At 42.6% G+C, this 72,089-nt stretch overlaps 1 long non-coding RNA gene across 4 annotated transcripts; it reads left to right on the forward strand.

Moving 5' to 3' along the window:
- The first annotated feature begins 10,541 nt into the window (after positions 1 to 10,541).
- LOC128933025 (uncharacterized) lies at positions 10,542 to 39,698 on the forward strand. Of its 4 annotated transcripts, none has more exons than XR_008482747.1 (4): positions 10,542 to 11,092; positions 11,973 to 12,009; positions 26,220 to 29,835; positions 30,136 to 31,410. It is a non-coding gene; the product is annotated as an uncharacterized LOC128933025 (long non-coding RNA). The 4 variants fall into 4 exon arrangements; XR_008482749.1 differs by adding an exon at positions 39,339 to 39,698 and having other exon boundaries at positions 10,543 to 11,092; positions 26,220 to 31,184; XR_008482750.1 differs by having other exon boundaries at positions 10,555 to 11,092; positions 26,220 to 26,451; positions 29,491 to 31,410.
- Positions 39,699 to 72,089: the final 32,391 nt, after the last annotated feature.

The following is a 72,089-nucleotide window of genomic DNA, read 5'->3' on the forward strand; positions in this document are numbered from 1 at the left end:
CCCTTCTCAAGATTTCACTGGATGTTATTTCAAGTGGCTCCACAAACAAAGGTGGAATTGGTCCTGTGGTGCCTGGGCACTGCTCAAGGCAGGAATGCAGCTGTGTTAGCCATGCGTCTGCTCTGAGAGGGTGGCTTGGAACAAGCCAGCATCAGGGATAGAAAGGAGGGACCCTGGGTCCACGGTGCTTCCCTGCTCTGGCAGGGCCTCCCTCTCGTGGGGAGTTGAAAGCAGCTTTGCTGCCCTGACAGCTGCAGAGCCTGGCTGACCCAGTGCTCCTGCTTGGGCTTACTGTGGGGCAACCTTTCCTCCTTTCCAGAAAGATCTCCTAAGAGGTTTCTGAGTTTTCAGGTCTTTGTCTTCTGTCTGGTTTACTGCAGTCAGCTGTGACAATGTTTTTTGTGTGCAGAAATCTGTTTACCAGGAGCTGGCATAAGACCCATTTTGGAAAGGGTGCTAAGACTGTCATGGATAAGAAAGAATTAAGAGAAGCTTAAATGTCCAAGGAGCTCATCCAGAATTACAGTTGCCCTGGCCTCTAGGAGATCACTCCATCTGTGCCAACATATTAAAGAGGGACTTTTGAGGGGTTTTCAGATGCTAAGATTTATCATCCCTGTCTCTCAAAACTTCAAGTGGCACAGACCTTGCCCTTCCCTGTCATATTCCTTCTCCAAATACTTTTGCACAAGACTACAGGGTAGGATTATCTTACAGGAAGAGCAGGTGGTCTGAGAGTCACAGGTCCTGAGCTCTGAGCAGATCTGTCTCTGGTTTGTGTGTGGTCTCAGGCCAGCTGCTGAGTGCCTGGTGTTGCTGGACACCCACATCTCCTGCTGGCTCAGGAGGAAGCATTGTGTGGTACCTTGGAATCAAAAATTCTTGGCAGTCTGGATTCTTTGATGTTTGTAATGAAAAGATGTGATTTCTCACACCTACCTCCATGGGGTATTGTGCCACTTCACTGATATTCATGTGGCACTGTCAGATATAAACACTGTGAAAGAAGCTACAGTAACCCCGTTATGTTCCTCTCAGTGCTGGTGTAGCACAAAGCCTTGGCTTTGAGGAATTGGCCAGATTTTTCTCTGCAGCCCTCCAGGCACCTCAGTGAGCTGATCTCTCATATTTGACAGAGCTGGCTTTCTCCAGGCATCCTGGCTGGTGATTTACATGGCCTATTTGTAGTGATACTCATTTCCCCCTATTCACACTGCCTACTGATGAGCTGATTTGAAGTTGCCTCTTGCTCATAGGTTCAGTCTCTTGTTCAGTCCCTTTGCACTCTTTTATCTGATTGCTGAAGCGGAAACTGGGCCTTGCTCTTAGGCATAAGCAAAGTCTCAAAGCAGCACCAAATCCTGGCATGCAGGTCCAAGCTTTGAAAAATGCAAGTGTGTTGGGCTCTAATAGAAGAGAAGGCAGATACCCTGTGCCTGCAGGGAGCTCAGCCAGATCCAGCATTTTTCAGAGATGCCCCATGCCTTCATCAGTATGCAGATCCATCTGCGCTGCTGAGATATCTGCATAGTACAGACAGGGAGTGGGGGAATACATTTATAAATAGGATCACTTCATCTTTCCCTTTCCTGCTGTCCCCACTCTCCTTTATTCCCTACTGATGGAGGTACTTCACTGCTGAGGGCTGCCAGTCCCAACCTGCCTTCATACCTGCTCTCATGTCACCAAACTCCTTTGCATTGCAAACGTGAGAGGAATGGATGGAAGGAGAGGGAGGGATGGGCTCCAGTGGCTGCTAGGACTCTAAAAGTAACTTTTACCATTCAATTAACAACAACAGGTACTAGAAATGATAAGAGTCTGACATTAGAGTGGCTGCCTGCTATTTGTAATAATTTTTTTTTAATTCAACAGCTGAATTCTTAGAAAGGTTGCACACTATCTACCTACCTGCACAGCACTGCAGCCTGCATCAGAATACTTCAGAACACCAAGTACAGCTCACTCTTCCTGCTCACTGTGCTAGAAGGTTGTTAAATGTTGTATGGTCACAGAGAAATTAAACATTGCTCCTACTCATGCTTACTCACAAGAGAAGCTGTTGGAGCTGGAGTCACACTGAATGCAGCAATCATGTTAGTACATCACAGTAACAGTTGCTTGGAAGAAAAACACAGGAAAAAACCCAACTATATGAAACAGAGCTCTTTTGCAATTGGGTTAAGTTTGTTTTCTTTTTTCCTCTTGGCATCTCAGTGTGATTTTCTGGAAGTCAGAAGAATTCCAGAATCCAAATTTTCTATTCCTGTGCCCCTACACATAAAAAACTTCTAGTGAAGTTGTCCCATAAACTATTGTGGTTTGGCTCCATGACCTTCATGTGCTGTTTTTTCTTTCCTCAAGCTCACACCAAACGCCCTTTGATAAACAGTTTTGTCCTTGTTTTTTCTGATTGTAGATGTAGAAACTGAACTTGACCCTCTGGCATCAGAGAACCCAACCCAAACTCCTTGGGAGAGACCAATATCCTTTAAAAATTTAAAAAAGTCACATTTTCCATTTTTTTTTTCTTATTAAGGAAGTAATAGAGAAAATTCTACAAATTTGATCATGTGACACTGAGGATGTAAATGTTCACAGATAATGAAGCAATGCTTTCAGAAAGTTACTTTTGAACAAAAGATGAAAAGGACACTGAAGGAATTTAGCCTCTAGACAGATGACTGACAGATTTGTCAAAAAACAAAAGGTCACAGCAAACACTTGGGGCAGTTCTACTATTTCCCCTGGAAAATAGATGTCCTTGCAATTGTTAAGTGATGCCTCTCGAAACACATAATTCATGTACATCAACCCATGCAGCCATGAAAGCAAGGGAGAAAAGCAAGCGTCACATGGACACAAGTGTGGAGAAGCTCCATGGATTGGCAGGACAGTGGCAGTGACATCTCAGTGGCAGATTTGTCCTTGGATCCTGTTATGATTCAATCAGAAAAACTCTGAAAGGTTTGAGTACAACTTTGTGTAAGATGAGACTTTCTCCTTTGGAAGACAAGTCCATCTCCCAGGACCTTCCCAAGTGCCCAGTAGGATCAGCAGACCTTTTTTCTCAACTGCTGTCTCCCAAAATGCCCATGAAGAAACTGTTCCCACTGGCAAAGAGCTGCTGACCTCAGCAAGGAGTCTGGGACAGCAAAATGAGCTTGCATAACACAGGGACACAGTCCATTCCCAAAATTATTCTCCCAACAGAGAGGGGCACAGATTGTCCCTCACAGACAGTCTAACTCAAATATAATGCGGCAGAACCATGTTTATAACCAGCAAGGTACTTGTTACTGAGAGAAAACTCAGTACACACTGTCCTCAAGGTGGCCTTGCAACACATCCCTGGATGTCAAGTGCCCAAAACTGCTTTGGATGGGATTATCTGGCAGAAATCAATGCCCTGCCTGGTTTCCAGCCCAGGAAAGGGAGAGAAAGCAGGCACAAGCAATCTAAGAAGGGAGAAGCAAAGACACACATGAAGGAACAGTAAGATGGAAGGGAGAAGAAATCTGGGAGAAGAGGATTGGATAGGCAAGCAATGACAGGAATAGGAGATAATGGCAAAGATGCAATACCAGATGTCTCAAAGGAGAATTTAACAAAAGGGAGCCCACTGGATTGTTGTATTTGTTGTACCATAGCTCATGAGCTTCAGCCCTCCTGCACTCTTGTGTGTCTGCACTGCTCCTCATGTTCCATCCCTCTTTGTGTTTCCTTCACCTTGGCTGATGGAAGCCACCTCAGCAGCCCAGCTGGCCATGAGCTCACTGAAGGACATCTACAAGGCTCTGTGTCTGCTCACTGTATCACAAAAGGTGCTGCTCTCTGGGCAGAGTAAATTTAAACTCAGGGTATGTGCTGAGCACCCCTACAGCATGTGCCTAGCATGACAAATTCCTCCTGGAGGGGCCAGCTTTTGCTTCATATGTGTTTGCAGGGCACCCAAATGGCATTTGCACAGATTTACATCCAGGAAAACCCAAGAATAAGTATGGCACTCGTGGGCATTTGCACTGCAGGCTGACACTTGCAGGATGCAACAGAAGGGCTGGCTGCCCAAACACTGCACAGCCTGCATGTGCTCACTGCTGACAAACCCTGATGGAAAACATGGCAGTGCTGTGGCAAGACCAAGCACACAGAGAGCTGTTGTGGCATTTGATAATGCTCTGCGTTAAAAAGTGCTTGTGGACATTTAAAGTAATAGAAAATAAAGTCTTTGAGTCTTTATATGTAGAAACTTAGACATCAGTAAATGCAGAACTGGAAGTTTTCTCAGCTGATACCTGGCTCTGGAACAGCAATTCACTCCATCAGCACAATTGCTACTCTGGTGGTTCTGCCCATGCACTTTCTCAAGCATTAAAGTCCAGCACAGACACACCCTGACACTATCCCTGTGAAGCAAAGCAGCAATGATATGAAGATTTAGTTGATAACAGGCTGTCAGGTCTGGGCAGAACTTTAGGACTTGCTGACACACTGCTTTAAGTCTACCAGTACATTTTCTGGTTGGTAGCCAGATCTCACAACTTTGTGGTTGTCACAGTAAGATAGACCCTACAGATCAATCACCTTGCTTGGCAGTGTCATGTCAGATTGGGATGACAGTGGATTTCATCAGAACCTGGCGTGGGTGCTTTGGCACTTACTTCATATATAGAAAATCTCATCTATTTTTGCCAAAATTTCATGTGGATGATCTGGGAAGGGATGAGGAGGTGTAGAAGGGGAGAGGTGTGATAGCAGTGTCAGTCTGTCCCATTTCTGACATTTGAAAACAAGGGATTTTCATTTCCTATTCTGTGCTTAGTCCTGACCAAAAAGAAAGCTGCAAAAAAAATTACAGTGTATTACAAATGGAAAGTCTGAACTAACATGTTGTGTTCTGAAAAAAGTATTTAATTTCTCCCTGAACTTTTCATTCATAGAACTTATCAATATTTTTGTTGGGTTTCATTCTGACTTGGAACAAACCTGGACTTTAAAAACCGTGTTCCTCCCTGAAACACAGTTCTCATGGTATCCTCCTGCAGTGCCAAACCAGCGTGGGCTCAGGAGGATGGCACTGCCAAGAGCACAGTTGCTGACTCCACTTTTATGTCTTGGTCTCACCTTCTGTGTCAGAATGCTAATTTTAATTCTTGTATAACCCCTGAATATTTCATGGGCTAAACTAAGGAGGTGTGGTTACAGATATGAGATTTCTGTTATGCCAAAATCAGATAAGACAGAGGGTGTCACAAGTCAGGGTAGCTGGAAAGCACCATGGCCACCTCTAACTCTGCTCATTGCCACCTAGGCAATCCTGGACATGTCAAACTCCAGGGAAGTGAATAAAGTAGAGTTTAAGGCACAAATAAAGGGGGAAGCAAGCAGACAGCCAAGAGGAATAAGCTTGACTGATGAACAACATCATGAACAACAAGGATGTGTGCTGTTCTTTCATGTGGAACAAAAGGCAAACATGAGACTTCACCCATGTTCTTTCGGCCTGAACAACACTTCTGACTGCACATTGCAGAGGTGAAGTTAGAAGTCAAACACAAGCCCTCAGTCTTCTCTTTTACAACCACAATCAGCCACTGACAGAAGGGGATAAAAAATGCAAATGTAGAGATGTAGAGCCTTGCTAGAGGGATCCTAAACACAAGGAAGGGACTGTAGGCATTTTGTAATTTTCATGTCCTCTTGGGTGTTTGGAAAGAAATTGCTGGAGGGAGAAACTATAAATCCATGAATTACTGAGTCCATGTTTACTTAGACTACCCAAGTATCTCCTTTCTTTTTTCTCTCTTTTTTTTTTTGTTTTTTTGGAAGGATGTGTATCATTGTTTGAAGTCAAACACTGAACAGAAATAGATAGAAGCAAATCAAGAGATTCCAGCTGAGTAATGGCTAGGAGAGACTCTCCAGATAAGTGATGGTGTACAACACTGCAAGTCTTTCAGAGCCTTTCATGACCTGATGAGAATCAGTCAGCAGCCCACAGAGACACTCACAACACAGTATTGCATTAACCAGAATAACCAATAGGCCAAACTGGGTGTAGGAGGGATCTTGGTTCACATTTTCTCTTTCTGGCTTACAGCACTGGACTAAGATCTGCCTCTAAACTTAGTTTCCAGATGGTGTCATTACTTTCTTGGCTTTTCTGCACCTTTCTATGTTTCTCTGATTTTGTTCAGAAATATTACCTTAGGATCTGCTCCACTCAATCACCTAAGTTCTAGGGGAGCAGGAAAAAAAGAAGTCATTTCTGATGAATTTTAATTTCTGAATGGAAAGCTAAAAATAATTCCCAAGTAGCTGTAATCAAAGCAAAAGTATAAATCACACATGATTCACAGTTCAGCATCCAGTGGGAGTTTCTTGGGAGGGATTGCTTCCCCAGGGCCCTGGTTGTCAATGTGACACTGATGTGTTTGGCTTCTCTCCCACTTCTGTAGAGCACAAGTAAGATTCCAGCCTCAAGACTACTAATTCATTTGGGATGTTGACATCTGCAATCAAGCTGGATGGTTTAAAATGGTTCCCTTCATCCCCATAGGAATTCATTTATTCAGTCTGTGGTAGGTGAGATACCTTTCCCTGTTTTGGCTATTACAAGAAAATAACAATAAAACTTTCACTTTTGTTTCTCTTTCTTTCTAAATTTTCTACGTGCTTTGAGCTCTTATGGACTTGAGAATTCTCTGCTAATGCAGGCCCAGGAACATCTCTGTATCTGTACCCAGAGATTTCTTTTCCTTTCCCTCCACATTTCACTATGTGTCTCGGGTATTGTTCTACTTTCTCAGTTGCCAATGACTAATTTAAATTGTCCCAGTTTTCAACTCCCTCCTGTTAGCCTCCCCCAGTGATCCCAGAGGAATTTCCAGAGACACATCCCCTCCTTTCTTTCTCATACTCTGTCTCCCCACTCAATATCTAATAATTCATGTAAATTAATTCTTCAGTATCAAAACAATATTGAAGGGAGAAGGAGGATCTGACTGATCATGTGGACAGCTCTGGGAAAACAGTTTTTCTTTAAATCTCTATATCCTGCAATGGATCACCTAGAAACTGCTTTAATCAAGACTGTTCCTGTTAGCCAGTGATACTTAAACAATCTTAAGGTAATCATTTTCCGGTGAACTGCATTTTCCAGGCAGTAACCATAAGTCACTTCCTGCAGCTCAAGCCTAGCAGACCATTTCTAGCCCTTAAACCTAAAATGATCTTGCCTTATAAAACTGCCCCTTTAAAAGAATACAATCCCTTAAAATGACACTTTCCACAAGTGTGTTTCTACATGTTCCAGCAGTATGAAAACAAAGATGGTTTGTTGATGAATCTATGGCTTTTGCCAACCCGGAAGCTGTGTAATTGCCAGAAAAGGGTTTGTCTGAGGCACCTGGGATGCCACAATTGCTTTTCCCCACTGGCATCACTGCTATGAGTGAGTTGTTCATTTATTACAAAGAGGTTCATCTATTTCACTATCTCCTCTGGTAGTTTTAAGTTGTTCTGTATTCAGCTTTTATGCTGCAGATATATCGGGCTTGATGAATGCAGACAGGAATTTTATTTCATTATCTTAAAATATTCAAATTACACATGCACAATAAATATTGACAGGGAGGTGAAAGGAAGACTTCACTGCATCTCACAGCAAAAGTTACAATGGCAGAAGGGAGTGGGTAGGGTGGGTTGAAAAGCACAGCAGAAAGCCTTGAGTCTTTCACTTCTTTCACTGGGGCACTGAGTGGGGACTGAAGCTGCTAAACCCCTGAAGAATCATGCCCTGCAAATGAGCCATCCTCTCTTAAGATCCATCTCCAAGATCCTCTGGGGGTGTGGGATCTTTTATGTTTCTGCACTCATTAGCAATGCCAAGGGACCAGTAAGTAATTGCATAAATTCTCTTGCTCATATTTTGGTACCGTTTCACTTTAATTGGTACTAGAAAATAAGAAGGGAAACATAAGGTAATTCAGCCTAGAAAAGACCTCAGGAGTTCTGTAATGCGGCCTCCTACTCAAAGCAGGGTCAGCTCTGGAATCAAGGGAGGTTGTTTGGGGTTTTATTGAGTCAGGCCTTAAAAACCTCCAGGGATGGAGAATGCACAACCTTTCCAGACAGCTTCTGCTTCCAAAACTCACCTTTGCTTGCAGTCTTGCATCTGCTATAGCTGCAGAAATCTTCTGTTTGTTTTTTTTTTAATTTTTCTTTTTCAGTTCCCGGAAGCTTCAAATAGTCAAATAATATTTTCTAGCTGAGGACCTTAAGCAACTTGCAGTCTAAAAGCTGCCATTGACTTCCAACACTGGGTTTCCAAAAGCTGTCGTACTGCAAGCCCTGGGCAGCCCCCACTCCCTGATGTGTGCGAGGTTCTGCCACAGGTCCTGCTGTAAGTCTGCAGGCACACTTGGCTCGGATTTGCTGCCTTTTTCATAGTCAGGAAAACCCATGTGTAGAGAAGTTTGTGATGTACATGTTGGCAGTGTAAAGTCTAAAAAAAATGGGAATTTCCATTCATTGCCCTCAGTGCCATTCTCTACATTGCCTCTCTTGCTGTCTATGCAAACTTCAGCCCAAGTCTGCTCTTAATGAAGTGGATTTATCCCATATGGGATCCACAGTCAACTCTTTAGCTGCCACTTGCTTTTATTGCCTCATCTTTTTTACTGTATCTATTTAAATTTAAAGTTAATTCATAGATCTTGTTCCTAATTTTGATTCTGTCCTCCACAAAACCATCATTCCCTGCTTTTCAAAGCTTTTCTTCACTGTGTTCTGGGCTGGCGTGAATCAGACCAACTCCAAGATGCTGCCAGGGGCAGCATCAGGGTTTGCATTTTTATGTGCAGTTCTGAAATCTGGCAATTAAGATGCCAAGAGACAAAGTCCTGCCTCTGGCAGCCCCTTTGCCCTTCACAGCAAGACATCTGAGCTGCTCATCCATTAGGCTCCTCATCACTGCAGCCATCAGCATCACACTTTACGGAAACTCACTGCCAAGTCTGCTCTCCTTAAAATTCTGCCCTGTGGTCCTGGTGCTGTTTGAAAAGTAGTTTAGTTATTGGTGAGTGGGATGAGGGTAAAGTAGGGCAGTTTGGGGAGGGAGGAAGGGAGAAGTGAACTGGCAGTGATAACCTCATCAGCTTCTCAAGATAAGTTGCCTCCTCTCATCACTCAGGGTCTCTAATCACAAAGGAAATGCAAAACTCCTTCACCAGAAATAACCCTTCCTTTGCAGCTGGCACAGCACTGCTGCCCATCTCCATGTAACAGGGGTCTCTGTTATGGGAATATTTCTTCTCTATGAGGAAATTCACTAATAAAATTTATTTCAGATTGATACCATAAAAGGTAGATATTCTCACTGAAAGTAAATTTTCCTTTCCCACCCCCAAAATACCTTTTTTTGGGGTGATCCACAAACTCTACTTGAGCCAGAAAACCAACGTTTTGTTTTCAACATCTTTATTACATGCCACAAATTACTTTAATTCACTTTTCTTTATTTCATAAACTTCCCCTCTAGAAATTTTTGTTCCAAAAAGAGAGAAAAATGTGCCCTGATATGACCGGCATTTTATGAGTTTTCTCCAAAATGAAATCCTCATTAGCTGATCTAATTTCTATAAATATTTTATCTTAATGGAATCATATATTTCAAAAGGAACATGGTTCATCCCCATGTCTTCTGAGTTTCTCTGTACTAGTTTAAAGATACTTATTCCAAGCTTCTATGACAACTTTGTTGGATTTTGCTGTAACATTTTCATGGACCACGCAATGCCAGCTGCAGGTGAGTACGATGGGAGATGCCTTACTGACCACAATTGCCACTCCAGCCTCCTCATGTGTTATTTGCATAACAGGGGGGATAGGAGCTGCTTTGATTTCCAACAGGTATCCAAACTTTGCTGGAAGTAGGAAGGTTTAATTTGTGTGAATTCTTGGAGCCATGCACAGCTCTGGCCATGCCGCTGTCGCCAGCGGGGGCTCAGTGAATCACAGGGGCCCCCACAGCGAGCTGAGCACGAATTTCCCCCTGAGCTGCCTCTCTGAAGTGCTGCTCCAGCTCAGCCCTCACAGGCCATGGGCAGGCTGACATTTTGTCCAGCTCCTCTTTGGCAACCAGGCTTGAAATAACAGCAAAGGAAGATCTTTGACCCTGGCTGATATTGCATATAACTAGATGCACTTCTGAAAATGCAGAGTTTTCACTGGCACAATATTGGAGAGGAGGAGGCAAGACAGAAAGAAATTTTTAATATGAAAAGGACAGGTATTTGTTTGAAATACTGCATGGGAAAGAACATTGTTTGTTTGGCTCAGTTCTAGTCCTGAATCTGTTTGCTGTGACATTTACTGTTAAATCACTACCAGATTATCTTCACTATTCAAGGAAAAGCTAAAATCCACTTGTTTTATCTCAGGGTAATTAGTTTGAGGGCTGTGAGGTTGAACTCATTATGCTCAGCTTGTAAAGCTAGTGTCCTTTTCCAAATTTTCTTTTCTTTATGTTGAAGCTGTTACTGTTTGTAGCCAAAAATTACTTGTTCTCCACCCCCATTTCAGCACTGTTATATCCACGCTCTTCTACCCCAACTAGCTGAAACAACTCTAATCACCTATTTTTACTGTTTGAGTTAGGCAGTGTTCACAGGACTCATTTTGCCAGAAGAGCTGAAATGCTTGCAGAAAGGAAAAAGGGAAAGGGATACAAACTCAGAGCTGCAAAATAGCAGCTGAACATGATAATATCATCAGCTGGCACAGGCGGCTGCACACTGAGCACCTGTCTACAGGCTAAAATGACTGTTTTGTTTGGGGATTTGTTTGTTTGTTGGTTGGAGTTTTGGTTTGTTACGCTGCAGGATCATTCCTAACTGCTAATACAATTAAGAAAGAAACTTCAGAAAAAGATCACTAAGTCCTGTGGTTTTTAATTCCCCATTGGGTTTTAGGAAGAAGTAGTTTGTGGCAAACAAGGAAGACAAACCTGAATCCTTTGCTGCATCCTTCCTCCTGTTTAAGAAGATTTGTGATTCTACATCTAAATCCAAGAACTTTCCACGTGGCCCTGGTAAGTTACATAAGCTAAACTTTTCACAATTTGATGTCTAAAACTAATCCTTTAATCCATATTTAGGATCCTGTAATTAACTCGTCTTAAATGTTATCTGCAGGTGCTCAGACATACTGAAAAATTGATAAAGTGTATGCTTATTCTTACTTAAGGCATCCAAATTTGAATTTTTCGACCATAATGACTGCTCCTAGGTGTTAATGAAGACTTTTATATATTGAAGGGTTCTTCTGATTAAGAAATTTTAAATCACACTTCTCTGTAACTACTGAAAATTATGCTTCAAGCACCAAAAGAAGTCCAAAGTGGCAAGAAGCAAATTCTAGCAATCTTTTCCCTATTCCATGAGAGGCATTTTTAGTCAATGTTCTTTTTGCAGTGTTTGGGGGAACCTCTCTCCTCCCATGAATTCTGTATAGGACTGGGTGACTCATATGTTTAAGAGAGACACTTGCTGAAGGTCATGGCACAGGAGATGGGGGGGAATAAGAGATTCTGGCTGAACTCTTGGGAAAACAGGTTTGTCCTAATAGCTAAGGTGAATTAATTTAACTCTTTGTTCTCTGCCTCGTGGATTACAGCTACAGAGGAAACTGTTTTCTGAGAAACTTAAGCTTTTAAACAAGCTCCCATTAGTTTAGAAGTAGCAATAGATTCTCACCTGTCCAAATAGTCCAAACCTCCTTTCCCATCTATCATCATCTCCTTCCTCCTAAGGTTACTGGATTGTTTTCCTTTAATGGAGAAGTAACTGTGGGATTTCAACATTGCCTAGTAAGTAGGAGACAAAGGGGAAAACAGGATAAAATAAGTAAAGGTGTGGTGTGTTCTTTTATCAGACTCTTCTTAAGGTTCCTTCCCTCCATTTCTGTAATAGAGGCACCAGCCTGACAATCCCTGTCAGATGATTTAGGGTGAGTAATGAGGGTCTTGGTTACTACTTTTCTATGGACTGATGCACAGGATTTGTTGAGGGGTTGGATTTTGGGGTAGGAAGAGCCAAGTGGGGTCTCAGAGGCTGCACTCCTAAGCACTGGCCATTATCTCTTTCCCCAGGGCTGAGCCATAGGACCAGGAGCTGAAGGACAGGTGTGTCACAGGCTTTTGTTTCTGGAACAGAATTTCCCCAAGTGGCTGATAATAGGCTCAGTCTATTCTGTGAAGGATGTCTTTAGAGCTTGCCCTGATACGTTTATTATAAACAAAAGCTAAAGAACGTTAAATTTTGTCTCTAACAAAATGCTGTTCTGGCTATTCAGATAAAAACAGGTTTGGCTTGGGGTTTTTTAGATGCAGAGCTGTCTTTGCTGTAGGAATTCTCACGTATTAAGGAAAGATCAATACCACAGCTAATGGCCTAAGGTATCAGAAAACCTCACTGGAGGAAATGAGAATGTTGTCTGGAAACCAGATGATGATAATCCTCAGGATAAATGGATTTAGAGATTTCCAAAGCTGTTTTAGTAAACAGAGGACAGACTTAGGCAGTTATTTCAACAAGTTCCTTTACAAAAGAGAAAGAGATTGCCATTTTCCTGTTTGGTTTTAGTCTTGACATTGATGAGTTGCAGCGAATACTTATTAACCTCTTAGATGCAGAACCGACCTTTTAATAAAGCAACCTCTTCTTCTTTACAGAGAAACCTTAACACCAGTTATTTTGTCTTGCAAACATTGTCCTTGCACATGCTGTTTACAAAACTGGCAGAGAGCCATTGGTTTCCCTGGAGTCGAGCAAAGGCAGGTGGAAAACTCATGAAGGACTTAAGGCAGAGCTCAGATGTTGGAACCCAAGAAATTCCTCAGGGGATGCCCTGGAGGGCTCAAGCCCCTACCCTGGGGGGCTCTGAGACCTTGACACAAAGCCCAAGACACCTCTGACTTTGATTTTGGCCCATGGAGCAAATTACCACCTATATATGAAAAATTACAAGTCAAAAGAATTTAAGCAGAATAATAGTTAGTTTGTTACAGAGTGAAAAATAGATTTTTGAGGTTTTTAGAATAGAGGCTCGGAGTCCAAAGATGAAGGAATTTTGGCATTCCCCATCCTTTTTCCTTCTTCTTCCTAGCCTATATGTTCTAAGTGATGCTGGCACTTTTAGATTGGTTTAAGGTAGAAACTCACTGTCTAACATAGATGATAGGTATTGGGAAGTTATAGTAAATAATGTACATGTAGTTTTTAGTATAAAAAGATAACACTGCCCCGAGGGCGGCCAGTATGCCTCAACCCAACCTACCAGACCTGGGGCGGATCAGAGAAAGAATGTTATAGATAAGAAATAATAAACAACCTTGAGAACGAGAACAGAAAAATCCTGACTCCTTCTTTGGCTGCCAGGCTGAGAAAAAGAAGCTTGTACGTATCTCAGAGTCACTCTGACCAACAGAGATTCTGAGACTCAGACAAGCGCCAGGAAGCAGAGGTGCCTTGACTCTGTTCTGGGTTCATGGCTGTGAACCAGCAAGAACCAGAGCAGAGCAGTGTTCAGAGTAGTTCAGTGTTCACTAAGTCCATCCAAACCAAAGCCCAGGTGCCCAGGGTCAGAGGTCCATCCAGACCACCCCACTCCATTCATCCTCTCTCTCACCACCCCTGCAAACACCTCTTCCCCAAGACAGTGATTCATAGCCTGGGTCATCTCTTCCCCTGTGAAAGCTATTTAATGATTTAGTTCACATTTTTTTATATTTTTAACATTTACTGCTTCTTCTATGAGGATAAAAACCCCCAAATGCAGCATCTGAGATCTGCGAGCTTGTGGTTCTTCTGCAGCTGCTTAGCAATGTGCTCTGCACTGCTCACTGTTCTTTCCTGTATTTTCTTTCCTGTTACAGAGGGCTGAGCTTAAGTGTTTCATTTTCTCGCTCTTTGAATAGAAGCATTTAATCTGCTTTTCAGGTTTTCAATGGATTTTGGTGCATCAGCTGAACTCCCCAGGCTGTGTGCAGAACCAGATCATCAAAAAGGTGAAACACAGAGGTTTAAATCACTCAAAGTGCCAAAGCAGTTACCTTGCAGTCAGAGCAGGGTCAGCTACACCCACTGACTCTGCCCAGGGAAGCTGTGGCTGCCCCATCCCTTGAAGTGTTCAAGGCCAGGTTGGATGGGGTTGAAACAGCCTGGTCTAGGGGAAGGTGTCCCTGCCCATGTCAGAGGGGTTGGAGCAATCTTTAAGGTCCCTTCCAATCCAAACCATGATGCTGTGACCATTCCATGTGCTATATTTGGTCCAGCACTGCCATTTTCCACATGTACCACATCCTTCTGCTCACATGGTTATTGGGGCAGTAATAACCTATCCCTCTGTCCCATGGGGCCTCATTTTCATCAGCCACTTTGTCTGAAAAAGGTAATGTGATACTGTTAAACTGAGAGCAGTTACACCTTGCCCTACCTCGTTTCTCATCTATTTTCTCTGCTTGAGAATTGTAGAAGGGGCTATGTGCATGGAAACTCATCTGCTTTTTTCCAGGTGTCTCTGTTGGTCTAATAAATGATATTACTTCTCTACAGTAACTTTTCCTTTCACACATCCTTAAAACTTGGTAGTTGTAAGAGTACTATCACTAAAATATGTTATTATGGCTATTGTATTTCTGACTGAGCTGTAAAATCAAGGATCTTACAGTCATTAAAAATCCCCCAACACTCCTCACGAAAATAGACATGTTAGTTCAGGTTCCCTGGCCCAGCGAGCACAATCTTTACATGATGTTTCAGCTGAATTGTGGCTCCCTTTACTTTCAGTTGTAACTGAGGGTTGTTAAACAGCTGCCATGATTCCCTGTGCTCCCCCAAGAGACCAAGCTGCAAATGAATTATAGATGTAACACAAGCAGCCTTTCACAGGCGTCACCCAAAACCTCTGACGTGGCTCAGAATCATACGGCTATTGTCCTGTCAGACCACTGAAACAAAAATCCCTGGGCTTTGTGAGAGGACCCCAGTGCATTGATTGCTACAAAGGAGACAGAGGATCTTTGACTTGAGATAAAAAGATATCAGACATCTGTGATTAACGATTAGCAAAACTTGAGTGTTGTAGAGAGAGCTTTTAATTGATTCTGGTAGTGTTCCTCTCTGTCTGCATATTTATGCACCAGATGCGCATATGCAAAGTGTTTTGATGTGCAGATCCTACATGTGTGACCACAGATAAAATCTGTGAGAGGAATATGTGGCAGGGCTACAAGAGTCCCCACACACCAGGGTCTGGCTGCTGGCTCAAGGGACCACCATGGGTATCTCAGGTTGTGTCATCCTGGATCCCCTCACTGGGTCTGATCCTTATCCCCACCCACAGGCACATCCCAGCCTGGATGTGGCCAGGGAGGGGAGAGGGGAGGGGATTCTGAGTTTTCACAGTGAAAAAAGAAGACAGCAAGAGAGGGGAGGAAGGAGAAGAGGGAGAAGGCAAAAGAAGGCAGGAAGAGGAGGAGTAGGAAAGGAGATGGGAAAAAAGGAGAAAAACAGAGGAAGAACTACAGAATACAGTGCAAATATCTTCTTACAACTACAATTAAATGTAGACTCCTCCAAAACAAGAAACAAGGAGATGACAGTGAGGACTGAAGCTTGGACTCTGTCCAGATGCTCAATTGACTTTGTCATTCCTGTCCTATTTTGACCTTTCCATTTTTCAAGGGTAATTAAACATTCCAGCTTCAGATTAGATCTTGCTTCAACTAGTGATTCACCTCCACTGACAAGGTAAAGAGCTACACAGGAAAGGTCCAACCTGGCTGCCCAAACAGCCATGTCCATATTGGTCTTATTTTATGTGAAGATAATGCCACCAAGTAATTAGCAATAAAAATACTGTGCAAGAGCAGTGTGTGACATTAGGTTTGAGTAATTTGGTCTTTAACCCATCTAGCAGCTACTGCAGGATGCACTAAGTGACTGAAAACCATATATCTCATTACAGTAAATATTTTATAGATGACATCTCAGCCCAAATCACCTTCCATGACATTGTTTTTAAATCCACTGGCGGGTGATAGGGTGATTTCAGTGCCTGGTCATTGGAAAAGAAGTCTTCTGTTGCCACTTTAAAATGAACCCATATTCATAACAACCAAGTGCTTTCATTTGGTGCGTGTCAAACATCAACAGTGCAATAAACTGGTGACCCTGCTTCAATTTCTGTCACTCAGAGGACAAAGGATCACTTTTTCCCCACCCTGGGTGCCTATTTACCATTTCTCACCCTTTTGCTGACGCCTACTTGTGAGAAAGCTCTCACAGTGGACATCCTGCTATATTTGTTTTGTGGAGAGGCAGAAGAATTTGCTATTTAAGGCTGTAAATCTGGCATTTTCACAAGTGCTGAGAGTCACACCTTTGCATTTCCTGCTGGATCCCTGCTACATAAGGTGAGCAAAGGTAACCACGCTGCTGATATTTGCAGTAGTCCTTCATCTAACTCCTGTTGGGACTGTTCCCATGCACATAAGTACTCCTCATCTCTGACGTCTGAAGGCAGCTCTTTATCCATTCTTATGTGGCTGTGAGTGACAAAGCACCAGAGAAAACTTCCCAACTGTGAAATTTATTAGACAGGAGAGCAAAGTCCTCTGGGGGAAGTGTTGGAACAAAACTCCCTCAGAGGAGGTTTTGGAGGGGATAAAACATTAGGGAGGGAGGTGTAGTGTTTTGGTCCTGCAGTGACAACAGTTGAGCAGGTTCTTAAAACTATTTTTCATTCCCAAAAATAGGGCAGAACATGGGAAAAACCTTCCCCACTCATCAGGTGGGCTCCTTTGCCATTGTGCTATATGATATTTTTCATTAATTAAGTGTATGCTCTATCTTTAAATCACTCAGGATTCTCTCCACACCCTCCAAGAAGGGGGATATCTGAGTGATTAAAGCATCTGGGTCATTCATTCAAGTGCCTCCCCAGACATGAGTAGAAGGCCATGCTTCATCCTCCTGTAAAAGGGTGATGACTATTCAGACAGGAGTCTCAAAGGCAACCTGAAGAGATGCTAACCAAAACATGTGAACATTTAACACACCAGATGCAACTGATCTCTTGGGCTCCTAGAAAAATGTGAGGCTGTTTTCTTCAAAATTAATAGATCTATTTGTACAAATATAGCTCAGTCAAAGCCAACCCATGATGTGTAGACTATCCCAGGGTCTCACTCTCTTCATGGCTAAAACCTTTCTTCTACTTATCAACTTAAATTTATTCATTCTCAGTATTCTTTTGTTCTTCAGACAAAATCTTTCTTCACACTGCTCTTGCTCTTCACTGGTGTGTATCCTAGTGCCCATTTATAGATCTCAGCCGTGTTCCCTCATCCTTAATTGTGTTAAAATTAACAAGCCAAGCTGTCTTGGTGTAAGACAAGCACTTCCATTTCCCAGATCACTGTTAGGGAGAGAGCAATGAACAAGAAATTATTGCTTATTGGCTTTTTAAAAATTAGAATTAGTGACATTAGAGGAATTAAAAAGGATCAGTTTCCAAAGGAGTAAAAGCTGATGTTTCTCCCACATCTTGTGTTGCAGAAATCCCTGCTGCTGCAGACATGCTGAAAGTCAGCTGAAAACAAGGGAGAAGAAGAAGGTATGGAAGGAAATCCAGCAGAGGAAACAGTTGTTGGAAGACAGCAAAAGCAGAGATAATGCCCCTTGCTCAGGAAGTTTTAAATTGAAATTTGCTGAAGACTGACAGTGTTTTGGGGAACTATTACTCATGCTTATACTATCTTACACTCTTTGTTAAGCTTTTACTCCTGCTCACCATCAGAAACACTCCATTGCACTGCAAATGCCTTTAGTCTGATTCTTTACGGCTTTTCTTACCATAACTAATAGTTTTTTACTGAATCTCTCCCAGTCTGAGTGCATTACTCTTGCAGGAGTTTAACTAGCATGGCAGTCAGTATTCCAGGTGAGTTTTCAGGGAGTCTAGCACTATTAAATTCTTCACTCTTCCCCGATGAAAATATCTTCCCTGACACAACACAGGCTTATGTTTGACTCATGATTTCCCTATCAGCTGCCACATCCATGTCCTCTTTCTCCCGTCAAGTCACATCCCCAACTATTTCAGAATGGACAAAACCAGGTGAGTTTGCATTTTGAACAGTTGAACTTCATCCCACTGCTACTTCCCCAACACTTGTGATCACTTTGATTTCCTTGTGTGATATTTCCACCTGTTTTGAACACCTGCCACCCTTGTATGATCAGATGTTTGTTAATTTGTAAAACTCTCTGGCAGCATCCTCATGGGGTACTGGGGGATGGAGTATCACCATCCCTCACACCCCCTGCCACCCTCAGACTCAACACAGCCAATAGGCAAAATGGTGTTTTTTGTCTGAATTAAAATTAGTCAAAAACTAAAGCCTGTGATGGCAACTTTCAGGTTTCCTTGAAGAATATAGTAGAAGTAATTGCTCTGATCTGGGAAGTCCCAGCCTATAAAAATAAAGCTGGTATTTGTAACCTAGACTTCCTAAGTCAGATGGAAATTCTATTTCTGTCTGTTTGTTCCTCTGTATTTTTTGTTTGAAACTTTATGCTTTGCTAATTTTGTCTTAGCAAAGATCAATTGTTGGAACATCAGATTTTTGCAGGCTACAAAACTCATTTCACACCTGATTTTACTACTTCCTAAACAAGCTGAAGCAGGATTTTTCATAACAGTACATATAAAGATGCCTTATAAAAACCAAAGCAACTGTGGCTTCTTTTATAGCATTTGAATTATTTTTAATGCACCCTCTACTTACCTTTCCAGTTGATTTCTAATCTATTTTTTAATCTATAGCCCTAATAAACTTCTAACTTTACCCATATTTTCTCTTTGTGTCCTTCAAAACTATCATTAACCACATGCCTGAGTTACTTTTTTGTTCAAAAGAATTCATCAGAAAATGACAAGTTAAGTCTAATCAGTCAGTCTTTGCTCCCTCAAAAGCCTCCAGCTGTTGTTAAGTAATATCTCTTGTCACACTTTAGATAGCCCAACAGGCCAGGGAAAAAACCCAAAAAATACTTGTTATAACTACAATGATAAACAAAATCTGCTCTGAAGCTCCTCTAATTGCCTTCAGAGTCCAACACAGCCCTTGGATTGACCTCCTTCTGGGGAAACATAACAGCCAGAGTAATTATTAAAGTATCAACCCAGACTTAAATCCAAACACAGATTTCCAGCTGAACATTAAATAACACTTGGTCTTTGAAAAACTGGGCGCTACAGTCTTCAATCAGCTTCTGTCCCTCACCAGCTTCACAGCACCAGGGAAATAAAGGACAGGAATTTCCTGGACACACGATGTCAGCAGCTGGAACCCTGACCTGTGCTTGCAGAGGCTGCTGCCCTACCAGGCAGGGCACCGGCATTAAGGTTTTCAAACTGTTATCACTCACAGGAGTTCAAAGGCTTTTCTTTTATTCCCATGGAGGTTTCTTTTACAGTGGGCTGTGCCTGCCATTTAAATGTTTTCACTCTGGATTTATTGCTTATTTTATCCGGTCTGCAGACGAGGTTTGTTTTGGGTTTTTGGGTTTTTTTTTGCAATGTGAGCCTCTAAGCTTGTTAAAGCAGCCACAAGATGTTGTGCTGCATTTTATCCCAGAAAAATGTAAAATGTGTGATATTTCAGCTGTGGTAGGGTTGGTAATAAGGATACCATAAATTTAAAAAGATGAGTATTAATTTTAGACTTCATGCAATCCTTTGAGGAAGCTCTGCTAAACGGAAAGCACCATCTCCTGCTTCAATTAGACATATTAAATATTCCTTCTCTTTTGAAATCAGTTTAATAATTAGATATGCTAAAGGATCAAACTGCAAGTTGCAGTTTCCCATAACCCTTTGCCATTCCCAGCTGTTCCTCACAGACACTGGCCCTGAGATGAGCATTCAGGAGGGGTTGAGATTAAGGGAACATGCCTGATGGTTTCTTCCTTGCTTCCTACCACAGCTCACTCATTCTGCAGCCTCAGAAGAGGCTCTGAGACACCACTCTGTACTTTCTGTCTCTCAGACAAGCTCAATCAGCTCACCCAAGTATGAGAAGCTTTCCTAAAGAGGAGCCCTATTCAAGGCAAAGATTACAAGTTCCCCAAGTTAGTTCCCTTTTCCACTGATCACTGAGACTTTTGGAGCCAGGGAAGCATTGCCTCCATTTCCTAAGCTTTTGACTGACATCTCAGCCTGGAAATAACTGCATTCATCCAGGTGAAATTTGCTGCAAGCACAGATGTATGGGCACATGGACGTGTCTGCCCAGCAGCCAGGGATGGTGTGCAGCCTCAGCTTCTCTGCGCAATGCTTGTCTCTGCACAGACCTGGTCAAGGACACAGTCACCCCTTTCCTCAGAGTGACCAAGACCTCAGGAGAGGCTGTGAGAGAGAAAATTCACTGCTCAATCCCATGCTTCTGCAAGGGAGCTGCCTTCAAATAAATAAACACATTGCTGCTGCTGAGCTCTATTCTGCAGACAGTTTTGGGCTGAAAATCTGTTTAGAGTTTCCCATACTGATTCTGGGTGTTATCTAGATGGAGGGGAGACACAGGGGGATCCCATATTTACAGGAGGACAGTGTTGGCCTTTCTGATACAGTCTAACTTCTTGAGATTTTTAAAGCAATTGATACTATTCTAAAACAAACAAATAAATGGAAGGAATATAGTTCTGAGCTTTCTTATAGATGAGAGAGAGAGAAAAAAGTGTTCTTCAGAAATGTCACACTATTTTCAATCACATTTAAGAACAGGAAACCAGCCTGGCCTCCTCACTTACACCTGAACATGTGTACACAGCTCCTGTTGAACAAGCTTTTAAACCTAGACAGAATAACAACCTTGAATTCAGGAGAACAACTATTTCTATTAATCACTGTAATAAAAAACCTGCAAACTTGGCAACACAGCTTCACTCAAATGCCTCCTCAATACTCACTGGCAACACCACCCCCAGTATTACTCAGACATTATTATTTTATCATTGCAGTGTCTCTTAAACTCTTCTTATTGCCTCACAGAGGAAACTAATGAATCAAAGTATGAATGTTCTTGACACATATCTTTTAAAAGAAATATTAGCTCAGAAGGTACTGGTGGCCTTCTTTGGCCTAGAAGTATACTCCTGTTTGGAAAAATATAAAAGCTGAATATCATAAATAAGCTTTTAATTTGTGTTTAATGGAGGCCATCATTTTGGGCTGCTGCATTCGACTATTAAAGAGAAACAGAGATTTTAAATGGGATCAATTCTGCTGTCACATAGTTAATAAAAATGAATAATTATTTACCTATCAAAGAAATTTTGTGGGGAATTGGCATATAACAAGGTGATTGGAAGTTCCATTCAAAGATGAATTTGGATTTTAATAAATAATTTATGAACCTCCAGTGGTGGATGGCTAATCCAGAAATGCAGTCTTGGTCACTGCACATGAAGCAAGTAAATTCACATTTAAAGATAAATTCTGAAACCTGCATCCTGAGCACTTTCCTTGCAAATCCCATTGCCTAACACATAAAACTAAAATGAAATGCATGAAGTCCAACTTGTTGAAGGACTAAGCATATTCAATCCCTTCTAATTTGAGCTACCATTTACATCAATCAGTCTTCTGGAAGGAAACTAGTTTGGAGTCACCTTCCTCATCCTTGTTGTTCCTTAAAGGATTCTTTTAATTCGAGGGAAATTTCATGGATTTCAATAGTAATGCCACTAGAGCTGCTATTATCTCTCTGAGCAGTAATACAAGCAAATACAGCCACTGCAAAAATAGAAAAAGAATTCCTACATGCATCTCATGCTTGTTAAATCTCATCGTTAAATCTCATCATTAATGCTGTGCTTAATCACTTGCAGAGAGTTTTTTAATTCTTATTTAAGGATAAATATCTGCATTTCTTCACAGTAAATAAACAAGCTTTTGCACCACCTCACTTGTGACAGAAATTAAAAATAAGCCATGAATTGATAACAGTTAGTTTTGTTCCTCTTTGGATCAGACATTTCAGAAACCCCATGCCAGCTGAGCTGACCATTCTTCTCACTCTGCATTTTTGTTTGATGGTTAAATTTATGTACAGATTAGTTTTCAACGGCTTTTGGCCACATTTTAAGGACTAGGTCTAAATCTGTTTCTGTGCATATAGGTCTTGATATCTGGGATGTGTTTTTTAATAAATATCTTCCTCCAAGTAGCCTGCCATCCTCATCAATTAATGCTTTTGAGTAGAAAGCATGAAGCTTGCTTGAGTTCCTACATGCAGTCCCCTCAAATGAATGTTTCAAGCAAAAAGGCAGAGGAGAGGAGTGCAGCTAGAGAGAGAAACTCATTTTTGCTGTTGTGGTATCCAGAAAAGTGCACTGGGCTGATATAGGGACAATGGTCACTATTGTTGTCTGTGTCTAATTACTAATCATGCACTCTTTGTTTAAGAAAAGGAAATTAAAATTTTCTTTCATCTTCTGCTCCTTCCTATTTAACTCCTACATGTCACTAATAAAGTATAATATTGCACAGTATTACTCCAGTGGTAAAACTCCTATTTCCCTTCTCCTAGCCCCATGTTTCGCTGCAGCTGTGCTGCTCTCCCAAATGAACATGCCAGATCTCTGGGATTCTCTCTGCTGTCTCTAATTCCTGATTGTTTGACCTCAGAGCTGAGTGATGAAGGTTCTATCCTGACACCCACCTACAAGAGGCTCTTCCAAGGAGCTGTTTAAAGTAGCGTGAGCCACTGCACCATCAGCAGGATGGCTGTGGGCAATGAATGAATGCTACAAAATGCTGGCCCTGGTTTCCATTTCAGGGCCATGGGGGAAGCCTGGGGTGACAGGACAGGAGCAGCTGAGCAGCCTGGGTGACTCTGTCCAGGCACCAAGTGACAGAGAGGAGAATCCTCCCTGAGAAATGCAGCACAGCCCACCCAGAGTATTCTGCAGACGAGAGGTCTCAGAGGCTCTGCTGCATCTCCCTGTGCGGTTCAGCAGTGGCACACAGGACAAAGTCACTGTGGCAGTCCCAACCCTACTGAGAAGGAATTAGGAGCTGTTCTGATGGCTGCATGGTGATCCAGTACAGGAGGTCACTTAACAGGTTGTTCCTTTGCCATCTTCAAATTTGTGGCACTAAATACGACACTGAGTTTTCTTGGGAAACTCAAAGAGGAACAAAAATCTGCCTCCTATCAATTTCCCTAACTCCCCCTTCCATGAAAAAGCCCTTTCTGAGCTGTGGATGCAGCATCCTTGGAGCCAACAGAAAGTTTTGCTAAATGAAGGACTTTAACAAAGGACTTTGTCAGGTAGTCCCACCAGGCATAATATTTTCTTTAACAGACACGGTGGTTAGGAATGCCACAAAAACTGTGCACTTTGCCCAGGCAGGACCAGCCAGGGTCTCTGCTCTGAGCCTTTGCTTTGGCCTCCAGCCCAGGGGAGCATTTGGTCCTGGGTGCTGCTGGGTGACTCTGCTGATGCCACCATCAATTCAGGAAGGGATTGCAGTTTTAGTGAGATTCCTGCTGGATGTTTGGTAAAGCACCATCCACAGCATTGCACAGCTTATGGAAATCTTTTCTTTGGATCACAGTCTCACTTATATATTATTAATTTTTTTTTCCAGAGGATAAAACAAAGGTATCATCATTTGCTGTGAAAAAATATAGGTTAGAAATGTGTCTTGGGGTTTGTTTTTTATTTCATGCTATTTCTCTTCCCTTTTAACATCCAGGAGAAAGAGTAGTCATGTGAGTTCAGCTCCTCTGCTCTCCTGTAATCTACCCTTTGATGTAACTAACTGGCAAAAACATATTTCTAATCAAATATAGTTTCTCATCCTTAATCAGCTCAGCTTTAAAATGCAGATCAATGAGATAAGAAAGAGCTGATTTAATTAGCCCAACCTCAGCAATGTTACAGCATATTCTCATTTACAGAAATAATGGGGAGCAAGAGGAAAGAGATTCATCATCATGAAAAGACTGGAGAAGGCAGAGGAAAGCAGGATATTTCCTATGTTAGCTAAGGGTGATTTTCATTCAGGCTAAAGAGCCAGCACATGTTTTATGAGCCATTTAAATAACACTTAGGTCTTGTGCTTCGTCCTTTAGCCTGAGGATGAATTTCCTTCACTAAGCAGCAATACCTTTGGAAATCATCACTTCTGGGTTTAATTGATGAGCCAGAGACAGCTCCCACCACTTGGTGAATAAAGAAGAGGAAATATGGCAGGCAGGAGCAAGGCAATAATGCACATTTATGGAGCAGCTTGGGAACACTCTCCCACAGGAGTGCCAGGCCAGGCACTCTCACCGGAGAGGCTTTAATGGGAACAGCACAGGCTGTGCTCCCTCACTCTGCTGCTGCCTCTTGAGTGGCCACAGGCAGGTCACCTCACCTCTGCATTTCTGGGGGTGTGTTTTGTTTTTCTTTGCTTCCTTCCTCTGTCCCACTAGGATTTGGAATTTCCTGCAGAGTAAATCTCTTCCTTCCCCCACAGCACAGGTCCCCCCACAAGGCAGGACGGTGGCACACCTGGAGCTCTGTGGGATTGCTCTGCAGCTGCTCAAAAAGCAAAACCAGTGCAAGTTCTCAGCTTGCTCTTCCTGTTTGGTGATTTTAAAGCAGCAGAACACTACCTTACCTCCAGCAGCCCTGTCTAACCTGAGTCCAAATGCTCCTCCATCTCCCTGGAGCAGGGGACTCACTGACTAAGGTCAGCCCAGGTTTGGTCAATGCAAGCAGAGAAGTGCTGCCTCCTCCACAAAGAGCACCCAGAACATTTCCATGGCCACACCACTCCTGTAGAGGCCTCAATAAAAGGAAAATCAGACCTGTCAATGTCTAACAAGACTTTTCAGATATCCTCCAGCTGTGGAATTGAGCTCAGAACCTGAACCTTTGGTGAGGTACACCTTGACATTTGTGCTGTTACAAAGTCAGGCCAAATCCACACAAATGAGGATATGCCAGCTCCTAATTTGAGTTCTGGGAATGAAGTTTGTCTTCGTTCCTGCCCATCCATCATTTCAAATGGAGCTATCTTGTGACAGCCACATTTGGTAGTCTCTGCCTGGGAGATAATTGCTCATCACTGAGGGGAACTCACACAGCTGAGATAACCCTCAGGCACTTTCTCTGCAGGGATGGGAGCACCAGAGGCAAAGCAATTAACAGAGCAATTAAGCCACTAGCCAATCATATCTCTTTTATTTTCCCTCATCTCAGATTTGTGCCACTCTCCAGTGCCTCTAAAAACAAGCAAGGAAAGGCCCTGCTCTCCAGAGGCATAATTCCCTAATTCCCTCAGGTGGGCTGGGGCTGAGATTCAGCTCTAAACCCCATTCCTGACCCTTACTCATCATCATTCTGGGCTTGTGGGACATGGTTTGGCTCCTGCAGACAGAACCAGTGGCCATTTCCTTTCCTGAGAGCCGAGAAACAGCAGTGGTCACTCAGAGCTCTTCCCTATATCCTGCTCCTTCCCTCCCCCAGGCTTGTTCTCCAGGCAATAAATCAGTCTTTTCAGAAGTATTAGATCAGGTATCCAGACTCTGTGGTTTCATGAGAAAGTTTTGCAGAAAAGATATTGGGACAGTCTCACATGCACAAGGGTTGATAAACTGCATCCATAGGTGATGGCATTCACCTTTGGGGGAATGTAAAAACACAAGAACAGAGAGGAGAGAGACATGAGAAGGAGAAAATTCTGCCACAGTCAGGCCCTCCCAGGTCCTCCAGAGTGTTCCTCCCCCATCTCCCTGTCCCAACCTTTCCTTGGACTGCAGCCCTTTGGGAGCAGCTGCTCCTGCTGGGGCTCTCCACAGCCACAAATCCTGCAGGAAATTGGACTGTGGAGCTCCAATTGATGCAAAGGGCCAGAGCTCCCTGGCTCCGTGGAGTTTGGCAGTGTTGTAGTACCCTAGGCTACAATATTAAGATATACTCTATTCCCATCCTGAAGAGCTGCTGAAACCAGGAGGGGCATTGTTTCTTCCTTATCTCCTGTTAATGGGCCCATCAATGCCTTGACTCAGAGATAACTCCCCCCAGGAGCCATTTCTGTTTAATGGACCCACCTCATGACTCATGGAATAATATCAGCCAATATGCTCTGCCTAGGAGGAAGGAGCTAAGCATCCCCACCTGGATATGATCTGGGGTTTGGGGCAGCACAAACAGTCTTTCTACTGGCTTCTCAGAGGAATGGCTTCTTTTCCACTGTATCTGCAGAGGAAGACTACACCCTTCTACAGGATCCCTGCTCCAACAGAACCAAATCTGCCACTCTGGGAGGACTGCAGACACCAATCCAACTGGAGTGCTACCAACACGCTGACCAACAGGGTGTCAGGTTGTATTCTGACTTTGCTGGTGGTTTTTCTTTTGTATTATTGCACATATTTTGGTTTTCTTTTCCCTTTTCATAATAAATTGTATTTCTGACTTGGGGTCTCTCACTGGTTTTGCTTTCAAACCAAACCAGAACACATGGGCATTACAGCAGTGCCCCCCACCTCATCCAGCAGCTTGGTTCTAAATGATTAGAGCCTGAAGGACATGGGGCTAGGCTGCAAACCCTAGCAGGAGACTGCATTTGTTCCTCCAGAGAGCCACTTGAACTGCTGGAACTTAGGAGCAAGTCACCAAACAGCAACCAAATAAAGATCACCTTCTCTTTTCAATGCCTTGAAATGAAGCTCTCCATCAGTGACTCCTCATCATCAAGAAATTTTCAGAGTAACACTCACCCTGTCCCTGACACCTGAAACCTGCACATCCCTTCATTTAGAGGATGCACAATGCTTTTGTTAATTAGAGCCTTAGTTTAATATGAGCTGTCAAAGTTCACTTAACTTCAATTAATTGTTTCTCCTGAGCTTAATTTCTTTAGTTAAGTATTGATTAATCATTGCTTAATTATGCTGAAGTCTCACTGGGTGATATTTCAGTTGCATACCGCACCAATGTGCTGCTTTCTAAAAATACTTAGAGAATCATCAGAAATTTTATGTATTGCTATTATTGGGATGTCTTTTAATATTTATCTTTTCCTCCCTTATGTTCCAAAATGTATATTTAACATTTTGTGTTCACTTCCACTGATTTACAACTCATTTTTCTCTATGTTGGTAGGTCATACAACAGAGTCTTGCTCTGCCTGGTGAGGGGAGAAAAGTTTTGCCCCTGGCATCCAGAGTCTTATGCCAGGAAGAGTAGGTTAGGGAACACAAGTAAATGATCTTTACTGTGGCACAATATAAACAACAAAAACATTGATGGCATGGTTTTTTTCTTTGAACATTTACTTTAAGTGACATGCAATGACTTTGGCTCAAATATTATCTGTATTTCCTCAAATCCACAATGCTGGAGCTCTTATGAATGTGGCCTTCAGACCAAGGCGCTTCCAATCTGAAATCTCAGTCTGTTCTGAAGTATCAGGAAGAGAAAACTACCTCCACCTCTCTGTAGTATTTCAACAGCTCTGTAATGTCAGGTTGGATAGCAAGTATCTTAATTTTCACAGATAAGTATAATAACTATTACATTTTTTCCAAGGTCTCTCTTGAATTTTAATATTTACCCAAATTAGAAGTTAAGTTTGATCTGTAGTGAGAAATTAAACAATTACCTTTTCCCCCACAATAATTTCCCTGGAGTCCATTTAGGCATTTCATTTTACCTCCACACAGAAGCATTTTTTATTATTTTTCTAGACAAGAAAGAGTCATTCCCCAGGGAACACTTCTCGGCTTGACTCGGTTTTATCACAGTCAAGTTTTAACTTTCTCCCTGTGGTACACAATCACTTTTTCAGAGATCTCTCAACCTACTACTACTAAAATATAATTTTGAACGTGTTCTGTGCTGTAGGAGTACTCAGCATTATTTACTACTGTCATTCCAGAATCTCAAACGAGCACTGGTAGGAATATGCTGTAAAGAGAGTAATCAAAATGACATCCTTTTCTACTACCTTTCACCTGCTCAGTGGTGTAAACATCTGGCACCTTGGGAATGCACATCTTTGCTGCGTGAAAGGCAAAATAAACTGGTGAATAGACTGATTGTTACATAGATCATGGAAAACACTTCTGTTCCCTTATACTGAATGACACAATAGACTGAATTTTCCAGAGAGGAATGGATGAATTAGTCCAGGATAAAAAAGTACTGACTAAACCCTTGCTCAGAATTTCAACAAGTGCTAATCAAAACATTCCCAGAGTACAATTAATCTGTCCTTTGTTATTCACTTCCTATCACAACTCTGTGTTTCTGGATTCTGATCAAAAGCAGAAACCCCATTCCTATAGCACTGCTTGGTTGTAACAAATTTGTACCAATAGATAATCAAGAAACTGAAAAGCAAGTCTGTTGTCATGGCTCTCTTTGCATCTTCATCTAAACTCTGTCTCCTAGTCCAGGTCATTACTGATGCAGGTGCTGAACAAACACACTCCTGCTCTGACAGGCTCACTGGAAAAGAAGAAACAAAGAATTGGAAAAAGGAAGTTTTACCTTCCCTGGTTTCTGTAAAGGAAACTGCAGCACTGAGACACAACAAGCTGAATTTCCCAGTGTGATTTGGATCCATATTCATTAAAATGATAAGTCATTGATCTTAATTACAATCCCCAGGATCCTGCCACATGCAAGTCAAGCTGTTTGTGGAAGTGTAGCAAAATCAACTTGATGCACATCCTCAACTTTCTTATGCTAATTCCTAAAGACAAAAACATTCCCATTTTGTCAGCTTTCTCGGTGTCAGCCACAATTTTACAGCTCAGCATTATTTATTTATATTGTAACCTACCTAAACAGGCAGAGTCATCAACCACAGTTGTATCAGGGGCTTTGCTACCAGGAAACAAAACTTCTAATCCAGGTGTGAAGATGAGGCCACAGAGATGAACAGGCAGTTAAAGTGGGAATTATGAGTTTATCAGGGCAATCAGCCTGGTCAGAGGGGACCAGAGCTCCTCCAATCCCCTTCTGCAGACTGAACCCTGCCTGAATAATGTTAGGAGAGATGGCTAAATCTATGTGCCTATGAATGTTTCAAACATTCCAGTACTCTCTAATAAAGGAATACACACAAGGCTTGCATGAGCTTTTCCATCTGTCACATCCAAATTGCAAAATCAAGCACGGCACCATGCAACTCTATACCCAGTGATCTGCTGGAGTTTGCAAGTTTTCTCTCCCGCTACATTAATAATGTGACATGTCCCCATTAAAATAATAAATAAATAAATTTAAATGAAGGGAGCCATGGCTTATTTCTTTCAGCACACCTTCAAATGCACAGAATCCCTGGGTCCCCTGGCTGGGCTGTCACAACCTCCTTTTTGTTAAGGTCTCTTAAACACTTTTTTCATCCTTCCAGCTCGTCTGAGAAAAGAACAGGAGGACAAAACATTCTTACAACTGCCTGTGAACCTATACACTGAGAGTGTCCTGTGGGAAGTCTGCTGTGGATTTCTGGTCTCTGGGACATGTGGTCTGTGAGGCTGACTGCATTCAGGATACGACACCTTGTAGAGGAAGGGCTGTGATTTGCTGTAAAAAATCGTTCAGGCATAAGAGGAGAGAAAGAAGTTGTAAAAGTTAAAGCAAGATCCTCAAGAGGCATCTGCACTGCCAGTGTCTATGAGTTCAGTGTGTACCCTCTTTTCTCAGCACATTTGCTTTGGGCAAAACTATAATAATAATAATTCATCAACTGAAGTAGGTAAGTGTTCCTGTTAACATATCTATCCTAAAATACTTCTGTTATTAATAAACAACCAAGTAAAAGCTGCAGGTCACCATAACTTTATCAGACTTCTCACCCTAATAATCTGTTTCCATTTTGAGTTACACTGTGCAATTGACTGCACAGTGCTTTCTTGCTTTTCAAAAATTTCAGTTTGCTTCCTTGCTTTTCAAAAAACCACAATTGCTTCATTTGGATTTGCTGATTTTTGATAACTGAATTGGCTTTTGTACTGTAATAATTTCTCCTTCTATTTCTCCATCTTTCACTTTACAGGCGCTGTAGTTTGGTTTTGAATCCTGCTCTCCTGGTACCAGCAGCATTTTCACAAGGGCTGAAGCTCTTGTGGCTGTTCTCATCCAACTTGGTCGAGCAGACTAAAAGGAAAAGAAATGCAGCTAAATTCTGAGGGATCAGGTTCTACCCTTCGAACATATTATGCAACTTTTCATCCTTTGAGTAGTCTTATTGATTTCAGTGGAAGAATTTGTTATTGCAGAATGTGAATAAGATGCCAGAATTTCACCCTAAATATTTCACTTTACAAAGGAAGCCATGATGCAGAAGAAAACACACCCTGAGCTGCAGCAGGACACAAAATTTGCAGTTACAATAAAAGCTGGGAAGCCTTTTTCTTCTTTGTGATGGTGGCCTCCTATTGAAAGTGCTTAATAAACAGAACCAGTTCTGTGTGAATAAAATGAAAGATGTTCATAAACAAACTGAGAGGCTTCTAATCCCTACAGCACCACAAATAATTCAAAGAAGTCTTGAAGTGCCACGATAATGGCACAAGATGGTTATCTCTGTATTATTGGTTTTGTCTACATCAAAGAAGGCTCTGTAGGAAAAAATAATGTTGCACAAAAAAACCCAAACACATTTCTTTTTTAAAAAGCAGACAATTAAAATTATCCAGAAGTTAAGGAAAATATGAACTAAAAATATTTTTTCTTTGAAAGTCTGTATTACCCTTAAAACAATTTTATGGTGGATATTGCAGGCTCTGGATTAACATAAATGTCTGATTGAAAATCTTTGTAAGGATGTTAAGATTAAGTACACAGCTCTTAAGTTCTACAAATACAAAACTGATTTCAAAGGAATCAAGTGATGAGTATGGATGTCCATGAAACAAATATAATGTATTCATAAAGGCTTTTTCCACTAGTCAAGACATAAAGTGACAACAACTGGACTTGTCACCTGCTTCTAAAATTGCTTAAATTAAACACTATGGGCAACACTGAAAAAGGAAAGAAAGAATTATGAGCCAGCTGTACCTGTGGTGTGATAACATTGCCTTCAGGATGGACAAGGCGCTGGTTGGTCAACTTCTATGTTGGTAATTTTGGATGTACATGAAGTAAAGAGAATGTGGTGCTGAATGAATGGCCAAAAACTGTACAGGGCAAATTCCACCTAGTACAATGTCAGCAAAGCCTGGGGACTTGTGAGGAGGGAAGGGAAAGAGAACTCCTTAATCTACATGACATTATAAAACAAATCACAAAGCTTGGCATGCCCTACACCAGTGGAAGCATGACACACCAGGCAAGAGAGTTGCCCCAGATGCTCATTTCTGTCCCATAATATTCAACACCTTTCACAGATGTAGAAATTCGAGTTCCTGGTGAGTCAGGGCCTCCTGATGCTTTGCACAGTCCCAGGAGCACTTCACGTAGAGGTGCAGTGGGACTGCCTTTCATTTCTCCAACAACCAAACCAGTGGACAAAGGAGTGGGCAAAATCCAGAGTGTTTTGTGCCTGCCTTGTTGTCAGGCACAGAGCTGTGTGTTTGCCTTTGTCCCTTTTGCACGTGGGGTCACACCCCCATGTCACACTGCAGCAGAAACCTCAGCAACAGTCTGTGACAGCCTTTACTCCACCAGAGAGACACTGAGCTATGGCATCCACTTATTTCCTGTCCTACCTCTAAATCAAGGCTAAACGAGGTGAAAAGCAAATAGATTTCAGCCCTTGTATGTTACAGCGCCTGAGTGGGTCGCTGCTGGTGAGAGAGAGACGGTGAATCTTGTTTCTTGATCAGAAGGCTGTATTTATTGATATATGATATAAAATACATTATGACTATACTAAATAGAATAAAAAGAGAAGTTTGCAGATGCTGCTAAGCCAAGAATAGAAAAGAAAGAATCTAAAACAAAGTTGTGCCCAGGGACTCGGTCCCCTGGCTTGCTCTTGTGATTGGCCCTCAATTATAAACATACAAACATGAGCCAATCAAGGTGTCCCTGTTACATTCCACAGCAGCTGATAACAATTGTTTACATTCTTCTTCTGGGGCCCTCAGCTTCCCAGAAAATGCAGAAATCTGAAAGAAAGGATTTCTGTGAAAAAATGTCTGCGACATCTCACCTTTCTAAATTGTATAAAATAAAAAAAATGCTGATGTGGAATGAACAGGAAATTTCTTCACCTGTAAAATATACAATACTAACAAATCACTAAAACAATCCTATAATCTAAGAAAATGCAAAAAACAATGCAAAGAGAATTCAAGTCCATGCAGCTGAGTTTCAGGAACAGTCCATCAGCTAAAGTTGTTTCTTTTGGACATCTGAGAGTCCTTTTCGGTCCTGAAAACAAACTTGCTGCAAAAGGAATCCCATCAATAGTTATCAAAAAACCATTGACAGTCATAACACAATTTTAAACAGTTTGTGGAATGTCCTTTCTGGCCCTTCAATGCTTCAGAGCTGCTGCCCGCTATTTTCAATCTTTTTTATTTAATTTAAATTTTTTTTTTTTTTTTTTTTTTTTTTTTTTTTTTTTTTTTTTTTTTTTGATTGAAGAGCAAAAGAGCAGAAGCCGAGCAGAGCAGTGCCAGAGAAGGAAAGGCCCTGGGGGCCCTGGCCCATGCTGGACCAGGAACCCCAAAACTGGCTCACAAAGGGGGACCAGGGCCTGTCGGATAGACCACAACCCCCAGAAACATCAGGAGGCCAAATGCTGGCCCTGGCCCAGAAACTTTCTCAGCCCAATGGCCCAGGCCAAACCCATGACAGAGGCTCTGCATTCCCGCAGGCCTGAACCCTGCTGCCAGCACAAGGGCAGCACGGGCAGTGAGATGCTTCCTTTCCCCAAAACCACTGAGGCATGCCAGCAGTGAGGAAATAGAAGCCTTCCCCAGCAATGCCATCTGGGGTCTGTCTTCCATCCGCTTCATGGCATCACCCCCACCCCCTCCGGGCTGGGGATCAGAGGCAGGGCTCTCGGGATGCACCTGCCCCCCCATGCCACTAGGACGCAGGAGAGGCGGCAGCCTCCATGGGACAGCAACCAAAACACCACCCCCCAAACCGCGGAGAACGCTGATCTTAAAAACAGGCAGCTGGACTGCCGCAAGAGTCAGCTGGCGGGCAGCCCCCACTCCACTGAAGGAGTGACCCCCCGCCGGGGCAGCTGCGGGGGCAGCCGGTCCGGGACGGTCCGGGCTCGAACCAGCCGCCGGTGCCATGGCAGTCTCTGACGCCGACACGGAGGACAGAGCCTCCGACAACGCCAGAGCCGCTGGAGCGGCCAGTCCGAGCGGCGAGGGGGGGGCCGGAACTGGGGAGGGAACCGCGCTGAGAGTGGGATCAGCCGCGGGCTGCTCGGAGGGTCCCGCAGGTTCGGCGCCGTTTTCAGCCCCATCCTGAACAGGAACTGTCTCGCCTTGAGGCGGCGGGGATGCGCGGGAACACGCTGTTGCTGCGTCCCTTGGCTCTGAAAGCGGCGGCAGGCACGGCACAGGCAGCAGCGGAGCCGGGAGAAGCGGCGGAGCATCGCTGTTGCTTAGCAACAGCTCAAGCACAGGAAGTGCTGTCTCTTCTGCCTTCTCCGACGCTGAGCCGGAAGCTGGAGACGCATCCTCGTCGTTGCCTAGCAACAGCTCAGGGGGCGGGGAGGCCGGTGAAACCGCGGGCGGGACAGCCTGGAGAGGCGGAGACGGGATCTCCTGGAGTGACGGCTCTGGCAGGACCGGAGAAACATCAGAGACCGGTGCCGCCCCCATGTCTGAAGGCGGAGTCTGAGAGGCCGGCGCTGGCTTGAGCGGCCACTCCCATCCCCCCGGAGAGAGAGAAGGGGGGGAAGGAGAAAACTCCATCTGAGCATGCTCCGGAGCAAGAGTAAAAAAAACTTCTTCGCCCAGCGAAGTTTCAGCCCCCCCCGCCGCGAAGCAGGGCGGGGGGAGAAGCCCAAAGTCATCACCCACCGGGTCTTCTGCCAAGGAGGGGGGAAACGGTGCCTGGCCATAACAATTAGAAATCCATTGGAAACAAGCTGCTCTGCGTTTCAGAAGTGGGAAAAGCTGTATAAATGCTGGGTAGATAGAAGGCAGGACACGTCCCTGGCTCCAGACGAACTGGAAAATGGAGTCCATGCACTCCCAGACAAAAGCATCTAAAGCGTACAGGACATCAGTAAAGAACCCAAAAAGCTTTGCCCATCTAAAGAATTTATAGAGATCTGTTTCTGACAAAAAGCAACCATCTTCTCTAGACCAATGGTTCCAGAGGGCTATAAGTTTCTCCTCTGAAGGGGAGAATTGAATCTCTTCTGGCAAGGCATGTGTCTGCCATACAAACAGCCACAAGCTACGAAGGGCTGGTTCATCAGGGATAGAAAAACCCACAGTACCTTTTGAAAGAGTCCAGCTTGCTCTGGCCAGCTCCACAGGTCTGCTGCTCTTTTCCATCATCTTTCCTGAAGGTTTTCCAGAAGAAGGTTCTCTTTGTGGTCACTTCAAAGCAACCATCAAATGCTACACATACAGGATTTTTACCCAGTGCAGCAATTTTGCTCCTCTGGTCTTATCAAATTAATTTTTGCTCTGACACGAGGGGTCACCAGATGTTACAGCGCCTGAGTGGGTCGCTGCTGGTGAGAGAGAGACGGTGAATCTTGTTTCTTGATCAGAAGGCTGGATTTATTGATATATGATATAAAATACATTATGACTATACTAAATAGAATAAAGAGAGAAGTTTGCAGATGCTGCTAAGCCAAGAATAGAAAAGAAAGAATCTAAAACAAAGTTGTGCCCAGGGACTCGGTCCCCTGGCTTGCTCTTGTGATTGGCCCTCAATTATAAACATACAAACATGAGCCAATCAAGGTGTCCCTGTTACATTCCACAGCAGCTGATAACAATTGTTTACATTCTTCTTCTGGGGCCCTCAGCTTCCCAGAAAATGCAGAAATCTGAAAGAAAGGATTTCTGTGAAAAAATGTCTGCGACACTTGTAAACTCACGGGGCAAGCTGAATGGATAAACTAAGATGTTTCACCATCATATATCACCCTGGTGTGTTAGAGTTGGCTATGTAATAGGTTCATGGCCATCTCAAAATGAGTGGAAAGGTGAATGCTTCCATTGTAATTACTTGGCTAAAAAAATACATGTCAGTAATCCCTCTTCTGCCCTTCACCATTTAATTGTGGTGGTTTAAGGTTTACAATGAGAAAATGCTATATACTTTTCAGTGAAAACTGACTGGGCTCTTTTTTAGAGATAAATTACTTAGAGCAAAAATAATATTCTATTGAAAATGATTCCTTAAGGTCCATGTCCCTGTTGGTTCAGGTTAAAGGATGTATGGGCACATTTGCACAAAGAATTGCAGCTCTGCAAGGCTGTGACTGAAAGAGAATCTCAGCTTCTCTGTGTGAAGCTAAAGGGAAAAACTGTGTAGGAAATTTCAGTTCACTTACTTGGCTGGGATGAAAAGTTTCAAGAAAATAACCAGAGTACATCTGCTAATGTGCCTGAAGGCATCATCAAACTGAGACAGCAGCTCAGATTAGGGTCACCTGGCATGCTCACTTCTGTAGGATCCTAAATCTATAAGCATCTGTCCTCAGGGGCCTTTAAGGAGCTGGTCCCTATCTTCCCTAGCAAATGGCTGTGAAAGGAAAGAGGAAGAGGAGGAAGGATGCAGGAACTGATTCCCTTGACAATGAGAATTACTGAGCTGCCACTTCTGCCTTCTCTAAGGTTCAGGATGTTTCTCCCATCTTTTTAATCAGTGTGAGGACCATTTCAGTGGGAAAGCATAATCATAGGGCAAAAATAATCTCATAGCCACAAAGTTATTCTTTAAATGTGGGCTGAACTGCTTATGAGGTTAAGGTGAAGTTGTATTTTTATGTCCAGTGTGGCATTCACATTCGCTGAACGTGATTCCTTTGCCCAAGGTTTTTCTCCTGGGAAGCTGAAAGGCAGCGAGAGGCCTCAGAGAAAAGGAAACCAATTCTTACCTCATTTGCTTCTCCTGTGTTGTGCTCATGTGGATTGTGTTTTGAGATTGTTTACCCAAGGTGATTGCCTGATTGAATTCTGGTGTGAATTGTTTTCACCCATTGGCCAATTGGGGCCAAGGTGTGTTGGGACTCTGGAAAGAGTCATGAGTTTTCATTATTATTTTTTTTAGCATTCAGTAAGTATCTTTTCTGTATTCTTTAGTATAGTATAGTATTCTTTAATATAATATAGTATAATAAAGTAATAAATTAGCTTCCTGACAACATGGAGTCAGATTCATTGTTCTTCCCTACCACGGGGCTTGCCGTGAATTTACAATATTAAATATTATGAATTTACAATTTACAATAGTGCAGCTCTGCTGTTTGGCTCCTGGAGCACCCTTTGCACTGATCTGGCTGTGGTCCACTTGTTCTGAGTGCGACTAAGGAGTTGAATGAACTTTTCTAGTAGAACCAAATAATGTTTTTCACTCCTAATGCATCTTGAAGAACTACCAGATTCATTATAGAAGTTGCTCTTTTGTTCCTTGTCTCTACAGAAAAAAAAAAAAAAAATTCAAAGCACTTTGGAAGACAATCTGTCCCTATGTTCTATCTGCCTGTTCACAGGATCAGGAGCATCAGGAAAACCTCCTGGCTTTTCCATTCTCCACTAATACCACATTACAATGTGCTGGCCATTTTTCCCTGTCATGTTTTGAGCAGTTTCAAATGAGGTAGATTAAAACCTTTTCATTTATTTATAACAGTTGCAGTAAATTTTAGGGTAAAGCAGGAGGCTATTGGACAGCAGTATTTTGTTTCATTCCCTCCTCAAGTTAGGGCTATGGAACATGGGGAGCTGATATTAGGTTCTGGCAATTTAAGTCTGTTTAGCAAGGTTCTTAATAATCTCTGCATGTATATCACAGAGAACCTTTCACATATTGCTTTAAATAATTCAAAACTGCTCCAATATTGTATTAAATAATTCAAGAATCAGACAGGCTCTGTGATTAATGATGTGTACCTGGAATTTCTGCAAACACAGCAAGGAGTCAAAGTGTGCTCTAGATAAAAGTGTCCTGGCATAAGATCCCATTTACTCCTTGCCAAGGCAATAGTATGTATTAGAAAATTGGAAAAGAGCCTGATACTCACTGGAAAACTGACTGAGGCCAATGGTTAATGTGGCAGCTGCTGAAAGAGTTTGTTCTTCCAGACAGACAATACTAATTTGGCTGAGAACCTCTATTGTCTTCTGACTTTCATTCTTAATCTTCATGAACAGCATTGGTGCCTGATGTGATAATTAAATGGAAGTATAAATATTTCTGCAGGACCTGGACGTTTGTCCTTGTATTTTACCAGTCTTCATTTGAGAGCATGGAAAGGGTTTGCTTTGTAAAGCAAAGCACTTAAGCTTATTTTGCAGCTTAACTTAATCCTAAAGGGCTGGCTGGGAAGTTGCTGTTCTTCTCAGCTGGGCTTGGGTCTGTGATCTTGAAAAGTACCTGGAAGTCTGCTGTTCTTCTCTATCACTGTCATATTTTCTTAAAAATCTCTTTTCCCAGGATTTTTCTCCTGGGAAGCTGAAAAGCCTAAGAGAAAAAGGAAATCAATATTATCTCATTTGCTTCTCCTGTGTTTTGCTGCTTTGGAATGTGGTTGGAGATTGTTTATCCAACATGTGAATAGTTTTTACTTAATGACCAATCATGGTCAAACTGTGCCAAACTCTGAGGAGAGAGTCATGAGTTTTTCATTAGTATCTTTTACCCTTCTGTCTGTATCCTTTCTCTATTCTTTAATATAGTTTAGTATAGTATAGTATAGTATAGTATAGTATAGTATAGTATAATATAATATAATATAATATAATATAATATAATATAATAATAAATTAGCCTTTTAAGAACATGGAGTCAGATTCATCATTTCCTCCCTGCTATGGGGGACCCCAGAAACACCACACCTCTCCATTTGCTTTTATGGGCAGATGAATGTGGAGCAGCATTATTAAGGCAAAAAACCCCCCAAACCCTAAATGCTAGAATTGCTGAGTTTTCACCCTGTTGTACCTTCTTAGTACAGATGAAACAATTGTGGTTTAGACAGTACCAGCAAGAGTTTTTCCTAGGAAATGAATAGATTGCTGTAACCTCAATGTATTTTTTGGTTAAGGGATTTCTTTAAGACACAAGGAAAATCAATGCTTTATTGAGGTGGAAATAAAGCAACCAAATCCTTCTAAATAGCCTTTAAAAAAAAAATAAATGATATGCTAGTGAGCAAAACGGAATACCCAGGAAGGAGATTACAATTATCAGCATTATTGGAAATGCTCTGCAGATATCTTTATGGGAGTCTGATATTGGACTCCCAGCCCAGCCACCTCAGTTAGCAACCACTCACAAACATCAAAAGGACCAGCTGATTTTATTGGGTTTTGGATATTTGCAATGAAAGACTCCACAGGGGATACACTGATATGTGTCCAGCATTAATATTTAAACACATTCAAGATTTCTAGAGGAAGAGACAGAGAAATAAAGAGAGCTGCTGGTGTGGCCAATGCATTTGGCATGCCATCCATGGCCAGTGTATTCCCCTCTATGTACCTCTCTGCTCCAGCAGCAGCTGGTGGCCTAAGGGCCATTTGGATAAGGTGAGGCACCAGCCTGGATGAAATAAATTTTTACAAAAGCTGCACAGGGAATATTGACATTAGAAGCACAAGCTGGGGAGAAGATTGGTGGGTTGGTTCTTAGGTTTTTTTAGTTGTGGCTTTTTGTTGTTTTTGGGGGTTTTTTTGTTGTTTTGATTTTGGTTTTGTTTTTTTTTTAAGAATGTGCATCTCAGAGGGAATCACAGGTATTTACGGGCAGGGACAAAACCCAAGGTGTATCAAATGACTGATATCTAGAACAAAGCTATGTACACACATTTGCATTTAAATAGTAGAAGCTATTGGAAATTTCCCACACAAATCTTTGTTTCAGTAGTTTAGAGATCCAGGTTACAATAAACTTCAGCATTTTTACACAGGCTGTCTTCAAAATGCTGCCCATTGTTATCTAATAAATTGTAACCTCAGAAGGATGACCAATTAAGGTGTCTCTGTAAAAGTCTCAGGGATGAAACATCTTCTTTAAATAAAAGGGAAACATGCTAATTTTCCATCCCTGCAGATTAATTGAAGGAGCCACAGTATTCTTTTTGTGTTTCAGAGAAGAGCAGGGTAGAAGGGAAGAGAGAGGACATTGCAGGTCGGCCACTTTTGGATTTTGATGGAGTCTGCCTCCTGTAAAGAATGAATAATTCAACCACCCACGCCCCATAACCATTGAAATTACAGCCTCCCTGTTATTATAAAGCAATGTCTCAAAGGAATAAATAAAGTTGACAAAAATAGTCTTCATAAGGGTTGACACTGATTATATCAGACTGAACACACTCACTCATGGGGCTCGTCCACCTTTAAATGTCATCATGAGATGACACCTGTCTATCCTGCTGTCATTCTGAACAGAGAATAAGCCTCTGTTCCCAGTGGCTTCTCTTCCTAACAAGACCAATTCTAAGTCATAAAGCACAGGATGACAAGTCCTAAACCAGCACAAACTGAATGGTTTCTTGTTACTCCTACTCATAGTAGGAGGGGGGAAACCACTGAGAAGAGGAGTGAAGGGGAACTTCATGGCAGATAAATTTAAAATTGAAAAAATGTTGGATGTTGGTTCTGTAAAATTAACTTCTGCAGAAGACCATGTAGGAGAATGAAGTGACTGATATTAGACAGAAATTCTTTTCTTTGAGGGTGGTGAGGCACTGGCACAAGTTGCCCAGAGAAGTTGTGGACTCCCTTATCACTATAGGACATGAAAGAACGCAAGTGCACACCACTGCTCTCAAGGTGAAGAAAAAAGGGAAGTTTATTTTCTGACTCCAACATTTATAGTTTTCCAAAAGTGACAGTGGATTGGAGGGTAACAGTGCCACCTCTCTAATCACACTGGACAAACCAACAGTCCATCAAATTTCTCCTCCTCCATAAAAGAATGCAAAACAATGAGCTATTTACAGAAAGTGTGTGAGAAAGTTTGTTACAAGAATGTCAACATCAGAAGGGTTAGAAAATCTTAAAAAAATCAGGGTGACACTCCCTGTCCCTGCAAGTTGAAGGCCAGGCTGGATGGGTCTTTGAGTAACCTGGCCAAATGAAAGGTGTCCCTGCCCATGGCAGGGCCATTGGAACCCTTTGATCTTTAAGATACTTCTAACCCAAGTCATTCTATGATTCTGTGACAGCAAACATTGTCCCTGCAGTGCTTTGGGTTAATCAGCAGTGGTAATTTAGCCAACTGCTTATCAAGGACTGCTGACCTTGTGGCTCTGTACTTCATGAAACTGGTCTGTTGGCACATATTTTATTTTTTAAAATTCATTTTTACTGTTGATTGTTCATCTTGCAAGATAACAGGCTCAGAGAACCACAGGTACTTCCATATCCAGTGAAATCAAAGGCCTAACTAGCCCTGGAGGAAACAGCCTGTTGAGAAAACAAATCATGGCGAGTCTCTGTGACATGGCTCATCTGAAACAGAAATGAGAATGATATTCAGCTTTTATGAACAAGCCCCAAAACCTTTTCCTTAGTCAGAAAATAATTTATTTCCTGATGACTTCCAGTTGTTTTATTAAATTTCTAGCACTGAGGACAAAAACATTCCAAAATGTGATTGTTCACCGAAACAGATTTTTTTCACTATTTTTGCTGCAGTTCACATTTCATTGCAGTACAATAAATTGACATAGTGCCCTCATGCCTCTTTCTCTTTGAGGGTGCCTCAGATATTAACAGTTCATTTGCCACAGAGCAGCTTAACTGGCCTGCCTTGCCCTACAGCACAATGGGGATGGTTATGGACACTCTGTGATACACACTGATATCCCCTAAGGGCAGCACATCCATTTATAATTTAATTCCTATGGCTTATTTCTTACTATTAGGTGGTTCTCTGTGCTGGTAGGAAATCCTAACTGCCCCATATGGACAGCTCAGATAAAGTGCCTGCCTGCCTGTGCTCCTTTTTTCCTGTGCACAGCAAGTTGGGCAGGAATGGAACAGCCTCAGTGCCCTGGGCATGAGAGGGAAGGAAACAAACTCACCTCAGGCTCCCACCTCACAGCTGCTGCCAGGCTCACTGTGGTCAGGATCCTGTAAAAACACACATTTAAACAGACATGCCTACACAAATTCACAAAGAATGCTGCATCCATTAGCTCATGGGAAACTGCAGACTTATGTGATGTGGCTTTTTGCTATTATCCAGTCCCTTTCCCTATGTGTCATTTCACGTCTTTGAAGCGCTGAAGGTGCACTGCAATCCAGATTCTGCAATTCAGAAAGTGTACATATATAAATGAAAGAAGGAACTGGTTGCTCTGAGCTATTTCCAAATCTAAATTAAGTTGCACTTACCAAAGAATGTGTTCAACAGCAGCAGGAGCTGCTTGTTCATATTTTGTGTGCATTAAAAAAGAGCCATCCCCATTTTGTTCTAATAACATGCCATTCAATAACTCCAGGTAAGAATACAGAGGATTAAAAGGGTTTTACATCTCTCCCAGATCCTCAAGCAGCTGTGCTATGCTGCAGCTGCACACATTGCTCAGACAAGATATAGCAGCAGGTAATTCTGCAATCATTGGCCCACAACATACACTGGGATCCAGCAATCCCCTGGTTAGTCTGGGTTCTAGAGGAGAAGCTAAATCCTCTAAGCCAAGTCCTCTTAAGAAAAAGGAAACAAATCTATTTTATTAAACAAATATATTTGACAATAGGATTATCTGAGTTTCTAAGGTTAGCATCCTGTCTTTCTCAGAAAGGCACTAAGCACACCTAATTAACACTATAAAAGAAACTAAACATATTGGTTGGGTACTAAGATTTTCTTTTTGCTCTAAAAAAAGAAATTATCATGACTAAATGAAAAGGACTGATGTCTGGCTTTAAAAATGGAGGAGGGGGAGGAGGTATGGTGAGAGAAAGGAATTACCCATTGATTTATTTTTTTAGTTAACAGCAAAGGGGAATGAGCAATTTAAGGTCAGCAGCATATTGTTCAGCTGGCCTCAGATCCTGCAAAATTACCAGCACTGTGTGTTGCAATAAATTGCATGCTTTTGTCATCCCTGTTTGTTTGAAATATGCGTGAAATGAAGAGGGAAACAGCTAAGACCAGCATTAAGAACAGCCCTGATCTGCCTAGAAGGTGAATGGAGACAAAATTGTCTGTTTTGTTGCTGATAGGAGAGTCCCTCTAATGCACAATCATTCCCACTGCTTTTGTAGCTGCTTCCTTCCCCTCTACCAGGGGCACACACAGCCAGGTGGGTCAGGAGGGCTGCTGGAAATCCCAGCAAAACCACTCCTCCCATTTCTCTCCCTCTGTACCCCAAAGGGCTCGTGTTTGGCTCTGCACAAAGTCTGTGTGCTGTCCCTGTAGTGCTGCAGGCTGCCCAGCCATCATGCCTGCATTTACTCCTACAGTCCCTAAAGAGTTCACCCTGTGCAAAAGGGATAAATTGAACTCAGAGGTGTGGCTCAGCCAAGGCACTGCATCACACACTGAGCAGGTTACTGACAGCCCAAGTAACTTTTCACACTAATGACTCTCTCATCAGTCCAGGAAAACAGGTCCTATTGCTCCAGAAGGTCATGTTGGCCTTTATTTTCCTCCTGGTGATGCAAGCACTGATTATAGTGCAGTATCCAAGACAGGCAATTTATGTCAGAATGTGGAGAAAGTGGCTTTGCTTATTGATGTGTTGTCATCGCAACGTTCAGCATCGCTGTTCTCAGCTCTTCACGTGAGTTACAGCAAACAGAGCCTGTGCCTGGCATTCACCTGCTCCCCAGGCAGCTATTGCTCAAAATGCACAATGGCCTGCAGGACATCCAGAGATTTGCCACTGCTCTATTGACCAGGCACAGCCTTGTGCTGCACTGTGGGATGAAGCAGTGTCAAAATGGCATTCCAGACTGGAAAAGTCAGGAAGCCACAGCCTGGATGTAGCCATGATATTTTTCTGAAAAATCCTTTCCTTAGGATTTTTTCTCCTGAGAAGCTGAGTGGCCTCAGAAATTAAATGTAAACAATTATTATTGTTTACAGTACTCGGCACTGGTGAGGCCTCACTTGGAGTATTGCATCCAGTTCTGGGCCCCTCACTTTAGGAGGGACGTTGAGTTGCTTGAGCGTGTCCAGAGGAGGGCAATGAGGCTGGTAAGGGGCTTGGAGCACAAGCCATATGAAGAACGACTGAGGGAGCTGGGGTTGTTTAGCCTGGAGAAAAGGAGACTAAGGGGCGACCTCATCACACTCTACAACTTCCTGAAGGGTGGCTGTGGTGAGTTGGGGGTCGGTCTCTTTCTCCGGGCAACAACAGATAGAACAAGAGGACACAGTCTCAAGCTGTGTCAAGGGAGATGCAAGTTAGAATTAAGAAGGAAGTATTTTACAGAAAGAGTGGTCAGATACTGGAATCATCTACCCAGTGAGGTGGTGGAGTCATCATCCCTCGAGGAGTTCAAAAAAAGACTGGATGTGGCACTTGATGCCATGATCTAGTTGAATAGTTAGAACATGGGTTGGACTTGATGATCTTATAGGTCTCTTCCAGCCTTGAATTTCTGTGATTCTGTGATTATCTGCTGCTGTGGAATGCAAAAGGTGAATCTGTGATTGGTCTCAAGTGGTTGTTTCTAATTAATGGTCAATCACAGTCCAGCTGTCCAGACTGTCTCTGGTCAGTCACAAGCCTTTGTTTTCATTCCTTTTCCATTCTTAGCTAACCTTCGGATGAAATCCTTTCTTCTATTCTTTAGTATAGTTTTAATGTAATATATATCATAAAATAATAAATCAAGCATTCTGAAATATGGAGTCAACATTCTTGTCTCTTCCCTCACCTTAAGACCCCTGTGAACACCATCACACCTGGACAGGTGAACTCTTTGCTGAGTCAAGAGCTGCCTGGGTGGCTGGGCCCAGAGAGTGGAGGTGCTGCATCCAGCTGGTCATTGATGGTCCCCCAGGGATCAGTATTGGGCCCCTGTACCAATCAATAATCAATACCTTCGTTGATTATCTGGGTGAGGGGAGCGAGTGCACTCCCTGTAAATTTGCAAACAGCAAATTGGGTGGGAATGTCAATCTCTCAGAGGCTAGGAGGGCTCTGCAGAGGGATCTGGAGAGACTGGATTGATGGAATGAGACCAGTTGCATGAGGTTCAATAAGGCCAAGTGCCAGGTCCTGCCCTTGTGTCCCAAGAAGCCCCTGCAGTGCTCCAGGCTGGGGAAAAGTGGCAGGAAAGCTCCCAGCAGGAAAGGCCCTGGGGTGCTGGGTGATAGCAGCCAAAGGTGAGCTGGGGTGTGCCCAGGTGGGGAAGGAGGGACAAGAGGCCCAAGGGCATCATGGCCAGCACCAGTGTGGCCAGCAGTGACCAGGGCAGTGATTGTCCCTCTGTGCTGGGCACTGCTGAGCCACACCTGGAGTGCTGTGTCCAGTTTTGGGCCACTCAGCCCAGGGAGGACATTGAGGGGCTGGAGCAGGTCCAGAGAAGGGCAATGAAGCTGATGAGGGTCTGGAGCTCAAGACTTGGGAGGGCCAGAGGAGGGAGCTGTGCCTGTTTAGCCTGGAGAAACGGATGCTGCTCTGGGGAGAACTTACCACTCTCTACAACTTCCTGACAGGAGAGGGTGGCCAGATGACATCAGCCTCTTTTTGTTTACCAAGTAAAACGGATAGCTCAGAAGGAAATGTCATCAAATTGGGCCATGGGTAGTTTAGATTGGATATTAGGAAACTTTTCTTCACCATAAGTTGTCAAGCAATTGAATAGACTGCTCATGGAAGGCCTGGAGTCACTATCCCTGGAGATATTTAAAAGACACATAGATGTGGCACCTGGGGACATGGTTTAGTGATGGCCTTGCCAGTGCTGGGTTAGCAGTTGGGCTCAATGACCTTAAGGATCTTTTCCAACCTAAAAGTTCCTATGATTCCATGTACATGCTTGTCCTTCCCTTGTATATTCTTACTTTATGGGCACTGCAGCACCTAACAAAGGAAGTGCCATGAAGGTCCCCATTTTTCATTTAGGCTTCACTGGGCAAGAAGATGAAGCCACCCTAATGCTGCAGCTCAACGAGCTGTGAAGCAGTGTGAGCCACAAGGCAGCATGCATGGGAGGGCTGGAAATTGCTGTTTGTTGTGCCTGATCCTGTGTCAGCAATGACTCAAGTCTCATACTGCTTCTGTGTATGAAAGTACTTCTTCCCAGCTCAGCCACGGGAAAGGCAGGAAATATCCTGCATGCAATTTATCCTTGCTTAAAGAAAATAATTAAACCAGCTTTTACTGTGTGTCTTTCATTCTCTATGTAGAAAAATCTTTTTCTTCACTTACACTTTACTAATCAATATATTGTCTCTCAGAGGACACAGCCAGACTCATCAATGGAGCTTTCTAGCCCTGCAGAGGCATTGGGATCTCCACGTGCCTCCAACTCCATACTTACACTAAGTGATGGAGGTGGGAATCCTGAGCTGGAGTCGCCACACAAGTTTTGGTCATTGCTAAAGGCCATTCCTCAGAAACCACCTTTCCCAGTCATTCCTCCAGTCCTTGCCTTGGTCTCTGTGCTCACACACACCTGCCCTCTGTTACTCTGGGAACAGAGGCTGTGGTCCCTTGCCACTGTAAGGATTACAATTCTTTACTTTAGATATCATCCTTTCATGGCTTATCTAGACAAATAACATTACTCTAAATCTCCCAGCAGACAGAAGGAGAAGTTATTGCAACCCCACAACTGAATTTGGTGGGCTGCTGCACCTTCTCCTGGTGCAGTTCCTGCAGGGATGGTGGGAGCTGACTGCCCCAGGAGCCACTGTCTCACCAACACGCAACACTTTGTGCAGCACCAAGCATCACCTGCAGGCACCTATCCAGAGTCCTTGATTACCTGGATCTTTCTTCTGACCTGAGCAAACCCCAAATTCAGTAGGACCCAAGGTCTCCTCTTGGGATCTCTCGCTGGTCAGTGACCCCAAGAGAAGCTGGAAATTCTCCTTTCCCAGCCCAGCACTCAAAGAAGGAGTCAGAGCTCTTCAGTTCTCGGTCTCAAGGCTGTTTATTTAATCTTATCTATAAAATATTTTCTCCTGTCCAGCTGAGGTCCACTCAGCAAGACAGTCAGAGGCATTCTGCCTCCCCGGGGAAGCGTTATGTCTTTATACTAAAAACTTTGTACACAATAATTACAATTACTTTCAAATACCTATCACCTATTTTAGACAGTGAGCTTCTACTCTAAACTGATCTAAAAGTGCCAACATCACAGCAGAAGATGGAGGCCAAGAAGAAGAAGGAGAAAGGCTGGACACACCCAGATTCCTCCATCTTGCCCCCTGAATCCCCATTCTAAAAACCCCAAAATCTGCTTTTTCACCCTGTGATAAATTCACTGTCATTCTACTTAAACTGTTGTGGCTTGCAGGTCTTCATCTAAGGTTGGTAACTTGCTCCATGGGGCATAATCAAAACCACGGGCATTTTGGGCTCTGTGCCAGGGTCTCTGAGCCCCTGGCAGGGGTGTTGGCTGCTCAGGACAGCCAGAGGGATGTCCTGGGTCCCAACAGTCTCCAGCCTGGCACAGAGCAAGGGGCTGTCACCTCCAATGGAAACAAGGTGCTGCCCATCAGCATCCACACTTCCAACCCTACCCTGGCCACAGGTTTTAATTAATGATGCATTTAACTTCCATAAACAATGAAAGTTCCCCCAAAGGTGCTTATGATATTAGGCATGTACATTCATGGAGCTGTGATCCAGCTCTCATTTTCCAGAGGATCTTCCTCTAAAGAAAAACTCCAGTGTTCATCCACAGTTTTGGAGGTCCAGAGAAAACTCTTCTAAGACTACACAAAGTATTTAGCACAGCCCCACTCACTCAAAATGCCACTTGTATAACTGACAGACCTCTGAAAGCAGCTTTTAATTTACAGCAACAGGACCATTTTTCAGAGTTTCTAAGGATTTTGTGCATTTTACAGTGAAAGGATATTTATTGCCACTTTTATGTGCAAGCTGACTACAGCTCCATATTACTTGGGGTATAAAGCAGATCAGCAAAAGGCCTTTAAACTAGTGTTGTTGCACTTCTGATCTTGATTGATGTTGACACCAATTAGCAGAAAAGGAATCTTCCAGATAAAGGAAAAGAAGATTTTATTAAGCCCTAAATGCCAAGAGTCAGAATTCAATGCAAAATTCATTAGTGCTTATGGCAGGAGTCCTACCAGCTATTGCCAAGGGGTTAAAGGGAAATAAAAATTACAAAAATAGGATTTTCAGGACTTTTAAATCCTAGCCTGAACAGTAAACTTGTTTGGGTTATTTCAGCTTACTGTTCTATACCCTGACACATCAAGGCTGTTCTGGTACACTCACTAGCTTTAATCAAAGGAAACTTCTATTGAAGTCAGCTGTATTCCTCTAAATAAAGAGAAAAGTAGAGGTCATATTTTTTTCATTCAGTTCTAAATCCATTTTTGTAAATGCAACATTCATTGGGTAGAGGAAGAGGTCTTCAATTTATATAAATATAGATTTTAAATCTAAAAATCTGTAAATATACACATGTATGTATATATATATGGGATCAAAATCTGATTGAAAATTCCTATTTCATGTACAGACAGTGATAGAAAAATAATGATACTTGCCTTTGCAGACTTTTACCCTTAAACAGTTGCTCAGAAAAATAAAGGAGCTTTGCAAGTTTTCTGATGTTGTATCCCTAATAAATCGTAGTTTGACAAAGCTCTGAAACAAGATTTGAAAGCCTTGTAAAAACAAAGGTTAAATATGCTTTTTAGAACTAGAAATTAAATAGTTTGGACAGTTTGGGGTCTGGAGAACTTTGAGTGGCTGCTCTGTAAGAGAAGTGACACAACTGCCTGTTATTCTAATTCATGGCTCTTACAGGAACTCACTTTTGGAATAGAAGCAAATACTCGGGCAAGTGGAGGCAATTCCTTCCTAAGGCCTCTATTCACAGCACTCAGAAATTTTATTGAGTATTTATGTCTGTCCATGTTCACTAGACCATGTTTTGCCTTTTAACACCAACCTCTTCAGCTCGGTAAGGAAAATCAGAGGTCCCCAAACACCAGGCACTGCCTGCACAGCAGCACACCACAGGTTTTCATTCCTCTCTGCTTGCAGAGTATCTGCTCTTCCAGTTCAAAGGACTGCACACACACACACGAATTCCTTGCAATTCAATTTAGCCAATGATAACTCAATTTCAACATGTCCTGAGACATGTTCTTCCACTGGCAGAGGATCCTGATGACCATCAGTTTACATCTACTTGTCAGAAGCCCCAGGGCAGATGTTGACTCTGAATTTTCCTTCCAGTCTCATTTGCTGCATCAAATGTCATCAGTGCTTTTGACAGCAGCATCCTAGACTCATAGCTAGAAAGTTATTGCCATTTCTTTCTTGCTGTGCACGCTACAGATTTGGTTTGTACATCTCTCATCTTCCAGGGTTAAACACTGCAGTTTTCTATTTCCTTATACTGGGCCAGTGCTGTTCACCTGAAAAGGTTTAAACCAACCCAGATTTATTTTAAAAATCAAAGCATCCCTTTCCTGTCTGTACATCATTTGCTCCTGCCCTGCAACCAACCCTTCCCCCTTCTTCAGCACATTCCTGTTGTCCCCTGCTGCTTAGGGCAGGAGTTCATCCTCCTGTACATTTGAGCTACTTGCAACATAGTGAGAGCTTTTCTCTCTGACTGAGGCTAAGCACTGCTTTTATTATTAAAAACCCTTTCAGGTTGCTTATTAAAAAAAAAATTAATAATAAAATGCTAAATAAAAAAAGCAAGCAAACCAACCAACCAATCAACCAAACAAAAAGCAACAACAACACCAACAACAAAAAACCCAACCAACCAACAAAACCAACAACAAACAAAAAAACCCCACCAAAAGTAGACAACACTGAGCTTTGTTATTAAACCACATGTTCTGAATATTGGTGAGCCTGGAAACTCTGACTGGAAAAAGGAGAATTATTCTAGAAATGGGGATGTGGGATTTTATGGAATATGTTTTGCAGACCCTTACCCTTATCTTATATTATATTGCCTCAGTTACTCTCAATCCTTTTAAACCTTGTTATGCTCTCACAGTATCCCCATGTTCTGTGAAGAAAGGTGGATTTCTGCTCATTGATGGCTGCTCTGTTGGATCTTGGTTGTACTTGCAGCATACCAATTTTATAATAGCAAACCTCCCTGAACTAAACATTTAAATGTGGAGAGGAAGAGTTCCTGTTCAGAGAGCAAAACCCATCTAGCAAAATCTCAGAGCAAGAGCCAAATGACACCAGCTCCTATCAGTCCTTCAACAGCAAGTGACACATTGCAGAAAGCTGTCCCCTCTCCTAAAAGATCTCAGCAGCAAAAAAATGAGACTGGCTAAGACTTAGAGACTGTGGCTGTGTCTGTACATAATCAAAAAAGCAACTGTGAAAAGCATTATGAGTTATTTCAGCTGCTGTATCTCTAGAAGTATCTCTCCTTCTGTGTTCACAGACCTGTGGAGGAATGTTTGAGAAAATAGCAGATTAAAGGTATTTTTGTTCTCTTTTTGTTGCTCCTTGATGAGGAAAACATTGGGAAAAATGTGGCATGGAAGTAGAGCTTGTGAAACTCTCCCACAACTGTGCTGGAGAACTCCTTGGAGGGCCAGAGCAGGGCATTTACAAATCTGAAATAATGGAGCTTTGACTCAGTCACACAATAGATATACTCTCAGTTGGTTAATAAAAGAAGAAAGAATTCTTGGTTAAAAACCTGTTTGCAGGGAGTCAGATCTGTTTCAGTCTCATGCACAGATTCTCTTAGTTCTTCCTCCATTGCAACACAGATGAAAGAATTTCTTGGGATTTCATATGTGCATTATATCAACAAGAATATTTTTAATCAGAGATGCAGCAACAAGGCAAAATTTAGAACTCTGCCCCTTTTCTCACTCTGGAGTTGCCTGTAGCAGCCATGTAGAGAATCGAAAATGGAATATTCTCCATAGATATTATTCTATAACAGGACCCCAGCAGAAATGCTTTTTCACTGCTATCCCTGTCAGAATCTATGAATCCACAAATCCTGCTAAATACCTAATATCACAGCTAAAGATGTGCCTGGATGTGCAAGCTGTCAGTTACCTATAAAGGCTTCTTACCAGCACCAGCACTGACAATAATATCTGCAAGAGCTGAAGGCCCCTCAACTGCCAAACAAGAAACCATCAACCAGCTGTGAGATAAATGCAACTGCCAGGTGTTGTGTCCACAAGCACAATGTAAGGGGATAAACATCCAGGTCACTCAGAATGAACCTGACCAGAGGAAACAACACATGAGAAAAAAATAGGGTCATGGTTAATCCTGATCCTGTTGTCATTGTCAATAGGGGACATCAGGACTCTACCTGGAGGTGTCAGCAGCATTTCTGTTACTTTTCTGTCTCTGCCACCCCACTGAATGGTCAGTTTTGATGGTGGTCAAATGTGGGGCACTGGCAGTAAACACAACAGCTACTGATTCCACTGGTGCTTGAGCACAAGCCATGATGTGTGGAAGTGATAGAAATATGGTCATATGCATATTATGGATCAAGTCTATGACCCAAAATGTCTTCATCCAGGACTGACAAAATAAGTGCAACAATCTGTATCAGGCCTCTGTCCTCAGCACCATTGCTAGATGGAGGGCAGATAATACAACAGATCCTATTAACTTGTGTAACATCTTCCAAAAACCATAGAAACTTTTAGTATCTGTGTTATCCCCGCGGCAGGGAGCTCCACAGCTTAGCTGGAAACTGTGCAAATTGTAGGATGTGAAAAATACAAACAGGATTTTCTTGACCAGTAAAGCTACTTATTAAGTGAGGATATTTTTTCCTGAGCTGACAGAAGATGGAAGTCATGCTCCGGAGAACATGTAGGCATAACCCACAACAGCAGAAAAACACCAGCAATTAGTCAGAATCCCTCTATTGACTGACAAGAAGTAGACATTTACTATCACTGCAGACCAATCTTCTGAGCACTCAAAGTGTGTAAATTATACCCAACGTGCAAATTGCACAGTAAGTGACAAGAATTTCAGAACATTGATTACTTTGAGACAGTCATTTGAGGAATGAATCCTTTCAAGAAATATAAAACTGCTGGTCTTGATGGCATCTGACAACTGAGTAGATGAAATACCTTGGTTGAATGACAAATATCCGAATACTCCAACCATTTACTGTGTGTTGCTGTCAGTGTGCTTGTGCTTGTATCTCCTGGCACTCCAAAAATCAGAGAAAGATACTTCAGAGCCAAAGAACAGTGGGTTGTGTCCATACGGCATCATCTTTACAAATGGCATCAGCATCTGATCCTAATTAAATTAGTTATCACCATTTGCTAAATGGTTCCTAATACCAGAGCAAGCTGGACTGTTCCCAAAAAATCCCTGCTGTCTCAGTGCTGAACATCACTGAGCAGTTCCAAGAGAACCTTGGGAGGGCATGGACAGATACTCTATGCCTGTAGATCCATCAGCAGCTGCTCATGACACTGGAAAAATCTGAAGTATGGTTTTATATGTAATTATTAAATTACACAAATTGATCATCTCTTCGTAGGGCTTGCATGCTGGAAAGTTTACATGAACCATGTGAGAAGCAGATCCAATGGTGCAGGCTGCAATATGAGCAATCAGAAAAGGGGACTTGTACCAACATTTTTGGCATCTGTCAAAATAAGCAATCAAGCTATGATTGTATAAAATCTAATTCATTGCAGGTGACTAAGGCATCACAATCCAAAACTAGGAGTGCACTTTTAAGGACTTCATGCAAAATCATAGCCATGGTGACCTGAACATCCTTCCTGGATATCTGATTGGTGCATCCAAAGCTGACCATGTATGAATTCAGGGAAACAGATGTGAGTCTCTGTGATGGTGTTCACAGGGGTCGGAGGATGAGGGAAGAGATGAGGATCTGACTCCATGTTTCAGAAGGCTTGATTTATTATTTTATGATATATATTACATTAAAACTATACTCTAAGAATAGAAGAAAGGATTTCATCAGAACGCTAGCTAAGAATAGAAAAAGAAGGAATCATAACAAAGGCTTGTGGCTTGGACAGAGAGTCCGAGCCAGCTCACTGTGATTGGCCATTAATTAGAAACAACCACTTGAGACCAATCACAGATCCACCTGTTGCATTCCACAGTAGCAGATAACCATTGTCTACATTTTGTTCCTGAGGCTTCTCAGCTTCTCAGGAGGAAAAATCCTAAAGAAAGGATTTTTCATAAAAGATATCTGTGACAAGTCTCCTCCACCTTTAGACTCAATAAGCAATCTTGCACATCCAAGGTTGAGGTTGACTAGCACATGATCTGTCTGGGTGGGTATCATACTGAATTGCACACTTCACTGGAGGCCAGAGAGATCAAAATGCAAAGTGAGTGCCTTCAAGAGCTCAGTTCCCAAATGAAGGGGAGGGGGAGATGAGGAGGCTGATGGCCACCACACAGTGATGTGAATGGCTGAACACATTCAGTGACACTCAGACCTGTACACGTGCTCTGTGTCTGAATGACCAGGGTTTGCAGGGTTAGATAGGCTGCAGGGGATCAAAATTGCCTTGTCTTAACTAGATATCTTGGATAAGCTGAAATCAGACTGTCTTTCTGGGAGTCACCCTATCTGATATCATGAAAGTATGAGCTATTACCAGAGAATGCACCCTGAATGTTTATGGTGGTGCTGAAAACTTTTCTAGTTGCAGCAGAAATACGGGAGCTGTGGTAGCTACATAATTGACAGAGCACAAGATAATCAGTAAGGTAGTTAAAATTAGCATAGATTAAAAGAAAATAAGAGAAAATAAGAGAAAATTACTTTCCCTAGTAACCTGAGGATGAATTTGACAACTTGGAGACCTTCTCACACACGAGTTAGCTGGAATAACCGAACATGCAGAAATGTGATCATTAAGAATAAACAGAAAGGTGTGAACATAGAGCCTGGTAGAACAATTCAGCACATCATGGTTTGTGGCATCATGGAAGTGTTGTAAATTATCAAGGATTTAGCCCAGGCAACCCACTGGTGCATCTCTTATGTTGACTTCATGAAACCTCTTCAGAAAACAAGCAAAGGACGTGTACCAGGAAAAAGGAAGCGCAGACATAGCTGTGCAGGCATGGAAGAATAAACAACTCTTTTATTCCTTTTCTGCAAACCACAACAAGGCAAATGACTGAAAAGCCTTCTTCAAATCCTACCAGTCCTTGACAGGAAAGAAGAAGTAATGCCCTAATTTGCCAAAAATGGCAAGGAGAGGAGAGCAGAGAGGGCAGAATGTCACGATTACAATTTGTTTCCAATTCATTCTCTCTCTCCAAGGTTCTTTCTGCCCTTTAAGAAATCTGTACTTAAAACATAATGGCCTAGACCATTTCCAAACCAGGATCTTGGTATCATTCATTTTAATGTCACTCCAGTTGGCTGGGCAATACAATAAATCATCACACTGCAAGAGAACCCTTTGGTCCAGACCATGCATCAGACTGAACTTCTGGATCTATGGGGTATTTATCATGAGTCTGTTGCCACACAAGGTTATCATGCTGGTAAACAGCATTTCTCCATCTCCTAAATTTGGTTCTTTCAGCCAAAATGGAGCTATTCAACATAAAAAAATGAATAAATAAATCAATAACAATTTTAAAAAAGCCTATGTTGGTTTTGTCAGAGTCATACAGCCAGAGTTCAATATCCACCATGACCCTCAGGGAAAGCATCAGCAGACAGTATGGTTTCACAAAATATTTAAGATTATCTTTTTTTAGTACAAGCCACTCTTTAATCTCAGAAAGATGCACTGTAGTTAGTTTCAGCTGCACCAGATATCCTCCTCTGCTTTTTCTGCTTAGAATAAGAACCATGAGTAAACAGAGGATTTCTTTTTTCTTAAGGTTATTTCCCTCAGCACACACAAAATAAAGAAAATTCTGCATGGTTTTAGGCCATTTTTTCCCAGATCCTGTGACAAAACCCTTTGAACACACCCAACTTGTGGTCACTGACAGTTTCTCCACCAGGAAACCAAGCCAAAAAGTCCAAGATGTCACAGGAGACATGTCAAAGACCTGGGATCAGAAAAAGTGTCACAACTAATTAATTTGTTTTGGAAGAAACTTGGTACTTGATGTTCCCACTTCATTCATGGGAAGTGTTCTGAACTTCTGACAAATCAAGTCATTTATTCAAACACTTTACTGTGAACTCTGCTGCTGGGAATTGGTGCTGGGAAGTTTAAGATAGAAGTGTAACAGAAACAAAATCCACTTTTGCTCAAAGGTCATTGTCAATAGTGGTTTGTTTGTTTGTTTTTTTCTGGTCTTGTTTTCTCTTCAACATACTTGCATTTTTGTCTATAAGTGACAAGTTTGGCCAGAGCAGCATCGATTAAACCAAACTCACAGACCCACTCAATATTTCAATGATTGAGGATAGCTGGAGGAAAATAAATACTTATTTTCACTTTGTCTTGCATTTCCAGCTAGCAGCAAAGCTGGTGGTGATATAAACCTGCTGTGCAAAGGTTTCTCTATTCTGTTTCCATCCAGAAAACCTCAAGAACTCTCCAATAAAGCCTGTTCCCATGATCATCCCACCTTGCTCCAGTGAGCTTCTGAGGTCTCAAGAGCTGAGTCAAGGTCCCTTCTGGCTAACTGGATTGCTGCAAACTCTCTGCTGCCTGTTTTCCTCCTCTCCTTAACATTCACAGAGCTTCAGCTAAAAATTCTGATCCATTCCCATTCAGATTGTGAACCTACTTACTGACAGCCCTTAACTCTTTTCATCCTATTGCTAATTCTGCCTTTAAGGCCTTGTGCTGTTTCTTCCTGCCCATATTTATGCTCTTATCTCTATCATTTACCCCCTTTTTCTGCCCTCACAATCTTTCCTTGAGCTCATTCTTTCTTCTGGTCCATCAGGGCTGTATCATCCTCCCGTTTTTGCTCAACTCCCGCACTTTCTATCCCCTTGACAGACTTTCCCCTCCATGTCCTGCAAGAATCAGAGCCACACTCTTGCAGTGCTCCTGAGAGTCAGTTGTTACTCTAGCACAAGATCCTCCTGAATCTCTAAGAGAGAAGAAAACAAAGCACAGGTGTAGGAGAGAAAACAAAGGAAAGAGGAGATGAGAAATGGAAGTTGATTGGGTTGAGTAATACACATTTTGTTGCTGCTAGTAGGAAGTGACAGCAGCAGTAGTAACAATGCTGGGCTTTTACTACTTTTTAAGAAGAGAAGTGATGTTTGGAACAGGTCAAAGGAAAGGACTGTGGCCATCAGCACCTATAAGTATCTGTCCAGTGGGCTATAATTCCTTCAGTGCTTCTATTGGGCAACAGGAAAACAGCATCAGGAGGGTCTGCACTGCAAGTGTTATCCCACAAATACCTCATGGCACTGAGGTGGCATGACATGGCATGACTTGAGGGCAGCAAATGAGAGTCAGAGGTGAGATTTGGCAGCGTGTTCACCTGTGGGTAGCAGGGGGAAGGGCTCTCATGCTGAACCAGTCTCGCAGATCAGCCTTGAGCCCAGACAGGGAGAAAGATGGGCTGATTTTACCTAACCCTTCTTCCTAGGATACAAGCATGAAGAGTGTAAGGCTGGTAAGAACAAAAATATTCTGTTTAGGGAAAGGTGACTGAGAAACTGTTGTCCCAGGGCACTGAACTACTACATTCTTCATCCTGACAAATTTTGTGTTCAGCTCAGGGCAAATAGATTTGGCCAAAAATCAAGCAAAGCCAAGTTTCATGGGGTTCAGTGCTGTGTGCCAGATGAAGAGCCTAAACAGGCTAGTTCTATATGATACTGTTAGGTAATATCTAGGGTAGCAGATCTCAAATGGCAGTTCCTTAAATGAGAAGTGGTTGCTCAGATTTTCTGACTCTTGGCTATACCACCCCTAGGAAACCATGGGCCTAAAGCTCTCTGAAATGATTTGGCTACTGCAGATCACCCTGCAGGATGCAGCACTGAGTAAAAACTCAGGTCAGATGGTCACAGCAGGCAACTGGGATGCAACAGTCCTTGCATAGGCACATTATTCTCAAACACTGATATAAAGAAATTGATGTTTTTGTGCTTCACTCAACATAAGCTTAGTTAGCATTACTTGAAATAATAGGTGGCACGTTCCCTCAGTGGTGCCTTAAAGCTGTGAAAGTGTAAAGTATCATAGAACAGCAGAACAAGATACCCAGACTGTTTCTACTGACAGATACAAAATTCAGGGCTCCTGCTGCTCCACATTTTCAAAGTAATGGTTTAAAAAAAGAAACAAAATAAAACCTATAAGTCAAGACAACTTATTAAACAATTTGAGACTTTGTACTACTTGATTTGGGTGCAAATTTAATCAGAGAGTGTAGGGGTGAATTGACACAGAACACATTTCCTAACTTCTGCCCTAGGGCCATTTTAGATACCACAGTAACATAACATTGTTATTTTATAAGCTACCTGAAAATCAGCATTATTTTGTTTTGCTGGTTTTGACAATCAGGGAAAATAAACTTGGCTGCCCTCAATACCTTCTTCCCTTAGAGAGCCAGGCAGGATGGTCCCCTTCCCACTTCCAGCCCCTGGTCTTTCCTCCTGAAATCACATCCCCCATCATGGATGTAGGTGTGTATGTATAGAATATTCAACACCAAAACTCTACCCCCTGTCACTGTAACCATAACAGTCTGTTCTTCATTTCCATAGTAGACAGAGGAAAGTTTATTAATGAAAGCCTATTAACTGTTTCTGTATTTAAGGTGCATTTAAAAAGTAAACAGAGCCTGTAAGGTGATTAAATGTCTCTCACCTGCCTTGATTCCAGTGGTAGGAGGACAAGGGCTGTGGTGCAGACTTGCTGGTGCACTCCATTCTCTGTTTAGGATTTTTACACAAGCAGACAAGGGCAAAGCACAGAGACCTGTTTGGCTCCCTCCCAACTCACTCCTGGCATGGCTGATGCCCCTTCACTGCATATCATTGTTTTGGTTCCATAAGTGCAGCCCAACAAGTTTTCATCAGGCCTCCCAAATGGAAGCTTGAGCTTCTTCAGTGATTCACTCCAGAACGTGAGCAAAACCAATCCTACTCATTTCAGGTAGGCAGCCAGTAAATAAATCCTGCATCCTGTCATTGAAGGTCTTTCTGTTGTCTTGCACACTGCTTAGAAAATTTTTTTAAGTAACTGTTGTGTTCCACTTCTTTCTTTTGGACAGTTAAAGCTTCTTCCTTCTGTGTAACCACAGAGTGTTTGCTCAAGGCCTGCTTCTGTGCCCAGCAGAATCTGTGCTGTATTTACAAAGCAAAAGCCAATATGAAGAGTGCTGACTGGAATGAACAGTGTTTGGAACGAAATGTCTAATGAGTGTAGATGCTATCAAAGCTGTTCTCTTGCTCAGAAGTGGATGCTAATGCCAATTACTCATGTTTCATGATTAAACTCTTGCCGAACATTAAGTACTGCAGTAAAAAGGTCCTCCAGCACAAAATATGCACACTGCAGTTGAGTCAGAAGCTGGTACCAAGAATCCAGGGACATGCTGTACTCTGTGTTGTGGTCCTTCAAAGAATGCATGGGAGTACATTGGGCATGATTTATAAAAGATGTCTGGGCAGAGTGTGCCACTGGATCGCAGCCGAATAAGCGCACGCCAGACTAAGATGTACCCTCAGGACAATGGAAATGCTTCCATGAGTAAATAACTGGAAGAAGAAATTTCACATGGACAAGCAGGATGATCCACTAAAGATGTGACAGATCTCAATATATACAATCAGGAATTGTATAAACCAGGAGGAGTCAGACAGTAAACTCTCGTAGCTGGAGTTTGGGCTACTGCTCATTTTGACTGGATCCATGTACACTGCTCTCCTGGATAAACCATTCTGGGGTAAATCTGCAGTAATTTTGTTCCATGAATATTTTGCTATGATACAAAAAGGGTCAGAAACCTTGCTATATTTATATGTATGCTTGAGCTCTGAAATGAAGAGAAATGCACCAAACAGGAAGAAAGGTGAACATTAGGTTTCTCTTAAAAAGTGAAAAGGTTTATCGATGAAGCTACAGGAATGTGTGTTTGTTTTCTAATCATCAAATCAGAGTTTAAAAGGGACGCATAAATTATCAATTCCCAGCCATCTCCTCTGTCTCAGGCCATTGCATTTATACAGCTCTCACTGCCTTTGGTCAGATGTTTCCCAGAGCCATGACACAGTGACACTCTAAATCCCTGGCACTTAAGTCACGCAGTGGATGTAATATTGGAAACAAATAATAACAAGAAAGTCTAAAGAAATAAAACTGAAGATGGCTAGTGGAAGAGCCATTTTCCATCCCTAGATTCAGACTGGGATAAAATCTTCCATCCAAAGAGGATCCTGAGGGTCTCATGAGCACCCAGAACCTGCTATACCTGCCTTTCCACCAGCCCCTGTCAGAGCCCTGTTCACCACAAGAGCTCACAGATAAATAGATACATTATATGAAATCTGAGAGGAGTAGCAGGGATGGGATGTGTCTTGTCCAGGGATAGGCAGGAAGCCATTAGCAGAGATGGAAAAGGCCACAGATGTCCCAACTCCAAAGACTGTGCTTTAAATATTAAACTACCCAATGTTTATCCCATTTGTTATCAAAGATCACAGCACCTGGCTTAAATAATGCTTGACTCCTTGAAAATATCACTTCATAAATCTTCGGGACAGGCACATGCAGAGGATGGGTACCAGTGCTATCCCACCTCTCCAAACTGGGACACTCACACATCCCAGCAGGGAGATGCAAAACTGACAGAAGATCCTCCTGCAGCCACTGGGCTGGGGAGAGCCTGAAATGCCCCCAGAACTCTCTCCAGGAGCCTTGCAGAGAGCAGAGCATTGTGATTTAAATCCAAAGCTTTGCCTGCCTGAGAATGATTTGCAGGCAGTGCAAGAGTGGCTCTGGCTGAGCCAGGAATGCTCAGGAATGGCTGAGCTGAACCATCTCTGATGGGAAGAGGGATGGCAGAGGGGAAAAAGGATGCCTGGATTCTGTGCCTGCCCCTGCTGAGCCCCTGACCACTGCCAGCACTACCACAGCACTGCAGTTCTCACACAAATTCAAGTTAGAAGCAGAAAAAGGAAGAGATTGGAAGTAATGGGGGACATATGAATCATATCTGCAAGACTTGAGTGTAATTTCATTTTGAAATCTAAGATTTAAACTAATGTATTCCTTGGCCAAAAGTTATTCCAGCTTCTCTGGGCAGGTAGTAATAGAAAGAAATGTGATCTTTTTGATTAAGCCAGAACATTTACTGCCACTGGGAAGTGCAGCATGTAATGCACCATGGGGACAGAGTGCTTTCTACAGCTCCTACTACAACTGCAATATCTGACAGAAAACCTCCAAAAATACAGTATAGAGGAAGTCTCAAATAATCCTCCTTAACTGCATTTATACAACACAGCACCTATCTATTAAGGTGTTAGAGGTGCTTCTAATGAAATAAATTAGGACTAAGTCCTGATTCTGCTTCCAAGCACCTGGTATAAATCCAGACAACTTGTCCTACTTCTGTAGCATTATATCAGATTTAAATCTATTCAAGAAGGCTCTTAAATTTATGCCTTACTTGGGAACTTGAGTATTTCTACCAGTGGCATCAGGGCTGCTCTCATAAGCTTTAAATCTTCAAGAATTCAAGCATGTGCCAGGGACTAAAAACTGACCTCTGAGGCTAAAAACAACAGATTGTCAGAAAACTGAAAGCTCATACAAAACCATCAAGGAAAATCAAAAGGCACAAGAGCTTGAAGAGGAAAAAAAAAGAACTTACAATGATGAGAAAAACAGTAAAATCCTGAAAGGAAAAAGGAGAGGTGAAGTCTGGGAACATGTACCTACATTTCAAATACCCCAGTATTTAGTCCTGCCTTAGGATCCCATCATACAGATGTTTTCCACAGAGAGGCTGAGACTCTGCCTCCCGAAAAGCTTACACCTGAGATTTTCATACTTATTGTTTCCATTTGTCTGTAGCTGATTAATCATTCTACAAATTCCACCATTATCAGCAATTTTCCTTCTGGGAAAGTAAGGTGCAGGAAAGAGAAAGAACTTACCTAAGGCATTCTCACACACTCAGTCACTAGGAAAATAGACCTGGGCATCCATAAATATGGAAAAAATCTATATATGTTTGGCAATAAGCTTTTGGGGCTTTGCTTGCCATTTGGACTTATGCAGGAAATGGAATTTTCCTGTTCTTGTCAACCTGAAATGCCTGCAAGGTCACAACTGCTCAGCTGGAAGATGGTAAATACCACAGCCTCCTTTCCTTAATGCACACGAGAAAGAGGTAAACTCAGCCTAACCTTTTCAGTTTACTTTACCAAGTTTACTCCGGGATCATCTTCATGGCCCAGGTGACTCCCAGCTGAGCCAATGCAGGATGCTTAATTGATATTGTAATATGAATGGTAAATCTTAACTTGGGGCCTAGCAGGAAGCTCCTGAATGCTGACAAACAGTGCTGTAAAAGTCACTCCAGAGGTCTGTGCAAGCACAGGGAAAGCTCTGCCTGGCTGTGGGCATGTCAGGCTGCCAAAAGAAGCACAGGGATACTTACCTTGCTGTCTGCAGGTATGTGTCAGACATCTTTTATGGAAAATCCTTTCCTTAGGATTTTTTTTCCTGAGAAGCTGAGAGGCCTCAGGAACAAAATGTAAACATTGATTATCTGCTGCTGTGGAATGCAACAGGTGCATCTGTGATTGGCCCATGGTGGATGTTTGTAATTAATGGCCAATCACAGTGAGCTGGCTTGGACAGAGAGTCCAAGCCACAAACTTTTGTTATCATTCCTTCTTTTTCTATTCTGAGCTAGCCTTCTGATGAAATCCTTCCTTCTATTCTTTTATTATAGTTTTAATATAATATATATCATAAAATAATAAATCAAACCTTCTGAAACATGGAGTCAGATCCTCATCTCTTCCCTCAACCTGAAACTCCTGTGAACACTGTCACACAGGTAGGTCCTTGCCCATCTTCTCCCACCCCACGCTTTGGGCCACATACCTGATTGACACGTTGATTTCTTCTTCCCTGAATAATCAACTCCTTAATTAAACTGAATGCTGCTCAATTCCACCAGCTTGTAAATGCTGCATTCATTATCCAGAGATCTGAGGGAATTGAAGGGAAACAAAAACTCCTCACATGGTTTCACACCCACTCCACTGATCTACAGAGATCTGAGGTGCAGGGTGAGCCCTCCTGTCGCTCTTCAGAGAGATGTGGGAAGGGGCAGAGGCAGGTGACCCACCAGGAGGATCAGGGTGACTAAACCAAGGGACCTTGGGACAATATTTGACTGGAACCAAGGAGAGAATAGGCACAGCCCTTCAGGTGGTTGGTATTGATCTCCCACCTCCTCTCTGCAGCACAGCAGGTGCTGCCCATGGAGCAGCTGGCACCCCCAGGCTTTGGGCTGCCCACAGTTCTCGTTTGTGTGTTGGAGCACAAGGCCCAGGCTCCTGGCTCCCACCTGGCCCACAGCTTGGAGAACTGGAAGAAAATATCCTCTCCCACTTGCTTGAGCAGCATCCAAGCCTTTTGTTCAGATGATCCCACCCTGTAGGGGAGGATGGGGTCTGTTTGAGGCTGCCAAGGAAGTGGTAACTCAGCCATTTGGCTGCACTACACACAGGGAATGTGCACCCTACCTTGGCCATGGATTAGGGTGGGTGTCTCCACAGGGCTCCACCTTTATCTCTTTTTTCTTTTGAGGTTGCTGAAAAAAATGCCAATAGGACATTGCCAAAACAGAACATGGAAACAGCCAGACATAACCACAGCATGGAGGGAGAGGGATCAGGAACAGAAAAGACAAGTTTGAAGGTGGATGTGCATTTTCAGAGACAGTTCCAATTTGATGCAGAAGCATTTATAAATTTGAGTTGAATACAGTGAGTCAGAACAAGCCAAAAGCTGAGCTAGTTTCACCTGGAGCAGAGATATTTCATTTCAGCTTTCACAAGAATTTTGCCTTTCCTCACAGTGGGCCATGAAAAATCAGTGGATGTTGCTGTGGGATCTCTGATGCTCTCCCTCTCTCTGGTTGACCTCCCAGAGCTCTGCATCCCCATTTTCCCATTCCCAGAGGGCTCCATCCCACCTGGCTGCAGGCTCCTCTGGAATGCAGCTCTCTGCACCTCAGCTCCTGACTCCAGTATCCACTGGGAGACAGCAGGAGGAGGAATATCATCCAGGGAGGAAGGCACTCACCAAAGTGAACTGACTGCCATTATTTCCTCCATCATCCACATTTGGAGCTGGTTTTAAATTTCTCTGATCAAGCAGAGATCTGAAGGCAGCTGTCTCAGATCACCTCAAGTTTGGGCTGTTTCTGCCGCCTTGCTTTTATAGCTCTAGGTTTCTTTTTTTCTTTAAAAACAAAAAAAAAGTCTTCCAAACAAAATTATCTCTTTCAGGTTGAACAAAACAACCATTTAAATCTAAATGAAAGCTTTTGAAAACACTGAAAAAATATAACAGGTTGACCCAAAAAATATATACTGCCTAATCAGAACAATACAAAGATCCTGTCAAGGTTTTTCCCCACAATGCCCTGGAACCAGACAGTATGATTTCTGCAGACATACCTTCCCCCTATCTTCCTAAATTTTTCTTCAATTTTGTTTTCTCTACATAGACATCCATAAGGAGGGCTTTTTTAGGAGAATTACTCATGAAAGTGTTTTTATTAAGTTATTTTTTTAAAAAAAGTTAAATGTGCATGCATGAATTGTGAAAGCATATGTTCAGACATAAAAATTTCTGAACATAGTCACACTTATTAAAAATTTTCAGTGAGTAATCCCAAATTCAAGGCTGTTTGGGAACTGCTTATATTTGCTTTATTCATGACAGAGTTATTTTTTGCTGTTCTCAGTTCTGAGACTGGACTGCTGGAACAGCTTTATTCATATGGAAAAAATAATATGTATTAAATGTCGCAAAATCCAGGTATCACCATTCAGCCAACTACTCATGGATTAAGTAATGGTTTGGTTTTCATTAATGACTGGCCATAACTTGTATATTTGTAAGGTACATAATAAGGTCTCTTATATAATATCTTATCTATAACATCTAATATTCTATCTAACATAGAATTTAGACTTCAGGGTCTGAAATTCAAAATTAGACTTTCCAACAATGTGACTGTCCTCAGCAGTTTGTCTTTGCCTATTGACTAGCAGTGCTGGATAGGAAATAGGATAGCAGCAATGGGATTATCAGGCATCCTGTTCCTATTACTGACATGTGCGAAAATCCACATTCTTTTACATGAGATTTATCAAATATAATATTATGACTGTCAGCTTTGTTTATTTTTTTAAGCCTATTGCAAAATGGTGACAGCTATCAAAACCTCAGTTTACAAATTTGAAGAAATTTTCAGAGTCTCAGGTATAACAGGAATGGTTGTAGATTGATACTGCAGATAAAATATGTTGAAAACATAGAAATAGAGAGACGGGCAATTTAGAGTAATAAGAGGAAATGAGACTATAATGAGGCTTAAGCAGAGGGAAATAAACTGATACAATAGAGAATGGAGCTCTCAGCACAAACAGATAAGGGTAGAGAGATACAAAAGGTATCAGAGCAATACCAAAGGCAGGAAAACCAACAGCAAGTGCAGAGACAGAGCCCTTCAGGCTACAAGATAAACTGTGAAAAAACATACTGAGTCCCCATTTCAGAAGTACATAAGCTACTTCATCTGTGTCCTTTGCAACAGGGAATGAAGCAGCTGTCAATGTTTGTGGAGGTGCAGAGGACAATAGGAAAGGACTGAAAGAGTGCATGGCACAGTGATGGAGGCACCCACATCCCCAAGAAATGATGCACCAACGCTAATAATTTGTAATATCAGTGATAAATACCTTTTCTGCCTTCCAGCAGCACTGAAGAATCAAATTTTTAGTAATATTAAATTTAGTTTTTTTGTTCCTAATCTCCAGACCTGGAAGCACTGGGATTTTCCTGGGGTGCAACACACTCAAATGTCCTGGTGGGTGGAAGAAGATTTAGTGGCAATAACAGATGGCCAGGACTGGTGGCAGCTGTCTCCCTCATGAGTGGCACCAGTTAGTTGTGCCCCCTGTCTCAGTCTTTGTGTTTGCACAGGGCTGCTACCTCACAGTCCTACTGGGAACAGATAAATAGTGCAAGGAGGACGCACAGGATGTTTTCCTTATTGTGGAGCAGCAGAAGATGCTTTTTGCTCCAGCTACTGGAAGGCTTCTGCACAGGCACTGTGCTCCGTGCACAAAGCATCTGGAGTGTCTGTGTGATTAGGATCCCCATGGTTTTCCTACAAATTATCCCCTGCATTAATATCCAAGGAAGAAAAATGACAGAACGCAAATATTCAACTGCAAAAATACAAACAAGTGTTTCATTGACTTCTTTTTCAAGCTGGTTATCAAGTGCAGGACTGTGTAGCACACTGGTTCTCACTTCATCCACAGCCCTCCAGGTCTATTCCAGGAGGGCAGAGCCTGCAGGAGGAAGGGAGGGAGAGGCTGTCCCTCTGCTGGACTCCCCAGTCTTCAGTCCCTTGTCACATGAAGTGAATCAAATTGGTTCCAAGGGAAAGTTTAATAAAGATGCCTGAAGTGCAAATTATCTGTTAGATTGTGAATTCTCTAGGGGGAAAAATTAAAAAAAAAATCATGTTCCTTCAGGGTTTGTTGCGTGGCAGGTGTTTCTGTGAATAAATGAGAGCCCTGTCAGACTGAGCGACTTGCAGGGTCCTCCTGCCCAGGTGGCACCTGAGCCACAGTGTAAAGCTGGAGGACTGTGTCCCCATTACCCCATCCCAGACCCAGCTGCTCCCACACCTGAAAACCTGTGCGGGAAAAAATTCCCTCACAGATTTTATCTCTGACTCAGATATGGGATGGATGATTCCTGATTTGCTGACATAAAGGAACCTATACCTGACAGGCACTGAGAGACAGAATCAAGCAGGATTTCCAACACTGTGCAGTGGCTTTTTCTCAAAGAAAGTTAAAGTTTGCACAGTTTGAAAACAGCTCCTGGAGAAGATGGCAGCAGCTGAAGGAGTTTGGCTGGAAATTGTGCTACCCCTTGATCCACCCGCAGCTCTGTGAGCGACTCCCGCATCGTTTGAAGGTGCTTGGGATGGCTTCAGGCTTTTGGCTTTTTTATGCAAGCAGATTTTCATGCTTTGATATCTTCTCTGACATGACTTTTGATCCAGTGAAGGTGATGCTGGCACATTTTTCACAGTGAATATTTTGTGTACAGTGCTGCTAGAGCATTGCAGTTGCCTGAGTTATTTTGGAGGAACTCTTTCAAAAAGATGCAGCCTAATAAATGTGATGGAAAGTGAGAGCTCTGCTAACTGCAGTCAGGGTGTCTGCCCTGGTCCAGACCAAGGCATTGCAGCTGTCAGCATGCAGGCACCACTAAACACAATCCAGGAGAGTCGTGAGAGAAGGGGGAGCACAGCACAGACTGCTCTGGGGCCCTGTGCAGTGAGAACAGCACTTTGGAATATCCAGATTATTCCCCTCCCCAAAAAAGCAGATGATGTTTCAAGCTGTCAGACTGGCAAGTTTTGGGAAAAGTGAAGAAACCCTGGTGGAAAGTCTGTGCTTTGCTGCTCCTGCCAGGATAAAGCAGCACAGGGAATGAGGGTCACCAGCCAAGGAATGCTTTGTGCCTCAGGGAACCCCCTGCTGAAGGACTTTCAGCTAATTGAGAAAGTCAAACATCCATATTCCTGCTGAAAAAGAGGCTGCACTACCTTCACCAGGCATTTCAGCTACAAAGGGAATTGTTCATAAAGGCAGAAGGAATTAAAGGAGGGAATTAAAGGATGCAGTATTTAATGGGGCAGATTGATGTGCACACTGATGAGATATACTTCAAATTGATTAAATGTCTGTTTTGGCTGAAACAGCTTTTTCTTTTTTCCCCCTTGGCCAATGCTATCTGTGATTTTTGTTGTTTGTAAGTCATGCCTCTTGCTGTGACCCAGACAGAACTGAACCTACCTAAATATAAGGTGTGCTTAAAAAAGTTAAAATAGAAAATAAAAAAAAAAAAAAAGAAAAAGGCAAAATCACTACATGCCCTAATTTCTACCATTCCAAGGCCCATGAAAGGAAATGAGTTTTGTGCTAATGTTGGTCTCAATGCAGCAAAGAGAAATCCCAGCAGGGTTGCAGCCTGCCTGGCTGCAGTGTAAGGACTTGTTGGAGCACAGTGCAAATCACACCAGCGCAGCCAAACCCCTGATAACCCAGGAGGAAACTGGGGCTGTGTGCTGGCACCTTCTCCTTCCTGAACTCCTGAGGCAGCCTCAGTCCCCTGTGTGTGTAATGGAATGGAAGCAGCTTGGACCTTGTAGGCATCAGAAGGAGCTAATCTATCCTGGAATTATGTTTGTGAAAAATGCATATTTTATGATTGGCTTTTCACAAATATTAAAATGAATATTATATGTGTTGTGTTAGAAAGTAATGCTTTATTAATTCTCTTAAGTAGTGTGTTAAATATAGTTTTGGATTTAAAAAAAAAAATATTAAAATAGAAACTATGCTATGTAGGATACTTTTTTTAAAAAAAGGACTTGCAGCGAAATGGCAGCCACAGGACACCTAAATCTTTTAGAGAAAAAGAATTTATTTCCCTCTTATCAGAAGAAATGAACTTCTTCCCGTCTCAAAGGCGCTGTTAGGATTCAGAGGAAGAAGTTGACACTGACCAGACTGAATCCTGTGTTGGAATGAAATTTATGCATCATGGATGAAGTGTATGAATATGCAACAGGCTGTTGTTTTTAAGGGTTAATCCTCTGTTAACGTGGGTCCTTTTTCGGGCTCCTGCTGCCCAGAAAAAGCTACCCAGAGATCTGTAACTCTTTGGTTCTATTGTCTCATATTGTCCTAATTCAAATTGTCCAAATTATTATTACTCCAATTGTATTACTATTTTTATAACCATTTTATTACTATTGAACTTTTAAAAATTTTTTTAAAAGTGATTGGCGTTTTTCACATGTTTATCCAACTTTTCCAGTTGATGGAGTTCCCAAGTGCCAGCCCCTGTAGTGGGACTTCCACCAGAGTCAGTCTTGCATGGATTTACTTTCTAGGGAAAAATTACCCAACCAAGCTAAATCATTTCAGGCAGAGCAGTTGTAAGAGCTTGTTTACACGACTCTGCTCAGAAAAGTTGATCTGAATTTTTAAGTGGATTAGTTAAACTGCATTAATTAAAGCCCTTTGTGGGAACTGCCAGAATTAAAGTATCTTTGATTTGATTTGGTTTACTTCTCTTCCAAGGCTAAGTCATATTAAGGCCACTTTACTTGTGAAACAAGAAGTTTAATGCAATTTATTTAATTCACTTTAAACTCCTGACTTTAGTTAATTTAAATCAGCTTTCTTGATTTTCTCTGTATAGACATGCCCAAGGAAAATGAAGGCCACTGAAACAAAACACCTAAGAGAAACTTTGAATAAATCAAAACATTTCACCAGCCCCTCCAGGACATTACTATCCTTGTCACCAACAAGATTTGGGAAGTGCAGGCGACACCATCAATGTCCAAGGACTGAGAAACAGATCCTTGGTGCTAAGCTGCAGTTGCTCATCAGACACAGAATGGCCAGTACTGCAAAGCAAAAAAAAAAACTTAACTCCAGCCTAAAATAAAAGATGAAAAGTTAAGTAAAAGCCTCCTAGCCCTCAAAATAAAAACAGGGCTCAGGCTATGACCTGTAGAGAGGGAAGAAGAAAGGTTCCTGAATATATGAATGAAGGAAATTTTATTTAAAGCTCTGGTGACAATATCAGCATCCTTCCTCCCTCCTGAGCCAAAAGGCACAAACAATATTGGTAAAATGCTGTTATAGGAGACCTGGTCTCCTTTTCCCTGGAAGTATCATGCCTGTTTCAGGCACTGGTACAGGGAATACCATGCAGCAGGCTGAAGTTGGGAGATTCAGGGTTTGGAGGCAGACAGGTGACTTTGCATCAGCCCTGGATCTGCAGGGCCAGCTCTGATCCAAGAGCCAATCTGCCTGACAATCCCAAAATGTCACCTATGAAAATCAGAATTCCAGACCAATCTTTGAAAACAATCTCTTTCTTCATCTGCAATCTGCTTTCACAAGACATTTCAATGCCTACGAAACCCCACACCCTCTGTGCATTGCATTTTTCCAACTCTCAGGTCTGTGCAGCTGTGAGAAACAACTGCTCATTTTGAAATTTAAAGAGGTTTATTAAACCTTAACAAAAATACAACAAAGGACTACATAAGGAAAAAGCTGCAGTGCTGGGAACTGCCCCTCGTGCATACCACATGGCCAGTTTGCCTTCAAGATGGATGCTCAGTCTTTTATACCCCTGGGGGTTGCATCAGCCGGCCTGCGCCCTTCCCAAAGTCTGTCAGTCAGCTCTTCTTTGCCATTTATCGGTGGAAACTGCTTTCTTGTACCTTGATTGGAGGTCAGGTGTTGCCATGCCACCCCCCTAAGCACCAAGCTTTTCCATTCCCAACTGCCCCATGCAAGGGACGCCTGTGCAGCTTCTTTGTACCTGTCCTAGACAACCCCGGCTGTCTGATGGTCACAATACAGGGGGGAAAAGGGAACTATGGGGAGAACAGAGGACATCTAAACTACAATAACACAACTATACATCACTAAAGCTTTTATTAATATTCACACAATAGTTATCTTTTAATTGTGACAGCCAACCATCTCGTTATCCATCTATAACACAGCAGCCAGCCCTGGCACAGCCAGCAGCAGGGACAGTGACAGGGCCACTCTGCCCCAGATGAATGATCAGAGCAGGGACTGCCACGTTAAATGAGAGGGAGTATGAGGCTCCTTGTGCTGCTGAGATGCACTTTGGTGTTGATTCATCCTCCACAAGGCAGCATAAGCGAGAGCAGAGGTGGTGATTAGCGGCACCGTGTCTGTTTGGAGAGGGCGGCATGCATGGCTGAGCATGAATGGCCTGATTATGAGTGGGTGGAACCGCACTCAAAGGGACTGAGCGGGCAGAGCTGAGGCAGCAGTGATTAGCTGCCATGCAAGGTGAGTTATTGTCCCCTGGGATGCTCAAGATGTACTGTACTTAATAGTTCACTGGCCACGTGCATTCCAAAGGTTGATATTGTCGCAGCCGGAAACATTCATTCACATAATTAGTTTACTTTTCTAGTTTAAGCCAAATGGAAAATCCCCCTGTACAGCACTCTTAAGCTGGTTGTTGGGCCAATGTTGATCAGCAAAGTCCTTTTGACTTTGCAAAGTTGCCTGCATTTCCCCAGAAGGACATAAGGTTGTTTAATCACCTGCCTTATCACAATGCCTTATCACTGGCGTTATAGAGACACTCTGGGATTTTTCTCTGGATAATCTGACCCCAACATTTGTAACAGCAGCCACTGAAATCAATGGAAAATGAGCTTTTGTGTGACAGGATTGTCACTTGTCCATGATCTTAATTCCAGGTGTGTGACAGGGATGACAGGAGATGACTCATCCCTTGCCAAAAATCCTCTGTGTCACAGATTTGCAGTTATACCTTCCTCCAGAGGAATCTCAGCTACTTACCCATAATAAATGATCTTCAGGTGACTTCCTCTCCCTTCTCTGGGAGTCATGAATATTTGACTTTACAAATTAATCTTTTCACTTCCTTTCCTAGGAACTCAGATACCTTTATATATGGAGTGCCTGAAACAGAGGATAAAAAAAGACCACAAAGGAAAGAATCTGATTTTTGAGTAACTCTGTTCATTGCAAGGATTAGGCCAGACCCTCAACTGCACCAGAGCAACACCATTTAAATTAGCAAATGTACTTCTCCATCTCTTTCTATCTCACTGATCCCCCTTTGCAAACACCAACAGTGTCAGGGCTGGGAAGGATCCACCGAGGCCCTCAACACCAGCATAACAACATCATCAAACTTTGCATAATTTATCAAGTTGTGAAGACTCAGAAGAGCCTTACTCTGCAGGCCCTCCCTTCTCAGCAGGCCCAGCAAGGTCTGCTGCCTTCTAGTGACTCTATGTCACCAGGGCAGTGCTTGGATTTGCATTGGGTGCTCAGGAACATGGCTTTGGGGGAGAGGACCCTGATCTGCATGCTTGGTGTGAATATCATGCTCCATCACCTCCATGGTGATGGCAAGGGAGTGTAGCAGCAGTGAGGATGGTGCCAGCATTTTGTGCTGCTTTATTCTGTTTGTTTTTGTTAAGCCTCCAGCAGACAGGCTGGGCTCTGGAAGGGGCTGCTTGGATGCTCACAGTCCTCCTCCTTGGTGTGGCATTCCATCCTGTGAAGAGCCCAGGAAGTACAGGCAGCACTTAAATTTCCACACACCACTTCCAGTCACCCCTAGAGGCTGATTCTGCTGTGATCCTCATCAGAATAGAAGTCTCAAGCCTTGTCCTTCTGTTTACTTGTGTTTGCTTCTGCATGCTTTGCTCCCGACCTATTCAATGCATTATTGAGCCCTGCAATTATTTTTCCATTCATTTTCTCCTTTCCTGACTCATTTAGTGAGCAAATACATCTTGTCTTCTTGTGCACTGAGATGCACCATCCAGCCCAGTGTGGTGGAAAGTGGGAATCTGCTGCCTTTGGAAACCCTGCAAGCTGGTAGCTGGGAATAGTTGTCCCCTGGATTTGTTGCTCCAGTTCCATTCAGAGCTTGCTCATGCAAGAAAGCAATTTTTGGCCTGCATTTGTGCAAGAAGAACAAAACAGCCAGCTCATTTTCTGTCTCCAGGCAGATTTCCCAAAGATTATAAGAAGAGGATGGGTCTAGGGGCATTCTGGCCAGGAATGCAATAGACCATGGGACAAACAAGCACATTGGCACAATCAGGTGGCTGCTTTGTCCAAAGCAGCCCAAAACTGCTGAGTGCCTCAGCTTACCTGCTCCTCCTGCACCAAAGTGCCTCATACCTGGGTCTAACCCCACAGTGCAAACCCAAGGGGCTGCTCTCCCTGAGGGTTTCACTGCTGCATTGCTTTTTCTCTGCATTTTTAATGAAATTTTGAGAAAACTGTAGTAGTGAGAGATTTGGGCAAACAGGAGTGCACTGCATGTCCCGAGTGCCTGGGAAGAAACAGCATGCTCAAAGCCTCTATGCTGAGCTGCCACTGTCCTCAAAAGCATATCTTATCCCCACTGGGTCTTCGGGATTTTAAGGTGGTTGTTCTCATCATAGGGAAACCAGCATACCTTTTTTCCAGCATTTCTGGTGCAGAACAACATGTTCTGTTGTCTTTCTGCAGCTGGAGGGAAGGGAGTCAGGGGAGATGGAGAGATGTGGCTTCTGTGATGCTCTTTTGCCATTCCCTTTTGTGTCATGCTTTTTTGTTTACTTGGAAAGGTAGGGCAGGGATAAAGCTGGCCTTATGTGATGAAAAGCAGTTTTGCTATGAGGGAACAAAAACTGCTACCCAAAAGGAAGATTGGAACAATGGTGAAAGACTGGAGTGTTATTTCCAAAAACTGAAAGGGGATAAGAGCCAAGAGTTATCATAAAGTGAGTCTTTGCTGTCAGAGAGGTTGTCTGTCTGGTAACATATCAATATTTTCCTAAGATATTGAGGAAGGAAGGGTCCCAAAATATTTCCCTAAAATGACAGCACAAAACCAGAAGAAACA

Source organism: Melozone crissalis, unplaced genomic scaffold, assembly GCF_028551555.1.
Source record: "Melozone crissalis strain CALT ecotype California unplaced genomic scaffold, PUWL_Pcris_2 ptg000002l_1, whole genome shotgun sequence".
Taxonomy (NCBI): Eukaryota; Metazoa; Chordata; class Aves; order Passeriformes; family Passerellidae; genus Melozone; species Melozone crissalis.